The following is a 72,089-nucleotide window of genomic DNA, read 5'->3' as shown; positions in this document are numbered from 1 at the left end:
TTTTGGGGGGACCAAAAAGTTGCTACTTAAGACCGAGGAACATTGCCAAAGTTTCAAACTTCTATCTCAATTTGGAAAAAAGTTACAGGGGTGGTCAGTGACTTTTGGATAACCCTGTACACCCTTTGAAGTGTGTATACCTTTATGTTTCCCACATACAAATATAAATATTCTCTTATACGTCAAAACAGCGACGAACTGCAAGGTAGAAAGTAACGCCTAGATGCAACCATACATGCTCCATGGTTGTACTCGTTGCATACGCGATAATATGAATGAGCAACCCAACCGGAAGCACTTTTTGCGCTCTGTACGTCATATGAATAATCAAATGTGAAGCTGTTTCAGCGGTTATCAGCCTGCAGTTGACTTTTTTTATGGATAACTTTTGTGCATTAGATGGAATCTTGGGTTAGGTTGCGAGGCAAGTGACCATATTTTTGGAGACGTCTCGTCTCAGAACACAGTTGCTTTAAAGCATAGATCAGGCACTGCTTCAATGACTTCTTTTTTCTAGTTTTTCGTTTCTACCTCTTCTATTTCTTCCTCTTCATCCGTCGACTAAAGTATCAGCCCTGTTGTTCCAGCCTTTATCGCACCAGGCACGTACTTATGGAATAGATGCAAATTGACAGAGTTGATAAAATTAATTAAAATTGATAGAAACTTGTGCTTATCCTAACGAACAGTCACCTCACAGTCAGAACAGTCTTTTTTTGCATCTATGTAAATTGGAACCGAACTGATCCACATGCACACTGATTATGGATTCTATTGGGTTTCAAGAATAAACTGAGACAAAAAGCAAAGTGCAATTCAAGAAAAAGTCGAGAGTCAAATTGCAACAAGTGCGAGGTACTATCATTCTACTACGCTACAGAAAAATCAACAGCCCCGAAACGATATGTTGGCCAACATCTTGGGTGCATCATACATCATCTCGGTAAAGATGAACAATTATTTTAGAGGCGGCTGTCAGTGCAATTATTTTATAGCCGTCCCGAACAACGCGCTGATCCGAAGTCAGGGCTCCAGGGCTTGTTACTCGTGATTAGGGTGCGGGGGTGAGGAGGATGGGCCGGGGGGGGGGGGGGGGGCGTCACGGCCATTGGTCAGTGCGGCCGATTGGACGGGATAGGGAAAGTTGAAGATTTGTGATGTGTCATTGAGTGACCATCATCCCTCGGAAACTGACCACCAGCCCTGCATCCCTGCATCCCTGCAGCCCTCCAGGAGCTGAGCATCTGCACCGGCCCAATTACCCCCGGGTGACCCCGCCGATGACCAGTGAGTCATTCCGACGCTCTGTTGCCACTTTGCACGATTTAGTGGTGTGTAAAATAAATAATGTTGCTCATTTGAGCCGATAGATATAGTTTCAGTGAGAAACTCCACGATTGTCTCTGTTGGAAGCACAGACGAGTTCGGTTCAACTTTGGGTCAATTAACCAAAATTAAGTTCGAATGATCGAAAATGTCTGTTACTTGAACCGGAAATGGTATATGTTCAATATACGCTCAGTTAACAGTAACTTCACCAAAAGGATTTTTCATCGCTCAGTTAACAGTAACTTAACCAAAAGGATTTTTCATCACATAGAATTGGATCCAAATTATAACAAATAAACTCTTTTAATGCTACTTAAGAGAATAAATAGATATACAGCCCTTTGTGTGACGTGACATTACTAATGTCTATAAACCGAAGTCCAGGCCCAGTGACTGAACTATTTCTCTCAATGCCCTGCATTTACAGACGCTGTTGGTGTCATGTTCGTGGAAAGCGATAAGTCTATCGATTTATTCTCATTGGTAGCATTGGAAGAGCTTAGGTTGTTAATGTTCGATTTCAATTCGATGTAAAGGGAAATCTCTATGATGACGTCACCTATCATTCTCTCCCGTTCAAGGCATTCGAATCGGGGCCGAAAATATCGAACTCAAACACCCTCTTGGCAACAGGGACCTAAATTATATTTCGCTGATTCATTCCGAAATTCGGGACTCGAGCGCGGAGCCCGTATTTTTAAATTAGTCGGTTTCAATTATAGTTTTCGTCTGTATTTGACAAACATTTATTAAAACTCACTGTTGTTTCTAAATGGGAACAGAGCGGCGAGTCGCGCCACGAATTACCACCAGTTTTCGGGACCGCGAGGTTTTAATATCTATACCCCTATTCTGGAATCCGGGCAAATATTTGACCGGAGTCAACGCTCTTTCATTTGTTACTATGTGTTCCGTGGAAAATCAACACTCTTATGCAGAAAACAAACAAAGAGGACATAGATTATTGAGGATGACCCTTCCCAGTTCGATTTGTATCGGTCAGACCGTGCAAGGCCGATTTCATTTTAACAAGTAGGCTAAAAACTTAGGGGCGTAAGCAGAGAATTTTCATCTCCATATAACGAAAGCTTTCCAGGGAAATTTTGACAGACAAAAGCGCAAAAATGAACAGACCTAGGGTGGAACTCCCAAATCACGTAACTCGTTTGCGATATTCCAAAATTTTCGTTCCCGTTTGACATGTATTTTTTTAAAGTAAGACAACGCATCATCTTTGCTTGAAATTTTCACAGAGTATTCTTCACACAGCGAGGGAAAATCTTGGAAGGTTTCAAGGTTGACGTCCAGTGTTTATCCATGCGCTTAGGATCCGTGGCAAACCGATAAACGTATGATTTAGAAGTTTCACCGTCGTATATATGTTAATCGCCAAAACCTTGCAAAGCCTTTGGGAATGTTCCCGGAAATTTCCGTTCCTGTCCGTGACACCCAATTTTAAGCAGACTATTCAGGCGAGTAACTCATTGCCCAATTTTCCCTACACGGAGACAAAAATTTTCGGTCATAAGTTTTCCATCTTGGTATAACTGGAATTCTCGGTCATGGACAAATTCAGCTCAGACGGCTAGATTTTTCCCTTAAAGTAATGAGTTTTGTATGGTTCAGTATGGCATTGTTAATTAAATTCTCATTTGACTCGATCCACGAGTCCATGGACTTGACTTATTTTCAATATGGGAATAAAATATCAATAAGTTTAACAGCACATGCACTTTATGGCAAATATGACGCTCTAATCTTAAGAAGCATTTATCACTGACGGAAATTAATCGAATGCGTTTTAAGGAATCGAGCGCGTGTCCTGATTCACGCGAGTTGACGCAGAATCGCAATTATGTGGGGGCCGGGGGGCGGGGGGCGTGGGCGGCGGGGGCGGGAGGCGGAATTATGCGACGGCACGCGAGCGCGCACGCGGGAGGGCGAGGCGGGGCTAAGCGCAAAGCGAGGCGAGAAAACTTATTTTAAAACTAAAATGACAAATGATAGCAGCCGACAGTCATCAACTCAACAACCCAACAACTCACTAACCATTCGTCGAATTCGAGTGCGAACACCCTACCACCTTTTGTCGACACGAAAGGGGTTATCGCCATGCTGCCGATTTGCGCATTTAAAAGAAAAAAGGGAAAAAAATACTCATTTTTGGTTTGATTCTAAACGTTCCTTATGGCGAGAAAAACACCTAAATTATTCAAAAGTTCCTCCTCATCTTGAACCTTAAAAAACATTGAATTTTTCCATTAGTCACCCCCTTAGTGAGGTTGCCTTGCTTCTCAAGTTATGTTCTTCTTCGCGGTCCAAAACCCTAATTTCACGCAGACGTTATGCGTTACGCGTTAATCTTCATTTTATATCTAAGAGTAGGATGAGTTTTTTTTTTTCTTTTTTTTTCATTGCTCTAAAGAGATGCATAATAATGCAAGAAATATAAAGCTAAACGCAAAACATTTAAACCAATCAAATTCAATTGTCATACTTCACAGTCGAAGTTTCAAGCTCAGTTCCTCAGAGAGATGAAATAACTCAATTTTTGCAACTCCAATGTAAGGTATTAATGGAAGTCAAATAAATTAGGCGAATGTAGCAAATCCAAAAACTCTCAAACACATTAACACCCTTATATGCTGAAAGTATTTTTAAGATACTTCGGCCACTTTTTCTATTTTTACTCCTCTACTTATTTGTAAGATCAATGGTGTTCATTTTTATGGTTGATTCAATGAAATGCAAGGACATCGGCAGCTTTTATCGTCATATATTGACCCAACAACGTGGCAAACTTGCAATGAGCTCCAGCAACTCATGTTAAAAGCACATTCAACAATTCCTAATTCACCACCCTTGCAATGCTGCTCTTATGAACACGCCACCGAGGTCTCCGCGAGGGTGGCAGCGGGGACGGTGGCCGAGGGAGGGGGTGGAAGATGAAAAATTGAAAACAGGAAACAATACTTAACTCCACGTTGACGAATTCAAATATTTTTTATCTGCCAATGCATGAGTATGTTTGATTGAGTCCTTTTATGCGCTCTCCCATGCACCCACCGCGAATCGCTGCTGACAGGAAGCCACCCTCCACCCTTCCTCAGGACAGCTTTTACGGATCTAATCATTATTGCCCCTGATTTGCGTGCCAAGCTCTGCCCTGCTGCCAAGTCGGATCCGGGCTTCTCATTGTTATTTCGCCTTCAATTTTCAAGGTAGGCAATGGGCTTCCGGGTAGGTGAATCCTTCATGCTAAGTTAAATTATCTTTTTGATGATTTGTGATTTGTATTGTTTTTAACTCTTACTTCCCAGTGCCACCTGGGTAAGGACCTCTATTATGAAATTTATCCTATGCCTTTGTGATAATTTCTCGTATTTGTTATCACGAATGAAGATCTAAAGGTGTTTTAATTTTAATATTTTCATTCATTTTTTTTCTTCGTTGAAGAGATGGTTGAGTTCCAGGAATTTTCTTTTTTAATTTTGTTTTATTTTGAAGAATTGGTTGCCTATTTTCTAGAGTTTTGTTTCGTTAACTTATTCTGGTTTTTTTTGTGCATATTCTGACCTTACAGTAAGTTAACAAACTCCAGCCAGACGGGTTTGATGCTAGCGCTCATTTCTTGTTCATCTCTGTGTGATTGATAAAAATCAATAAAGTATAAGATTAACCCTCAAAATTCTCTTGGAGAGTAGTGTTTCATTCTTTTTTAGTGATATGGAATTTTATCTTCTTGGTTACGTCCGAACGTCACATCGCCCTCAAGAGACACAGTTGCTCAAATTTTCCCTATCGTCTTTTGAGTCTTAAAAATCAGAAATAGGACACAATCCCAAGCAGTGACTTGAGCGGAACTTTTTTCTTTCATCTTCATACTGTGCCTTTTGCATCGAATCTCACAGTTAGATTCAATAAAAATATAATCTAATTTTCCTCTTACGGTCATCGAGAGGAAACGGCAGGAACATGAAAAGAACTCGCTGGACCCGAATAAAATGAGCGGACCTCAGGGTTGCCTTTGAGGCCGGAAAATATGGAAAATCTCCACCAGAGCCCGGTGTAAACGCATAGGGACATGACAACGGTGTCCAAAAAAGCTAGACATTTATGGGTTTCAATTTTATCGACATCTAATAACTTATTCCTTTTCGTCGTCAGTAACGGGGAATTACATTTTCCGGCGACCAGGACGCGGGGAAAAATGTTTTATAGCATATGACCAATTGTGAGGCGGCAGGGTTTGAGGTGCAAGCTAATAAAAAGAATGATAAAAAAGAGGGAAATTAGATCAGGCGTGAGGCAGGGCCGGACTTTGCGGAGGTAGAGCGAGGGAAGGGGAGTGGTTAAGTTGATGGCTAAGCATTTTCCATCCCTGATCCCTGTGGAATTGCTCGAGAACTAACGTATGTATGTGTCGTGATTTTCCCTTCGTAATGAAACACTTGCATCTCTGCTCGCTGGGTCCTGGGTATTGACCCAAGGAGGGCTGCCACATTGTCGAATTTGAAAGGGTGGAATCTGACGAAGCGTTCACAGAATATTCCAATCTTGAAAGGAAAGTATCGAGTACACATCGTAGTATGAGCGATTAATTATTGAATGTGAATAAAGTACGAGTGTTCTGTGAACATTATGTGACAAAAATGCCCATATGAGGGGAGTTTTTCAACTAACACACGCTTAGTGACCTTCCCCGAACCGGCCGAACGCCACATCATTCCTGTGGGCTGATTATTGACATCGATAGACGAAGCGATAGATAAGGAGGATAAAAAGGAAAGGGATCCGTTTGGTAGAAGCAGAAGCTTGACACCCTATACTGCCGTGCTGAAGGAGAACACCGTATGAACCTTCAAACGTTCCCAAATGAATCACATATTGCAGAAAGGGCACTATTATATTGCAGAAATGTTAACTGTTCAGAAAATGCAAAAAAACTGATTTGAGTAAACTATGAGCTTTTAGAAAAAAAATTTCCGATGTTTTTCTTTTGTCCCCCAAGTAGACTGACAATTTCCATAAAAAATTTGTACATGATACTCTTTCTGGTTGTAAATAATGACACTTGAAGGAAGAGCATTAGTGCCCTTTCTGAAATACATGGGGGAAGGAGCCATAAAGAGTGATAGAATGAAGCCAGAAAATTATTTTAGCCCTCACTGAAAAAAAAGTAGTCAGCGTTGAGAACTAATTTGGTAAGTTCTCGCCAAGTAGAATCAAAATTAGGCTTCAGAACTAATTTATTGTACTGAAGCACCAATCAATTCGCTTCATACGCTGACTTGACTTTACTAGAGCGCGAACCAGAATTGGAAAACAGCACTAGCTGTAAAATTAGCGCTGTGGTAAGACAAATTCACCTTCGGGTCAAACTAATTCGCCCTCAACACTAACTGCCACATTGTCCGTTACATTTATTTAGTTTCGAATAAGTGGCGTCGGCACAACAGCCTCAATCGCGTCAGCTCGTGAAAATCAATTAAAATGTGAAATTTCGGGCTCGTTTGACAATGTAAATACTCCCGGTATGATTTATAGTGTCCTCTCTTTCTTGAAAACGTCCAAAAGCAACATAAATAAACCTGTTAAGGTTAGAAATCGTCTGTTCGATTCAAAATGTAAACAAGCATGATATTCGTTGGAGTCGTCAATCTTCTGTATTAAATTGCGATTAAAGCGTTCCGCGTTCAGTTTATATTTTACGAAAATCTGTGAACTTACTGCTTACTTCTATAGTTCGTGTTCTCCCGTAATTTCAAAAGAATATCTCAAGTGTTCGGACGAGATATGTTTATTCAGTGTGAACATTCGCTACCAGGGTGTGTGTGCGTGTGTGTCTCTCTAAAGGATAATTCTGTCTACTTGCACATACCTATGGGATATTCCTTTCCTCTGTCGTTCATTTGGAACCGGTCAGTTGATTTTTACCTCTCATCTTTTAAGAAATCTTCTTTTCCTGAAAGTATTGTCCAGTTATCATTCGCTAAGCCGTTTTCTCCTCTCTCAGTTTTGAGGTTAGGTTGACCCAACCCTACCGAATGCGAATTAGAGTAGCGGAATTAGTTTCCAGCACTAATAGTGGTTAGTGTACAGAAACCAAAAATCATGTGTGTCCAAATCACACAATATGAGTTAGTGTATAAAAACCATTTTTAGTCATCTGACGCTAACTCATTTTTTTCAGTGCTTGTTTTTCATCTCAAATGTATGGCAATGATGCATGTCTATAGCGAAATTTGGAAATTGTACATCTCCATTGCAACGTTTCAAAATTTCTGCTCTCTTTTTATACTATTTTTTTTAAAGAGAACTAATAGAGATTTTCCCATGAAAGGAGGAGTTGCGTTTTGGGCCATTTCCGGCCCCACCTGGATTTTGCTAAATGTTTCATATTTTCAAAGTACTAGTCTTAGGTAGACTCTGTGCCAAATATTAGACCGAACGGAGCCCATGCAAGGGCGCAGCAGCGCCTCAAACCCAAAATCCTGGAATCGAAAAACAATTATTTTCGTCGACTTTTTCGACTGTTATCACTCTTCCAGCACATGATTCTTATGTATTTTTTTGCGTACTTTTCGTTTCTGGCCTTTTTAAAGGCCTCCGATAAATTTTAAGGGGCCTTATGGCCCATTGTTGCCATTTTTGGCCCATTTTTAGGGTTTTTTTCCATTTAACACATTTAAAAACTCAATTTAATCCAAAAACTGATTGGATTAAATTGAGTTTTAAATGTGTTAAATGGAAAAAAACCCCTAAAAATGGGCCAAAAATGGCAACAATGGGCCATAAGGCCCCTTAAAATTTATCGGAGGCCTTTAAAAAGGCCAGAAACGAAAAGTACGCAAAAAAATACATAAGAATCATGTGCTGGAAGAGTGATAACAGTCGAAAAAGTCGACGAAAATAATTGTTTTTCGATTCCAGGATTTTGGGTTTGAGGCGCTGCTGCGCCCTTGCATGGGCTCCGTTCGGTCTAATATTTGGCACAGAGTCTACCTAAGACTAGTACTTTGAAAATATGAAACATTTAGCAAAATCCAGGTGGGGCCGGAAAAGGCCCAAAACGCAACTCCTCCTTTTCCGAAAACAATCTTGATGGTGTGAAAAAAGTTTACACAAAATTTTAATAGAGAATACTTAAGAACAAAAAAAGAAGACGAAATAAAATTGGCAATGTCGCAATTGATGGTATGCGATTTCGAACTTTCACCATGTGGTTTGCCCGTAGCTATGTAAATTTTAAAAATATTTCTGGCTTATTTCAAGTCAAGAAATTTAAAAAAAAAAAAAAAAAAAAAAGCGGCGACGAGTTGCCGCTGCCAATGCGCGCGCACCCTGCAGTGGGCATGTACTGCAGAAACGGCACTATATTGCTGCAACAGTGCCCTTTCTGCTCTACGTGAGAAACATAACCCCTGTCAAAAACACATAAAAAATGCGAATATAGTGCCCTGTCTGCACTACAGGGTGTGTATACATACACTTATATATGCGAAAACCGCAAAAAACTCAATTTCGAAAAAAATGTCGATTGTGCCCTTCGAATACTGATTCAAATCTCCTTTGATAAAATATGAATTTTCAAAATATGGAACATCTGTGAATGTTTTCCCTCATATTTCTCAGCTAATTTTATTTGCCATTGGACTTAAATTATCTGAAATTTTTTTTTAAAAAAATGTATATTTTTAACTCTCCCCAAAAATGAACATTTTATCGGATGAAAGGCAATTCCCGGATGCTCATATTGCGTTTTTTCTTAACATGGCAGTAGATTTAGTCCATATAAACCACCCGTTGCAACCAACAGGATCGGTCCATTTTCCCTGCGTCTTCTCTGTCCAGTGCTTCGTCCAAAATTTTCAATAATCAGCCCGCTGACAATTCGAGGTAAACTCGAGGGACACTCACTCCGCCCTGCTGAGGAAAACCTCATACGAGCATTCGAATGTTGCCAAATTTTTTCTCAGAAAAGATTAATTTTCAAAGAAAGTTGTGAATATTTTTCCTTGCAATTTTCAAACTTTATAGATCAAATTATGGACGAAATCCTCTGAAAAATCGGAAGAGAAATATTCACAAATTATTTTAAAAATCCGCGGGTTGTCGAAGGAAATTTGGCAACGCCTGAAGGTTCATACGGCGTTATTCTTTAGCTCGGCAGCACTCCCATGCTCCCGTGCTTCGAAAAAACGCCGTATGAACTTTCGAGAGTTGCCAAATTGCCCTGAATAAAACATGTATTTTGTGGAAAAATCATTCCTACTTTTCCTCGAAACTTTCAGACGAAATTGTCTGCAAAAATTAAAGAATAAGATTCACAATTTTCTTAGTAACTTAAGTTTTTATTGAAGAAAATATGGCAACGTCTGAGGGCTCATACGGGATTTTTCCAGAGACAAGAGACCCTCCACTAGTATCTTGGCCATGGTGGAAGCTTTTACTTTCGGGACTTCAGCATTCTACTGTTGACTTACCTACATGGTTGATGTTCAACAACGTGTTGGCAGTTTCGTTTTGCAAACAAGCCGAAAATGGCCGACGTTTGGGAAAGTTGTTTGGCTCATGACGTCATCAGAAGCTCATCATCGACCATGTAGGTAAGTCAACAGCCGAAACTAGGGTGATGACTGTTGCTCCCTAATAATTGTCCATAAGGAATTGTTGAAACCCCGAAAGTAAAAGCTTCCACCTGTCGCTAGGAGGCCAGTGGAGGGTCTCTTATCTCTGGATTTTTCCTAGCATGGGAGTATGGACGATTACATTTCGTCAAATTATTCGAAACTTTCGATCGATTTTTCCCGTTCGGGCGCAGGATCCGAAGGCCTGACTCGGCAATCCGGCGGAGAGACGGGAGGCGAGTTTCATTGGAAGCGGCCAATTATGTCCAATTTGTTAATTGGCCGGCAGTGGCAGCCGAGTCGGGCGGCATTCGAGAGGCCGCCCCTGTCGGTCGGCCGATCCAAGCGCCACAGCGCGGCCCGGCCCGGCCCCGGCTCGGCCGTCGTTGACAGTGACGAGCACGTCGATGACAGAGAAAGAATCGGTGATCGGTGAAATCCGAGAGTTGATTAAAACCGGCCGCGACCACCCCCCTCCGCACTTCTGCACCCGGCCCGTCTTCGCGACCTTTGTTCTCTCTCCGGTGTAAACGCTGCACGTATGGGCCGCTTCCTGCGCTCGCAGACAGGAAAAGTTTTCGGGCCAACGTTCCCGATAAAGCTCATCAAAGCAACGTTCGCGAAAGTACCTTCGTTCACCTTCATAGGTCTCGATAGACGATCAAATTCCCGAATCAATTACCATCCAAGTGTCGGGAGTCATTAGTGTTAAACTCATTAATTTGCTTCATTTTAAAATGAAAACTTGGCAGAAATGTTTCCTGTGGCAGGAGATGATGAATGGTGGCACTCCGTTCTGATCTTACTTTGAACAAAGAAGTGCGGCCCGTCAAAATTTGATGGTAGATGGTGACCACCAGTCATCAGCATGTCTACTTTGATCGAAATTGGTTCGGAATTTGATCGTCTATCCAGGGAGAATCCCAGGGCCCGAATTTCGTTGGTAGCGGTAGACCGCAATTCCCGAGACCTATCCTCTAAATTCGACTATCAGTTTGGAAAATTATATTCTAAATTCAAGCTGTGGGTAAGTTGAGCTTCTACAGCAGGCTCGAGCCAGCCTTAATCTCTTGACGAGGCAAACCAACCAGTGGCGAATCTAGAGGGAGTCGGAGGGGGTGGGGGGGGGGGCATTTGCTGATGTCGAGTGAGGGTTGTGGGGGATACCTCCAGCTGAACAAGGGGGTCGGGGGACTTCCCCGGAAAATTTTGAAAAGCCCCTCGCAGAATGGATTTGAAGCAGTTTTAGCGTGCAATTTGTGCATTATTTGAAAGTTGAAAAGTGACAAATAATATCTAATTCAAATAATATCTAATTTTGGGGGGGGGGCAATGACCCCCCCCCCTGACCCCCATTTATTGACCTTTGTACAACAAAATTATAAAACATTTTATTAAAGCATATAGACTATTTATTCCTGCGGTGTTCAGTAACATAATAACCTTTCTTCAACAAATAATTTCCCAGCTGAGGGCCGAGAGTAATCTGGCACTTACTTCATCGATTTATTCATCAACCAAGCTTTCTACTAAATATATCAGGGCCGCGTAATATGCGTAAAGTTTTCAGTTAGACTTAAAACTGCACTCTTAGCATGAAAACCTCCATGGAGCCGTTTCTCACCGAGATTCGTATTCCACCGCTGGGCTTCCTCCACCAACCGCAAAAACAGCACCGGTCGGCCGACGCGACGCAGGAACCGGCAACACTCATCAAACTGCGCTGCTGCAGTCAGGTTATCTACCCGAGCCATCAAATCGACGGAGCGCTCAACGCTCAAAAGTCATCAGGAGACTCGTCGTCGGCTCAACTCCCGAGTCGCAACTTCCAACTCTCGCGGCAAAAGCTCGCGTTCGAGGGCTGTCAATTAGCCACGGACACCGCCGCCCCCCCCTCCCGTCCCGCTGCCCCCCTCCCACCACCCCCCACGACCATTCGACCCTCCTCACCCTCTCGCCCCGACCCCTGACGGGGCAACAAGAAAAGGACTCCACGGTTGCTGGCTTAATTTGAGGAGATTGAGTGGCAAGTTGTGTTGCCGCCCGGTCGGCGAAGGGGGAGGGGGGGATCCGTCCCAGATAATAATTAACTAAAACTTACATGGGCAAAATTAACTAAATTTACATCTGGGAATGTGTAGCGCATTCAGCGCCCCGCTTCTTGTCACCTTTCGGCCGGCTCGTGCGCCGGCCATATCGGCAGAGTGGCAGTCCCTATCTAATGTCGATCTTAACCTACATTTTGCCCCCCCCCCCCCCTACTCGCCATCCCCCCCCCCCCGCGACCCGGCTTGGCTCACCGCACCGCACTTTCGGATGGAGTCGGTAGTGGTTGGAATAATATTTCGTCGGTGAAGCTTTTTCTCCTATGCTACGAACGATTCACGAGGGATGGATTCATATTCAGGACGTCATTGACAAAAAGCTCATCAATTTTGTGACGTCATTTGTTGACTTTTTAATGGAATTCGATGGCTCCGATAGATTATGTCGTAGTTGGCCAATTTTAACAGAGCTCGAGCAAAATTCAACGCAAACTTTGGAGAGAGACCCTTACATGAGCTTGCAATGATTTGCCACTGCAAAAAATAAAAAACACGGAAGAAAAATTTTATGATTCCAGAAATTTTAAAGTAAAGGCACGAACCTACCTTAAAATTTTTGCAACCAGCAACATTTCTTCATTTGTGTTCATAATTTTTGATAGAGAAAAATTATTCACGTAAAAAATAATATTGCTGCTTTAACAATTCGTAGTTAAAAAAAGTATCCTACATGTTTCAAGATAGATTTTACAATTTAAAAAATGCTAATTTGACCAATTTCCTAGTTAAAATAGCATTTAGTAATATTTTAAACATGTTTTTATCAGCAATCCATTTTTTTCGTGTTGTAATCCTCATATTCCATTAGATTTTAGTCGAGGTTTGTTAAAATTGGACTGTTTATGAGGTCGTGTTGAGGATATCTTCAAATCCTCCTTAATTACAATTTTTTCAATCATGTGAGACCTCCATGGAAATGATCTGTTTGTGGAACGCCCATGAATGCAGCCCTAAGAGTTATGGCATCGTTTGTTCCGATTGCTCACGAATTAACCGGACGTAGCTCTTTCCCGCCCAACACGAAATATTGCAGCAATATTGCAGCAATATTGTCAATATTGAAACAATATTGTCATGTAAATATTTCCTTAAATACACTGCAGAAATATGTTGACAATATTGCTAAAATATTTCATGACAATATTGTAACAATATATTTATAAAAATGTTTTAAATATATTTACAAAATATATTTATGTAATTACTTTTAAAACAGTTTGTAAAATATATTTACAAAATATTTTAAAATTATTTTAGAAATATTAGTTTAAAAATATTTGTTTAATATTATGTTAAAAATATTTTATAAATATTTTTGTAATATTTAAAAATTAATTGCTAAAATGGCAAAAAATGGTTTGCGATTTCTGCAATTTGCTTTTTTTGCTAAAATGCCCACCCTCGTGGCGAGAACGACAAAACAATTTGCAAAAGTGGTAATTTTATTGTGCGAAAATGGCAAACTATACTTTTGCGAAATTAACATTACTAGTTTATGCTATTATGGCTAAAATTTTTGCTAGATTTTCAAAATGTTTGCCAAATTAGCGTATGGTTTTGCTCTGTTTACCAATTATTTTGCGGAACTTACTAAAATCAATCGCTAGAAAAAAGAAAGGGGGGGGGGAAGAAAAGACAAAAAGAAGGGAAAAAAATAAATAACATAACATAAATACATCGACATAAATTCAAACTAGGAAAAAGCTCAAATAATTAAAACTGGAAAAAGACGCAATTATAAAAAACAGTAATTTGGTAAAGAAAAAAATGAGAGAGAGTTAAAAAAAACGAAAATTTGTAATACATGAATAGGAATATGTTGAGTACAATTAATAAAGAATTTGAAACACAAATTACAGGATGAAATAAAAAATAATAAATAAATAATAAATAATAAATTCTGGTAAAATATTATAAGAATCCGTCAATAAACAAACATATTACGGACTCAGAGGCCTGCGATAGTTAAGAGATTGAATTTACGGGCCCATCTACATCAAGCCTGGCTGGTCTGGTGGTAAAGTACTGGACTTCGGATATCAACTCCACCCCGAGGCGTGGGTTCTAATCCCGACTAGGACGGCGCGGATTTTAAGGTCAGTAACAACTCTACGATCCACAACCTGGACGCATGTGTACATTAGAAAGAAAATTAGTACCAAAGACGTCTCCTAGAGTGCGCGCACACGGATATGGAATATGATAACCTCATCGCAAGTAAATATTTTTAAAATATATTATCAATATTACCTTGACAATATTGCTGCAATATTGTCAGGGGGGCGGACAACAAACTATTGCAGCAATATTATTTCGATATTGTTAAAATATTGTTAAAATGTTTTTGACAATATTTCAGCAATATTTTTAAAATATTTCCGTGTTGGGCGGGTTGCGGCAAAATGTCTAATCCAAACAACAAAGCATAACTACGTGGATTTCGCCGTGGAATCGTCCGAATGCAACCGAATACTCGGCCGATTATCCTGTTGCGCTGGCGAAAAGCAAAAAAGGGCAAAGGAGCGGCGAAAAGCGCACTGGAACGCGAAAATTCCATGCCTCATTTGCGGGGCGGGCAGGAACGGCGCACTCAACCCCCCCCCCCCCCTCCTACCCCCCGGCCCTTGACTCGGTTCCGAATAAAAGTGGAAACAATAGAACAAGTGCGGCCGAATGTCCTTACGGGGTCAACAGTTCGAATCCGAATCCCCGCCCATAAGAACACAATCATCCATTTGATGCACATACGTACACGCTCATGACTATGAAATAGTGCACTTATACACGCAAGTCTCTCTCTACACGTGCACGTACTCATCAATACGCTCGTGTCCCTTCACATTGTCTTCAGATCTAGAATTTCTTCTTTATTCGAGTATATCATCAACAATTTTTTGAAATGGTTAAATTAACAGGAAATGTGTCATTTATTAATAATTTTCTAGTTTCACTAAACTCTTTCAAATTTCTTCCAAATTTTTCTTGTGCAGTTCTTTTGTGGGGCAAATTTTTTTCCACGGATCTGGGTGTTTCTTTGGAAATTTTAAAACCACCTAGTGCGACACACACAAACAAAAAACAATCTAAAATTTCATTGGCACACGGTAAATGAGTCATGGATTGGACAAGTAATGAATTGGACACTCGAAAAAACACATTATGGATGTAGAGTCCAGACTCTTAAAAACATCGACAAGAAAAAATACTATTGATTCAATCAATTTAAGCTTAAATCAAGAACCAAGCCTCTTAATTTGAGCGGATTTCCTTTTGATTTAAGCTCAAATCTGCTTGAATCAAGAGTCCTTTTTCTTGTCAATGTTTTCAAGAGTCTGAACTCTAGAGCCAATGTGTTTTTTTTTTTTTTTTTTTTTTTTTTTTTTCCAGTAGACGCATGCGAATTTAGTCAATTTGAACCGATATTTTTCCAAATCACAAAGGCGCCAATCTCTATTTTGGTGGTAGAGAGGTTATTTTTTTCCGTATTCTTCGGTATAACCAATCATGTCTGATTCCAAAATAACCCTCTAAAAGAACATACATTTTTTGGAACTCGAAGATCGTCAACAAAGCTGATAAATCGGTGTTTCTTGTTTTTCTTGTAATTTTGGCGCACACGTGATTTGGAAAATGTTCGGTTCAATTGGCTCCCAGATTTCGAATAGCGTGATAAATCAAGGAACACGCACGTTTTGGCAACACTGAAAGTGATTGGAAGTACTCGAGATGGCAACGATTCGAAAATGATCGAATTTTCCCGCTCGTTTTGACTCGTTTGGGCCCTGTCAATCAGGTTAGAGTTCCTCCGCGGTTATTGGTTTTCCGCTAAGATGAGCCCCAGCGCTGGTCCGCTCTTACAACCCTCTCGACCACACCGCTTTGGTCACGCAACTACAATTCATGATTGAGCACTTCAGCACTTCACTTCATATTTACTGTTCGGGTGGTTTGTTTCGGCCTCGCCTATCCTATTTTTCCTACTGTATCCTGTATCCTTAAACTTACACTGAAACTTTAAGTTCTCGATCTCATTTATCTCATTCAGCCACGCCTAAAAATACGAGGAATTTTTTCTTATTGACGGTCTGTATATAAAACGGAGTGCATCATGATTTGGTCGTTTCCGTTTTCGTCAGGTCTATCATTGGTTTAAACATGATTTTGGCGCAAAATGCGGGTTTTTAGTCGATGCCGAAAAATCTTAATATATCGCCAAAATCGGCTCGCAGACCCATGCTTAAGCCCACATTAGACAAGGAGCGCGACCTGACGTGACCAAATCATGATAAATTCCTTAAAATATGGACCTGGAGAATTTGCACGCAAAATTTTTATTGCCTCATCTGATAGTGCTTTAAGAGCTGATTTTGCAGTATTTTTTTTTTTTTTTTTTTCAATTTTTCTGTGGTATAGGAAATAGTATAAAACTAGATTGAAAAGTGAAAAAATACATCGCTTAGTGACGTCATCTGGCGGCACTTCCCGTTTAAACACATGTATTTTAGTGGATCAGATAATTTTGTGACATCTCCTCCTATAATTGTTCAATTTATGAACCAAGGGTATCCTTGTGTTCATTTTACTCAGTGTTTTCCACTAAAACGCGAAATTCATCGAATTTTAGACACTTGCAAATTCTCCCTTGAAGAAATTCAGTTGGGATAGGCCTAAAAACGGCCCTTATCGGTACCCTCTCTGCGTGCCGAGTGCAGATCGTTTGGTATGAGAAAACGCCGCTAAAATAAACCGGCACGATGGAAACGCATATTTTTTTGACGTGACGTCATCGAAGGTCGACCGGACGATTCACCTGACTCCCGATCCTGCGAACAAAGCGAAGCTCAATAACGGGCGGACACCAATAAACCGCGGGTTGCACCGCGACGCCCGCCGATGCGGAACATCTGACTGAAAATTATAAATGGTAATAATGTTATTATTAATTCCCATTATCCGAGCTCGTGGCTTGTCGCATGCACGCCCTCCGCCATTTCCGCTGCCCCACTTCCGGTTCATCGCAACCTGCTCATCTTCGTGCAGTCGCTTACCGGTGGTGACAGGAACTCGATTTTTCAGCTTGGGAATTGCTCAATAATCAGTGCTATCGTTTAGCGCCCCGTGCTTACTCTGTAATTGTGAGAATATTTAACTCTGCCTTCCATCGGAAAGTTCTCATGCTGTTGCCAGGTTTTCACCGGCTGATCGATCGATCTGAACCAGTGGCGCGGCGCGAATGATCTATTATTGGCATTTCCCCATTTGATGCTATGGCACGGAATCGATTTTTAGGGTGTCCGTCAAGAACACCCTGATAATCGATCTTTTTCCATTGGTTTATATGGCAGATTGATTGATATATCGCAAAGCACGCCATGATACAGATCTGAAGAGTGCTGAAGCTTGAGAAAAAAGCCCCTGACGGTGTAATAGAAGGAAAACCGGGTTGTCGGAATAAGAATTTGCAGTGATCTCATTGTAGGAATGTGAAAGGCAATAAATCAAAACTTGAAAAATTGGCCTAGCAAACCATCGCATGACAGACAAAAAATGAACTGATTTAAACTTTGGGAAACATCAGTGCCCATCATTTGTTGATTTTGTTGTGCATGCTTGTGTCGCAAATTCTCATAATCAAAATGTTCTGGCGATCATTTATATTAAAACAAAAATCAGCTATTTCCTGCTAATTTTGCAAGATTGCTTAAGTGCTCAATGACAGGGAAATCACAGTAATCGTTTTTATGCACTGCACAATAAGCAGCGTGGTGATTACAGCCTTGAGATGTGTAAAAGGCGACTGAATAATTTCCTAGTTCCCACCATTCTCACTATCCTTCCCCTCTCATCCAACCTCCAATAAGAGCCCAGCTTTCACAACATGACAGCCTCTAATAGAAAACGAGCCCTTCATGTCTGTATCAATCAGATTCCTATATTTGTTCATACTATGACTTGGCAATCATTTTGAAATCAAGGGGTTTTCTGACATTGCGCTTAAAAGTTTTTACCATGAGGAAAATCCACATTTTTTGATCGAATGACTGCAGCTCTTCTCATATTGAATCTTATTTTATTATAAATAAATAACCGGTGTATAATAAGTTAGTTACGCTGGTCACTGAATCGTTTTTGATGCTCGATTCTTGAAGATCAGCGAGATATAATAAGATTTGTCCAAATAACAACTTTCTACGTTCAATTAACCGAGATATAGCTCCTTGAAAAATCGAGTTGTTGACGTCATCCACCGCGGTAGTGACACCCTTGGTTTCTTCCACCTTGCTTTCATCCAAGTTTCACGTTGAGTAACCTGTGCAAATGTGTGTCTCGTTGGCTGATGAAAGCAGGATGGAAGAAACCAAGGGTGTCCCTCCCGTTGCGCGATGACGTCATAAAGCGAATATTTCAAAGCGTGATATCTCGTCTAATATTGAACGTAGGGAGTCGCTGTCTGGACGGATCTTATTATTTTTAGCTAGTCTACGAAAATCAAGCATCGGACCACGGTTCTGTGACCAGCGCAGCTGACCCATTCAGTCCAGAAAAACGAAAAAAATTATTGAAACGTGTTGATAGCCGGAGATGACCGATGCAAAGACCCCAAATAAAATTGATCTCGTCAACAAATCAACACCATTAAAGTCGAAGACTCTCCCGACGGAGAATCCGAGACGAAATTTGTTTATTTTCTCTCTTTTTTCGCGCGAGGAAAAACAGAACGAAGGGCCGCCGAGAGAGGCGATTAGTCGACGAGCGAGGGAGGAACAGTCGCGGGGACAAGAAACGAAAACAATAGAATGTAAATTAAAACGCCCCTGCAGGAGGGACGCGGCCGCCCCGTTAAAAGGATTAAGACGAGAAAGAATCGGAAACCGAGGAGAGACAAACAAAAAATGGTGGCGCTGCTGCCCGCCGAAGACGCGGCAGGGAAAATCTGTGCAGTTTGAATTTCACCGGGGAAAAAATGCTCGATCGAGGACGGAGGAAAACAGGACCGAAGGGATGGACACTGGGCCCTCGGACGAGAACGGCGGCAGATGATGAAGACCCTTCCCGCTTTGCCCTTTTCCAGCACTTGGTTTTTCTCCGTCGGAGCGAAAGTGTTTAAATAGACAAGATTAAGTCCGAGTTGGAGTCGGGGCAAGGGTGGCGCAGGGCGGACCCCAGGCGATTTGTACGTGTGAAAAGTAACAGACCCTGACTGAAAATGCTTAAATATAATTTACTCTCACTGACCCGGCTGGAACTTCAGTCGCCCCTCCGTCCCCCGCTCGCACTTATAAAAATGTTATATCAATTACTAACAAGGTTGCCTAACTTACACGGAGAAAAAAACTTCGTGCGTGGGACCCGAAGTTTAGGTCATATGGATCTCTGAAGTTTTCGGATTGAACATCTGAACACTTTAGGTCCAGCTACTGAGGTTCGGATCACACATCTGAAACTTCAGTTCTTACATCTGAAGTACTTCGGTTCTCACATCCGAAAAACTTCGGTTCTCACATCTAAACTACTTCAGATGTAAGAACTGAGGTTTCAGGTGTGTGATCCGAACCTCGAAAGCTAGATCTAAAGTGTTCAGATGCTCAATCAGATAGCTTCAGAGACCCATATGACCTAAACTTCGAGTCCCACACACGAAGTTTTTTTCACCGTGTATATTCGATTCGGAAGATTTCCTCTCTTATCACAATATGAAAGTCCTCATGCAATCGTATGATATCAGCTTTCGTGTAAACTGGAAAATAAAGGAAATCTTAAATTTTCCGCTAAGATTGATTTTTTCTTGAATCAAGAATGGTGCTTAACCCGTAGATGCCGAAGCGCGGGTCAAATTGACCCAAGGCTTTCTAAATATACGTGCTCCGCGGTTTAAGAGGTCAAATTGAAAAAAAGAGGAGAAAAATAGAGTTTCAACACTGATAATAGAGATAGGATAGTTAGTTAGGGGGCAAAGATAGGAGAAACCTATTTGGGCCCCGTTATTTGATCCCTCCCCTTAATCTAAGTGACACCACATTGGCAGCAAAGGACGGATCATTTGGAGTTCACGAATCGCGTCTTCGCGCCTTCAATTTTGCAGATGCAACACGGACATCCATCAAGTACGAATAGTTGTATCTCTGCGCCGTCATCAACACGCGTTTTTTCCTTTGCTCTATTTCCTTATTGTGAATGGTTTCGTTTGCCTTATTCGTAGTGGTGCTTCAAGGGCTATGTGAGCAACGCATCCGAATATAGGAGAGGCGTGATCGGGCCTCGCTATAAACTTTTCTCCCGAATCTGAGATACACCTCATTGGCAGCATAGAACGGTGCATTGCGAGGTCATGCCTCGCGCCATTGAAGAAGAAATATTTTAGCTCAAACTCCCAGGAAAGAGGACAAAAAGTGTCATCATTGAGATTTTGAGTTGTCAAGATGCTTGAAACTATTTTTATACATTTTTTTACTAAAAAATCAGCCTCCTCCCTCAACTACTTGACTGAATACACACGGAGCAGCTGTTCAGAAACCTAAGGGTTTGTTTCACGGAAAAGGTCATGAAAAGAGACAGACTCATTTCATGTGCGGTTCGTCTCGTAATAAGGCTCCTAAATGCTACAAAAGAGCACATTTTTGGTCAATTGGCCTGAGTTGAGTTTTCATAAGATATCCAATAATGTGTGATAAAAGAAAACCCTCTTGTCACGTTGCCCTCAGTCTTAACCGAACTGAATGAAAGTTGGGAATCGATGATGCGCTAGAACTGAAAAATCAGCAGAAAATGGATTCAATGACACCTTATAAATGACCAATCAGCAATGAATATCTTTTCAGTTAACAATTAATAGGAAGAAAAAAACACCGAGCGTAGAAGGGAAAAGCTATAGTGGGATCTTTTGAACATTTCATCGATATTCTTTCTAATGAGAATAGGAGGAATGTACATTTACACTTTACGGAGTATATTTGCTCACATTTCATACTTCACACAGATCTAATATCTGTGTATACCATTTTTACACGGTGATTTTATCTCACCGTCAGTTTGCCTTCAGTTTTTAGTGTAGGCAACCCGAGTTCTCAAGTGACCGAATAATGGCACCACGCTTAGATATCACAGTTGCTCGCTGGAAAAGTAGGAATACTTCACTGAGCTTGGCATGGAGCTCGAGCGGTGACTGAAACTCATATTTTTTAATATGAGACTCCGCTGCTCACCTTTTTGAAACCGCTAACGATTTTATTCTAAAAACTCTGTATTTGTTCATCGAGATATTTGTATGGTCGAGGAACAATATTGAAACAAAGATAAAAGAGTAGAAATAAATTGAAACAAATAATGAAAATTTATGCAGGTAAAGGTAGTTTTTCTGTGTGAACAGGGCCGGATCCCTAATTTTCTCTCGGTTGGGCTTGGGCCCTTCGTGCAAGTGGTAACTTTTACTCAGAATGAGTGTCATAAAAATTCCAGTGCTTTTGTTCGTCATTCTATTCTTCTGTATTTTTTCACATTTCAATCATCCGCGTCCAGGGGTCCACAGGCTTCGAGAACCGGGTGGCGATCGCCACAGTGGATCGAGCCAATTAGGGAGGTCGGACAAACTTTAAACGCTCATTACTTTGTTTAAACAAAACTTTGAGGTTCTAAAAGTGGTTCCATTGGTTTTCTCGTAAAATTTTCTCCAAGGAGCTCCCCATATATTTTAAAATGCGACGAAATAAACATTGAAATTCGCAATTTTAGTAAACAATTTCATGTCAGACCTCTTTATTTGCTTCGATCCACTGTGCGGCGTCGGTCGTTTTCCATGCACCGAATTTACCGGTGCAGTTGTGAGGATAACGACTTCTATTCAGGAGTAACCCTCAACATCTTGCATAGGTTAGTACGCTCGTGCCCCGAAAATTCTCACACACTCCCACTTTGCGGCGCATGAAAGTGCGCCAAGTCAAGTCCGGTGGGCGCCCAGCAGGAGCTCTGTAATATCAATCGTGTCTACAGGGAGTCTGCTGAACGTCCGTTTCACCAGGCTTCCTCCTCCCACCGCCTCCCACCTTCTCCAATTATCCCTTTTTTCATTGGAACAAATTGCACCAGATGATTGCGCGGAGGCAAATGGAGGCTCCTGCCACACTTTAACTTTTTTATTGGGGAAATTCCCCGAAATTTTCTCCCTTCAATCGGACGTATTTATGCCAAAAGGAAAGTGGAGTAATTAAAATATCGAAGGCCATTAACTATTTTCACTTGTAAACTATTTAAATTGATCATTAAAATAGTTATCATTATCATTAACTATGCGACAACTCTAAAGGGACAGTCCCATCGAACGATACCAAATATAAAGAGAAACATATTTTCCGTTGAACCATTGACTGATCGATAAACTCTTGGAAAAAAGGAAGATAGGGAGGAGAAAAATAAACGAAAACAAAAATTAAACAAAGCACTCTAGATCCATCCTGACATAATTCTACAAACTCTTGCAAATGATCAAGAGGGAAGGGAACTTAAAAAAGTGCAGTCAGATTCGTCGCGATAAAATTTTCTCCCTCACCAGTTTTGTCTTTCTTTAAATCATTTTCCTCCCTAATAGTTCTCAGCAGTAACAATAAAGGATTGAAGAAAAAAAAAAAAAAGGGTTTCCATTAAAAATTGGCATGTTCAGTTTTCTCACTTTAGGATGAAGTTATTTAAATCAGCAATTATTTGCAGACGGTCATCGCTGCAACATGATGCGTCTCTAATCTGCAATTATAAAGAGGCACAATTAAAGGCCAAAAGAAAATAAAGAGCATCTCGTGACAAAGGAAAATTAAATTAAAAAGTGTGTGCGCAATGGAAAAGAAGCGCCAGCGAATCATAATGGCCACCCTCTTTCATCAGACTGCAAAAAGCACAAAAAAGACTGCTCGGTGGTGGGGAAGTGTGCAAAAAACTGAAGGCGGGGATGTACTGACTGAGAGGTTTGTGTAAATGCCGGCTAAGCATAAGGCATAAACCACCGTTTCCAAATCGTCCACGACTCTGGGACTATTTTTCCCTCCTGAAATGAGAAAAGTTTGAGATTGGAAAACGAAATGATAATGGAATAATATTAAAAAAATTGCCAGTTTCTATACAGCCTCACGGCAAACATCAACCATTCAACTTTTTTTTTTTTTTTTTTTTTTTTTTTTTTTTTATTTTTTTTTAATGCATGCCTGTCTTTTCCTGTGTGTCGTTGTAATTGTTCTTCTTTTTTTCATTTTGTTTTATGAGCGAATGTGTGTGTAAGTGTGTATTTCGCACAAGATGCTTTTGAATTTCCAAAAAAAAACACTCAGATCCGTAAAAACTTTTTGCTATATGACAACTGCACAAGAAAATTTGGAAGATATCAGCGAGACTGGATGAAATTATTAGATGTCACATTTCGTCTGTTGTTTTGCTGATCTGCCACTAGTGCCGATTTCACTCTAAAACTTCTCCTATTTATGAAAAGCGTAATCTTAAACTGCTGGCCCAGTGCTGCACTGATAAAGATTGTGTAACAATAAAAATAATATTAAATTTGCTACTAATTTTCCCCCCAAAAATTTGAGTTAGTTCCAGTTCTAATATGCGTGCGACTGTTATGTCTGTGACAATTTGCTCAAAACAATTTGATGAAGGTATTTGCTGATTTAATATGTTTACTCTTTTAGCACAAATATTACGAGGCGGTTTCTGAAAACACGAATATCGGTAAGCAATCAAAATTTTAAATGTATGTTTTATGTTATTCTGAACCCCGAAAATATTCGCTTGCATTTTTTTGTCATTTTGTGTAAGTGTTTGATTACCTCATTATTCACTATTTACGTATCTATAACCGGAAAAATCATGGACATCGGCCCAGTAGAACAGAGCACAGCAAACTGTGACAAATTTTGGAAAATTTAGGGGATCAGAGAGCTTAAAATAATGACGGAAAAACCTAATCCTTAAAATTTATCCACGGTTTTTTTTACTTTAAAGGTCGTTGTTCTGTTCATCAAATTTGTCCCTTTTTCCTTTAAGTAGGGTGAACTTTTGGCCCAACTTGACATCATAGCGTGGACATTTAGGCGGAATAATTGTTGAACGGCGGAATTTGGCCTGCGACCTCTGATCGGGAGAATCATAAATCAAACATGCTCGGTGATTATGAAGGGATTCGTGAGCAGATACCGGAAGCAGGGTCCTCCGCTTCCGGCTTGCTCAGGGTCCCGCGCAAGATTAACCCAATATAATCCGGGGCGCGACCGTCCCCCTACCCTCCCTTTCCATACCCTTTCGACCCTTCCACGTTTTGCGAGCTTTCGCTGCATGCTCGCTTGATTGTGCAACTAACTATGAGATCTTTGATAACAGGGCTTACTCTTTTCTACATCCAGGCTTTCACAGCGGTCTCTGGTGCTCTGCGACACCTCGCCGCCACAATTCTCCCATAATCTTTCTTAGAGTTGGCACTCCCTCAATTCTCGTAAAGCGCCCTGTCGTCATCCCTTCACTGGGTAACCCCTTCGCCTCCTCCCAGGAGGAACCCAATCTAACTCACAAACAGCCTTAATTCCTCTATCATCCTGTTAACAGAACCATACCAAACGTATGTTTGGTTGTTGCATAGCTGTCCAGCATCAATCAGCATTTGCCCCGCATTTGGATCAAATCCATCCTCTATACATACTTTGATAGAATATTTACGCCATTACAAGTATTGCAATGATCTTTAATTATCGGTGTAAACAGATTCAAGGGGTTGGCCCCAAGTGTTCAATTTTGGCAACAAAGCGATGGTCAGCGCAGCGCGGGAAGGTGTTCGGTGTTGATTTCGTAGTTTCTTGCAGCGCATAAATAATTGACGTCGGTTGCATTGCGCATTGTAAGCATGAGCTGCCTGGTCACATTCACCCGGTTGCCGCAGTGCCTACTCCAGAAAGCTGGAGTGAAAGCTGAGTTTAAGCCACGAGGGCCAATTTGGCACAGGTTCCGGTTGCACGTTGCACTTGGTGGCTATAGCGTTGCTCGGTGCTTGGTGCTTGGTGGGTGGGAAAGATGATATCTGTTAACAACTCCAAGTCCTTTGGCCCGCCTTTCTTCATATTTGTTTTAATATATTTTTATCATCGCACCATCCGCACGCTATGTTGTCGGACGTCAGCGATTGGAGCTAAGAGGTACTAAATCTACAGATCTTCCATCGCTGAAAGCAATAATTAAGAGGAAGCTACTAGCTGCAGAATGGTGCGTACGGAGCTCGCCTAAGCAATATAGCAAATCCTTTAGGGGACGTTGCAAACAACTGTTTATCGTAAACCAAGTTGATTTCTATTCAACTTGATTCAAATATTGTATGGATCAGACAACTTCTGTCCGATCAGTGTAAGCAGCAGGTTTTAGCTTATTTACTTTTTACCCGATGGGAGCAACATTAATTCTCATAGATGACTGATGGATGAGTATAGTTTTCGGTGGAATTTGTCAAACTAAGTTTTGACTACCGTCAAACTTCAAAATCTCAGTTCCGGCTTGAAGTGCATTGATTTTTTAGCGATAGTCCACACTTTTTTCCGAGGGTAGTTTAGTTGCCTATCAGCGATTATCACGCATTTCATAGAGATAAGAAGTCTACTTCAATTCAACACAATACATGGCATCAGAAATATTTTAGTTTCTGAATGTCACGTGTTTTCCCCCTTTTTTCTTGTTTTTCCTCTCGAAAATTTCCGGAAATTGTTTTAGTCGCCCGTGATACACGTACAATCATATTTCTCTTACAGATTTCCTCCGTATTGTTACAAAATCGATCATGTGGGGCTGGGGCATCCAAGAAATATTAAATGTTTTAACTTCAAAAAGGGCTCCTGGTTGCCTAGTATTAGTTATTTACTCTCGCAGAGGTTCGCATTTGTTTTATGGACCTTGGGCAGCGGTCAGTCGGGGCCGAGGCAAGGCTGTGAGGTCCGAGATGTGGTTCCGAAATCACATGCTCGTATATACTAGAGTTGTTGACGATGCTTGCGGGAGCGGTGAGCAGCTACCTGCTCCTGTCAAAACGGACAGCGAATTTTGCAACAAACTGCTGCCAACTTTGTTGCTCGACCATGTTACCCCGGCCGCTACGCGCCGCGCACAGTTGGCACGCTTGATAAACTGATTATCTTTGGCCTCCGGCCTGGTTATTGGATACGGTATCACTGCGAATATGATTCAGTGCGATTCAAAAAGCCTCGATGATTTGCACTCCCGGCTTTTAAAGTATTGCCCTACCATTATATTTCAAAAGCTTTGAAGACAAGTGGGATACGTGCAGTTTTTTTTTTTTTTTTTTTTTTTTTTTTTCAAAAAAAGTTGAAATTATAATGTCTTCAATTTAAATTGGCCTCAATATAGTTTCTCAAAAATTTTCCACTGAAATCTAATTTTTAAGCACCACAAAGTGAGTTAGAACTTTCTTTCCGCCATAAGGCTTCATGTAATTTTGAAACTTTGAACACGCATTTCTTGAAATAGAAAAAACTGCACGTACCCCACATGCCCTCAAAATCATGTCAGATTTTACATCCACTCCCCATCTAAATACATTACACCATTGGAAAAAATGTATTTATAAATAATAATAATAAATAAAGCGTAGATCATTTTTTTTTAAACATACAACCGCGTAAAATTTATACTTTTACTTTTTTGGACATTTTCATCCATATTCTCTCCGGTAGTGTGAATTTCTTGGGATACTACATTTATTTATCTGTAATTAAAGTAATATGTGAAAAGAGATGCTAACAACGGATTCTTACGATTGTGATGGAGGAAACCAGGAGTAAAAATGTTGAGTCATTTTGGTATTGTATGAAAACAGTTTTATTGTGGCGACGAAGAAGATAATTACTCACGTTATCATAGAAAACTAATTGTCCCTTTCACGGATTGAACTTCTTATGTTGTCAATATTTTTCAATTTTTCTCCCTCCAATTACACATTGAGTCTATTGAGTCAGGATTATTATTAGAGGACTTGCCAAAAATTAAATGTTAAAAGTAGGAATTTAAATTGAAAAAATACCAATATTTCTATAATACATATTATTGCAATAGTTTCAATTTAAGTAGCCAAAAATCAAATGTGAAAATTAGGAATTTGAATTAAAAAATACCAATATTTCTTCAATACATATTATTCCAATAGTTTCAATTTTTTTTAAAAAAAAAGCCCAGACTTTGTCGTTGTTGATAAAAAAATCTCCTTTTGAACGTCTCCCCTTGATAAAAATATATTATTGATGAAAAAAAGTCCCAGGACGAAATACGGAAAAATAACTGTAGGATGCTATGGGGTAGGAAGCTCCCCATCAGTTGTTTCATCGCGAGAGCAACAACACACCAGTGGCGTCATCTCTCGGCGGTTGCCCAAACTAGGAGAGCATTTTATCGTTTTTCCGGGCAAAAGGGAGGGCAAAAGACGAAAAAAAGAGAAAAAAATCCGTGAGCCGGGAGCTCGCGGAGGCGCTTAGCTGAGTAATCCCGGCTGACCTCCCCTTCATCCCTCGCGTCTGCCTTCGATACCTTTGGCTCCCTTCGGCTTCCTTTCATAAGACCAGCGATGCCCTATTATTTACGCCTTTACACCTTTAAAATTCCGTCACAGTTTAGAACAAACACAGGACACGCTCCCACCTGTCCATCGGACGACGACGTGTCAAAATAAACGAAAATCCTCGGCCCGACAGTTTTTGAAAAAGGACTGCTTTTTATTGTTTTTCGAAACCTTCTCAGAACGCGAGCACCTTTATAAATTAGTGTCAAAGGTTTGGACTCGAGAAGGAATCTTATCGAGGATTTTTACGAGTATTTCAATTGTTTCTATCCACGAGATTTATTACTGGCCAACATTGAAACATTTTAGGATCGATGCGCCTCACGAATTGTGTAATAATTCAAGTGTGTCAAGATAAGTGCACTCATTGAGTGAAACAATCAGTAAAGTTGAGAACATGTTTGTTTCAAAGATTGAGTCTCTGCTAGTATTATAACTGTAAATTTGTGACAGAATGCTATTTGAATAAGACTATCATATAAACTACAAGTGTCCTACACTGAGGAAGCAATTTTTGTTCATAATTCCTGGATGAGAATTCTCGTCGATTCAGCAGAAAAACTCTTTAAAATGATAGGATGTATCTTTGAAATAACAGAAATACCGTTTGAAACGAGAAAATTTCCTGTTGGAAAAAATTCTCGCCGGAGAATTACTAATCACAATTTCAATCGACCAAACAGAAAGTTTTATGTGGGTGTGTGAGGGTTTGTGTGTGTCACACGACGAGACTATTTAATAATTTCTAAGGAACCACTTAGATTCATGGAGATATCTAGTTGAACAATACAACTGCACACAAGAAAAAATTCGGAAGAGAATGGTGCAACTAGAAGAAAATAGTGAATTGTACCTTTTCTGAGCTTTTTTGCCGGTCTTTCATGAGGAAAATGGCTACTTGGTAGTGCCGGTCAATTTTGGCCAAGCAGGAATGTCCATTTTATTTAACACCTCATTTCACGCCTTTGCTACGGCAGAAGCATTGAAAAAATTTTAGAAAATAAAAAAATTATGACGCAGAGTTATTAAAATGAGAAGCGGACCATTTCTTCCTCTCAATGTACTCAACTTTTGCACTGCGAGAAGTAATAATAATTCTATACGACGGAAATATAGGAGGAACGTTTTGCTCTCGTGTACACCTCAGTTTGATTTCTTAAACCTGCGTGTAAGGACCAATAATCTGAGACCGCATCCTTCCTCGTCGCTTTTATATACTTTCAGCAATCGATGAAGATCACAAACATTATCAACGTGCCTACACTTTCATATCTAATTTGGCACAAATTTATCTATAAGAAGAAACTCAAATTCACGAAATCGTGGCTTTTAAGTAAGGGCTGGCGACTCTCGCTCGCAGCATGTATAATTGTATACACACTGGAAAAAAAACACATTGGATCTAGAGTCCAAACTCTTGAAAACATTGACAAGAAAAAATAATCTTGATTCAATCAGATTTTTACTTGAATAAAAACGAAATCCGCTTAAATTTTGGTTCTTGATTTAAGCTAGAATCTGATTGAATCAAGAGTACTTTTTCTTGTGGATGTTTTTAAGATTCTGGACTCTAGATCCAATGTGGTTTTTTTTTCCAGTGCACGCATTTAGTCCATCAGAACCCTGTGATAAGCGTGAAACTTATGTACAGAGTGTGCCAATCAGAATTGGATATGGTAATACTCTGGGTGGAGGATGTTCATTACCCCCCCCCCCCCATCGACTGCTTTTTTGAGGCCAATGCACACAGACACTCTATGAGATGTGGTTTTTCTTCGTGTTATGACCCAGCACCAAAATACGAAACAATATTCGCCCGGCTAAGTTCACTACTGTCGCGGCAACGATGTCTTGTAGACCAAAGTCCAATAAATATGCTCATGCCTCTGCCCGCGTAACTAGGCGCAGGGGCCTCCCCCCTTTGGAGGGGGGGAGGGGTGACGTGCCCCCTGTCCCCGCGGTCGGTGTCATCGGATACCTTTGCATTTAATCTTTCAATGCCCCGCGTCGGGACATAAATCCAAGTTGATTTGAAAGTAATTGTTGCATATTATACTCGCATCCAGCTAGCCGCCGACGCGACCTCTTCGCCAGTTCGCACGCAAATCCGCGATTTCCCAATCGGAATTCCAGGAATGGACACGTTTAAACTAAAAACGTTCATCTAATTAGATAGTTATAAAAAAAGACATACGTTAAATATCCAGAGGCTTATTTAACTGATACTCTCAGTTCAAATTAATACAGGGTGATCCAAAGGTCAGATCACCATCCCTGTAACCCCTAGGGTCCATGCCGCTTTTCAGAGGGATCTCCTTAAAACTGGGGGGGAGAGAGCCGGGGGGGGGGGTCAAAAAATCTTTTTCTTTGACCTAAGTTTACTCATAAAATTTCAAGTCTATATCTCAATTTGTTCAAAAGTTGCAAGGGTGATGCTTGATGTCAGTGGTTCGGGAATCCTGCATCACCTTGCATAATGCCCCATTCAATGCGAGCTATAAAGGCGTGTAGTTCAGATGATTCGAATTTAAATGAACTCTTAGTGAAGTCACTCATTGGGGTTAAGAGGTTCTGTAGTACGAATCTGCCGACATTGATCATTTTAGCGTGATCATTTTTACTATTAGCAAAAAATAATAATATCATTGATTATGACGACTTAGATTCGAGAGTTCATACAGAACACCGTTTTTGGATACCTTAGGTAACCTTAACCTCAGGTACCTTAGGTAAGTGATACCTTGTTCAAGTCGTTTCTCTCTGCAGATGCGTCCAAGGATTCGCGCGACTTGTCAACCAAGCTGAAGAGTTGCGAGACCAAGGATCGACAGGGTGGGAAAGCTCTGGCACAGCGGTGCGGGGACAGCGGCCTTTTCGCCGTGTCAGAGTCCCTTTTTACGCTCGACTTTGTCTTCGTCGCTCTGTTGACGTGAAAACGTAACTTTATTTTCACCTGATTCTTGGAGATCATCGAGTTCCGTTTCACTGGAGTTTTTTTTCAAATTTAAGTACTCACTGGAAAAAAAAACACATTGGATCTAGAGTCCAGACTCTTGAAAACATTGACAAGAAAAAGGACTCTTGATTCAATCAGATTTAAGCTTAAATCAAAAGGAAATCCGCTCAAATTAAGAGGCTTGGTTCTTGATTTAAGCTTAAATCTGATTGAATCAAGAGTATTTTTTCTTGTCGATGTTTTTAAGAGTCCGAACTCTAGATCCAATGTGTTTTTTTTTTTTCCAGTGCTTAAAATACGCAGGATACGCATTAAAGCAACTTTCGTCCACCCTACTTTGAAAGACTTCTTCTTCTTTCACCAACAACTAGGGCATAGCCCTGTTTGTCAGATCATCCAATATCGAGCACAATAAACTACATAAATATTAAAAATCTAAAAATCACTAAAAATAAAGGACTCGTCAAATCTATTGAAACAGCAATTATCCTCAGGAGAAGAGAGCCAGCTTTGTGCCTATCTCTTAGGTGGTCGTCCAGGTAATCTTTTCCCTAAGAGTTATCCGGTCATACAAATTTTCGCTGGTCTCTTTTCATCATATCGGTCAACGTGCTCCGACCACATCCTTCTCCACACACTGGTCCACTTGCCTACATCTTACACCCCAAGAGCATCCCTGATGGACTCGCTGGTCTGCCGATCCTAAAGTGTAAAACTTGCTATCTTTCTTAAAACTTGCATCTCAATGATGCGAAATTGTTGTTTGGTGCGCTTTGTTTCAGCCTTAGTCTTTGCGGCAAACGTTAACACCGGCCTAACGATAGTCTTAATGAAAGACATATCATTAATTAAAAGCGAAACATGTTTTTTAAAAAGTGGCATTGACATAAACATATTTTGAGATTCGGAAATGACCGCTATTTCGATAAGAACAATACCCATGAAAAAGCGGGCAGGACACGCTTATGTCAGTCACAAACAATTAAGAGCTGGTCACCAGGTTTCAACCAAGAGCCACGTGACCTCAGTAGCTAAACAATCCAGAGGCACCATTCGCCACTCCGGTCCGGTATTTCATCTTACGTGTTCAAGTGTCCGAATTCGAAGAAACGTACTATTCCTTTTTTTCCAGGCTCGTCAGCGGTACGAACAAGCATGACGCAGGCGGTTGTTTTTTTCAGGTGAAAATGATTTTAACGACCCTGCTTCGATGGGAAAAAGAAAGACAAAACTTTAAAAGAAAAAAACAAGAAACAAAAAGAAATCTAGATTGTTCCGATGCATCCCTCACGACCATCAATTTTTGAAATCATGAGCCGTGCATCATAAAACCGTATCTCCGTACATTTATTTCCACAGCAGTCAAGTGTAGCATGTTTCGCATTATTCAACCTGGCCGAGAATCGGAGCACAGGACGCCATTACGCACCTATGTTTATTTCCGATTTCAAAGAATTAAAACTTACGTACTTAATTGCTTTCTTTTTTTATTAATGAATGGAGTGGGCATTCATGCGGCGGGGAAAAATAATAAAACCCATGTACATTATAAAAGGGGTAATTAAAATTGAGCCGAGTGCTACATTGTCGATCGTCGGTCTGAATCCATATCTATCTATCATACGTCTCGTTTTAATCGTATCCTTTATTAGTATTTATTGCTTCGGAGTAAATTAAGCATAAAACCAACTCGGTCATTAAATCCGTGTTATTTTCTGCTTTATTGTTCTGCCCTTTCCCATTAGCAGCATGCCTTTCCCACTCCCTCATCGGTGTGAAATCGGCTCCGGCCCAAGTACTCCGGGGCCTTGCGGTAATTTTTCTGTCCGAATAAAACTTATCTTCGATGAGCCTGGCATGATCAGTGACTTCAAAAAGCTATTGCTGTGGATCGGTTTTATAGGTTACTCTGAGTTCAGAATGGTGCGGAGTTTTTTAACATCGCCTTGATATTTTGGAATCGTGGTCTGTTCAGACCTTTGGGCAACAAAAATCCATCAGTATAATATGCGACCAAAAGTTAGACGGTTGATTAATTTCTTTTGAACACACGAAGTCTGAGATCCCTCTGATTCTCTGATATTACCTTCCCTCATTCGATACCACTAGCATTGCAGCCTTGCATCATGACGTGTTGTGACAAGAAAAAGAAAATGCCGGAAGTCGCGGATAAGTTTCCTATCGGGCGTTCAAGTCACTCGACATCGCCGAATAACTTTCTTCACCCATCGGACGTCTGAATGATTAGATCAACTTAAACCAAGAAATAGCGGAATTTTTGCATTCCTGACGTTGTAGTTCATGATTACTGGGATCTTGTAATACTCATTTAATTTCAATGAGTTATGACTTAAATTCAAATGACTAGATTTTAATTTTAAAAAAAAGAAAAGTATCATGGACGAGTGAAGCAGTATTTGCATATTCCTCCTCCGTGTTTGACGATTCTCTATTGCCTCATATTTTCTTTTCTTCCTCCTTTTTGCCGCTTCTGCTGAGTTTTATATTTCTCCTTATAAATATGTTATTTATTAAGGGTAAAAAATCTTGAAAAAAAAAATAAAAAATGCGATCAAAAATTGGGAAAAATGCTTCATATGGAAAGTAGGATCATAGAGTACATAGAGTCGTAATGTAAGTGGGAGAGCTGGCGCCACTTTTAAGCATTTTCCATGTCCCGAACTCCGAGACTCCTGTGTGACGCCGGGTCACTTTTTCGATACATAATCGATTGTTTGCGATACACGGGTACCCGGCCATCCGATGACAACAATAACAACAACAAAGGAGATAGGAATTACCACGTATTCCACACCGCCATTTTGGATCGAAAATGTATCGAAAAAGCGACCCGAACTCGGCGCACACCGGGCTCGGAATTCGTCGAGCAGAACATGGCGCCAGCTCTCCCATTTACATTACGACTCTATGTACTCTATGAGTAGGATGGAGGCGAATGGTTGCAATGAACAAAAAAGGTGAGCGTCAGACTAACTAACAGCAACCGACTTTAGTCAGCCCACCATTTTCTCCCTCAATTCATAACAATCACCTGTTCCAAGCACTAGGATCAGTGGCATGGCGCGCTTTGCGATATATAGATTGATCTGCCGTTTAAACCTATGGAAAAAAGATCGATATACACTATACAAGGTGTCCGCAACAAACACCTTAATAATCGATTCTTCGCCATACCTTCAAATGGGGAAATATCGATAATCGATCATTCACGCCACGCCACCGACTAGGATTGCTCCATTTTCCCTTTGTCTCCTTCGTCTACAATTTCAATGTTCAGCCCGCTATCGAGGCAAGGAATTCGCCAAACGAACATCGGGTCGTCGCAAAATCTCCCTGGATAGAACGAAACTTCTCTGGAAAATTGTAGCATTTCTCTCTAATGTTTTTTGAGACAGTTTTTCGTAATTTAATCGAAAGTATATGAAAATTTCGAGGAAAACTATAAATCAAAACTTTCAAAATATTTTTGTTTCAGAGGAATATTTTGGCAACATTCGAATGTTAATACGGCGTTTTTCCTGAGGAAGGCGAACGACACGACGCGACGCTTAGGGGGTGACAGGAAAGCAAATACACGGCAAAGCAGCGGTACAGAATCGCGAGGGCGCAAGGCGAATAAAAGGGGTAGAAACGGAGGGGGGAGGCGGCTGTGGGGTATCAGATATTTGGCGAAGTTGATGAATATCAAGTATTTATTTGACACGCGAAATGATGATGCAAAATTGTGAGTAGTCAAAGGGAAGGTTCGGGGGGTAGGGGGAGCGGGGGGCTGCTTTAAGCGTCTCAATTATTCATCTGCATCTAATAATTTCACCCCGATCTGTTTCGCGCGTCTTCGTCTGCCGCAAACTTCGTCTCGCAACCCGACTTCACCGCGTCGCCTGTTGATGAAGACGTTAGCGACTCCACCCTTTCTCCGCTTCTCGCAGACGACGCGACGGCTCGGGGGACTCGCCTCTGTCTTCTCGGGGGATGTTTTCTCGATGGTGTCAGGGTCGTATTCATAGTCGTGAAGCAGTTCCTTTCCTTAGGAGCCCCATATGGATTGCATTATAATTAAGGGAAGTGCAAGGAAGCCCTCAAAATACCACTGGTAAAAAAAGTAGCTTGGATCGATAGAGTCCAGACTCTTAAAAACATTGACAAGGAAAAATACTCTTGATTCAATTTCGGATTGATTTGCGGAGTTCCATTTGAATCAAGAGTATTTTTCCTTGTCAATGTTTTTAAGAGTCTGAACTCTAGATCAAAGCTACTTTTTGTTAACAGTGAGCGTCATATAAAGGACAATTTTTGCCAACCTCGAGAAAAGCTGTGTGTGTTTCAAAATGTCTCCTTGCAAGGAATAACAATGATTTAGCACCGCAAAAATACAAAATACGGAAGAAAATTTTCCGCGAAGCTGGTACATTTTTGTGTAGGTTCGCGCCTGCCTTGAAGTTTGTCAAAATTATAGAATTTTTTCTTCCGTATTCTGCTCCATCTGCTGTGGTAAACCGCAATGTAATTCCATGCAAGGGGCCATTTTCAAAAAAACACGGCTGGATTTTACGCAAGGTTGGCAGAAATTGTCTTTTTTAAGATATTTTGAGAGCTTCCTTCAAAATCGCTTAATCTTAATGTCAATCGCATGGCGCCGCCTAGGAAAACGAGCTGTTTAAGGAACGACTATGCCCTTATCTTAATGGGTCCACCCATTCTACGTGGTATTGAAGGCATTGCCACACCCCTAAAATGGTCCAGAATTATACAGAACACTCTTAGTTACACATTTAAAGACACATTTTCTGAAAATACTTGCGAAAATGCCTGACTTGTCTTTTGGCCTTTATGAATTATGTATTCAGAAGAGAATGGAGTGAACCCATCACACGAGAACTGCAAATCTCTAATAGGAACTTCATATTCTTACACTGGTTTTGCTTGGTGCGGTATCGGTATGATGAGCGGCATCATTGATAAAGAGGTTGGAAGGACGTCGAGTTCGAGGATAGCTCCATGCCGAAGTCGAGACCATGCAGCGACAACGAAACCGACGGAAATGCATACATGCACGTTGCTTGACCCCACATTCCTGCCCGGTAGGACCGATTGTGATTTGAATGAACAAACACAAATTGGCAGAGTAATTATTGAAGTTAAATTTGAAACTTAAAAAGACAATGCACATCCTTTCATGAAGTCGTAGCAAACGCTTAGATGGAGAATATGAACGATTTGGATCGCACCAGAGCGGATTAGAACGAACTAGAATGGCCTGGACTGCGATGAAAGGGATTGGAATGACGTTCCTTAATTGTTCATAATTTACTATTAAATTTGAATAAAGTGTGAACTCTGAACGCATTCAAAGTACCATCAGTTCTGCCAAAGAATGGTCGTGGCGTTTTTTACTGTGGAAAAGCCTAAATGTCTTTGATTCATAAACTATTAACTTCACTGATTGACTCGACCCACTGTGCGTCCGTCGGTCCGGTAACGCACGAGCGTAAAATGTTTGAAAAAGAGTCCCGGCTCCTATCGTCCATGTACCTCCATACTTCGGAAGGCTCCTGTAGCAATAGACATACGACCTTTTGTAAGCAGAAATAATTGTCAGAGATTTTCAGGTGTTTACTCACACCCTCTCAGAGGACGGCTCTTTTACAGCCCCGACAGGTATCTCTAGCCTTTTATACAATCATTGTTTTATTTCTTTATTTTGCTTTTTATTGTTGCCTTTTCCACACAAGGGTCACAGGATATCTGCTTGATACAATAACCTACATCCCAGCTCACTATACGATACGAATTATGATGGTGCCATCCAGCCATCCATCTGTCCAAAAAAAAGTGGTTAAAATTTACTGTCGCATAATTTTATGTAAGATCTACTCTGATTTCCTTATTCTCGATGCATCCTCCCCTTTTTACTCGACTTTCGTTAGTGTTGGCGCCAAAGATTAGTCTGGTGCGAGCCTATACTAGGCGGCTGTTAATAACACGCATTTTGTAGCGTTTTCGTTGCTTGGTTGCGGGCAATACTGCCGTGCTAAGGAAAAACGCCATATGAGCCTTCAGACGTTGCCAAATTTGTTCCTATTAGGAACGAATTCCTTGGAAAATTCATGAATATTTCTCTTCCAATTTTTAGAGAATATTGTTTGTAGTTTGATCGAAGGTTCCAGAAAATTCAAGGAAAAATTATTCATAATTTTCCTCAAAAATGAACATTTCATCAAAGGAAATTTGGCAACTCTCAAATGCTCATACGGCGTTCTTCCTTAGCACGGCAGAGTAAGTTTGACTTCCTACTAGATAAAAGCATCAACTTTAACGTGGAAACTACGAAAAGTAGCAAAAATCTACGATTTTTTTTCTCATTTTCTTGTATATTGTAAATATGGTGGTCCAGGAAGTATATCTTCATTCATATGCATGTTTGCTACATTGACCCGAATGATCCGATGTTTGACATGGATATGAATGTAGGAAGAGTGATGGATTAAGAAGTCGAAAATAACATCGTATTTGACGTCATGACCGAAAAATTGGTCTGGTATGGCTAGGTGACGCAAAGCGCCGGAGAGCGCTGTGACAGCGGCTGGGGTGTGCGATTTGCGTTTAAAATCTGAAATTCGTGTGTCTTTATCAGAAAACGAGTGAAATTTTCAGTTAGAAGTGTCAAGTAGTTTCTTGGTAAAAATGTAATTGCGAGTATAAATTAGGCAATTTTTAAATTTAGTCACGTTCTTTTGTCCGGGAACGACGAAATGTTCAGGGTACGCGCACCTATTTTTTTGCAGAACACGGCAAACTTTCGGGAACGCAAGGAGGCAGACCTCCACTCAGCACGAGAACGAAAAAAAGCCTATGTTGAATAATCGATTTTTGTCAGAGGACCTGGCCCCCTCGTCAATCGATACATTTCCATAGGTTTGAATGGAGAAAAACAATGTTGCCAATTTGCTGGATCCGCCTATGATCGCAAGGGACCATGTTGACAAAAATACCTATACATGAATAAGCACTGCCTAAAACAGCACAATCATAAAATAACTGTCATGCAAGAGTATCCCTCCGCAGAGTTACATTTAAATATAACTTACATAGCTTTATAACTATAGCATTGCAAAGCAAGCGGACGTATTTCCCTTCTTTGAGGTAGCGTCTAACATCTAGTACCGGAGGAAACGAAAAGTAAAATGAAATAAGAGCCCCAGAGCGGGAAACATAGTGGACAATGTAATATTGATTGTTGCGCGAGAAGAACATTATAACGAGGTCCGAGAATAAATGTTTTTAAATTCATCCCTCGGACGACTGTCCCTCTGGGGACCGGGGAGGGGAGGTGCTCGCAGGGTCCAATCTCTGCATCATACTGGACGTTGAGATTTATGCCAAGTCCTTCGAGTAACTGGATATAAGTAATTGCCGCTCCGTTCACCAAATTGGGTCCTTTCCTCTGCCCACGCACGAGGTTGTCGTTTTTGGTCTAATCCTGAAATATAAGGCGAAAAATCCACAAATCAAGCAAGAGTACAAGACAAAGTTATAATAAATGGACCGAGTTTACCAGAAAGGAACCAACCCACAATTTCAAAAAAAAATTGAGTTAAGAATATTTTTGAGCTTCACTAGCTGTATATTTTCTTTTGTCAAAAACTGGAGATCGGAAAAAGAAAACATTTTGTGAGGGGAGGGGTTAAAGTTTATTTTCTAAATTGAGCCTTATGCAAGAATAAAACTTCAAACCTCTTTTTCTCAGTTTGAAATTAATGTGGGTTGGTTCCTTTCTGATGAACTCGGTCCAAATGTTATATCATGCTTAGGCACCCCTTTCAGGACTATTCCAGACTCTAATTCAGGCAGGACTGCTACCTACCCAAAGCTTCTAAGTGATGCCATTTGATCTTCCTCATTAAGCATGAGTACTAAACAATTCTGCTATGCTAAGGAAAAACGCCGTATGATCATTCGAGCGTTGCCAAATTTCCTCCCATAGAATGTTCATTTTTGTGGAAAAGTATGAATTTATGTCCTTGATATTTTCAGGAACTTTAGATGAAATTTTGAACAAAATACACGAAAAATTGAAAGAGAAATACTGGTAAGTTTTACCAAGAAATTTGCGTTTTATCAGAGGAAATCTGACAATGCCTGAAGGTGCATACGGCGTTTTTCTTTACCACGGCAGAATTTTTCCCGGGCTGCTTCGGTGGAATAAGTGTGAAGAAAAATCCCTAGAACAAAAATGACTTAATAAATGTAATTTTTCGGCAACAGTGTATCCCTGTCCACCTTCGCTGGTCCCTGTGCATTCCCCGCCCGGTCATTCCTCAATCCCTGCCCTTTCGCCGTCCAGTCTATATCTTTTCATATATTTATCGCAACAATTTCCGCGTCAGCCCACGCTCCTCTGTTTGCCCTAACAGATTAGGATATTCGGATTATTTTTCCGAGTTACAACCCCACCCCTCTCGCCCGGCTGGAGCCTCTCGCACCCTTTCACCGAGTTGTTTTCGTTCAATCAAGATTCAATCAACCGGCCCTGAAAAAATGGGACTTGTAGCCGATGAAAAATAGAAACGGCGCTCGCCTCCTCTCGCGAATTACCATCTGAATGGCACTTATCTTTGTTCTGCGCTCATCTGGAACCCTGAGCCGGGACCATTTACGCCTCGCTCAGGATCCCAAGACGGACGTAGGTATGAATAACGCACAACCGGATTTAAAATGCATTACAACTTTGTTGAACCATCCAAAACATCTTCGTAGAAAAAGCACACCTCTTGGTAAATCAAGGCCGTATGTATAGTAGTTCCAGTAACAGCTCACTGAAAAAAAAGTTATACGGGCTATGTAGACATACCGTCTGTTCCGGGCTCAGAGGCCGAAAGTTTCGGGCGTAGCATCCGGAGCAGTCAAAGCTACGGCTCCAGCATCCGGAACTTTCGGCCTCTGAGCCCGGAACGCGGACGGTATGTGAATACAGCCCCCATGGGAGGCTACATATCGATGGCTAACGAATGAGACCACCTAACTGACAATTTCGGCATAAATGAGTTATGAAATTATGTCTTCAGTATGAAATTTACAAGCTGATAATTTTAGTTGTTCTTCCGATTCTGTGGGGGAGTGCTACAGTGACGCTGTAATGCATGAAAAAATTGAAAATCTAACCTTAAAATTACGAATATGGCGAAGTTTTCTCTTCGTTCAGTATAATTGTCAGTTTGCAAATAAGCGAACACTCTCAAGCCACTCTTTTCAAGTTTAATCTCTGAATGTAAGGTACAATTTTAGCTGGAATTCTTTTGCAAACGCTGTTTCTGAGGGGAAAAATGTAATACTGTGACACAGTCAGCAAGATGGCCCATCTCCAAAATTTTCTTGAGTGTTTTGTTTTAAGTAAATGAACAATTTTATGGTTAACATGTAGCGAACGAAATTAACGACAACATGCTATTATTCTAGGTATTGATTCTCCATTAATTTAAATCCTTACTGGACCATACCCTCCAGCTCCTTTCCAGATATTATCAGATCACCGATTTACCGCTGGTCATATTTCAATACGAAACTTGATTTGATGATTTTCGAAAATCACGACCTTGTTTTAATACCTGAATAGTTCGATGTGTATCCGATGAGTACAGGCTAACCGATGACAGTTGGCGATAATTATTTGCTCCGATGAAAAGTTCTCATTTAAGATAAAGGAAGAATTACGATTTAATTGCTCAGTTCCAAGCCCATTATTCAAACCTGGGTTTTAGAGATCAATTTTTAAGAGCCAAGGTGCCGAATGAATCGAAATTTTAGTTTTATCATACGATAAAATCCAACATTCTTAGCACTGATCTGGAAACGCTTCCGTCAATAAAACCATGACTGAGAAAAATGCTAACAATGAAACCACACGGATGTTTATAGGCACGCGTTGATTTATTCCCCGACCGTCAATAGCCAGAGTCCAAAATCGTGTAAAAAGAAAACATCACTCCTCCTCCACTCCCCGAAAAATTATAACATTTGAAAAAGTTAGAAAAGGAAGATAAAGAAAAAATTCAGACAAATCCTTGTAGTAGCGTCATTTAATGAGCTGGCTGGTATGAAAATGAGTCGAGGAGATACTGGATGAACGGCTAATGGAGGTGGCGGTGGCGCCTGCCTAGGTACCTGTGGCCTCTCTCCGTTTCCCTTCTCACCTCATCAAATGAGTAAAAAAGAGTGAAGATTGGGGTATACAACCCCGCGCCTATTATTCCCTTTTTTTACACCCACGTAAGTGGGAGAAAAGGAGTCAACTCTACCTGCCGATTTTATCAGCGGACAGCTTGAAATAAATAATTCATTGCATCCTTATTATTGACGTTAAGTTTACCCCCTGTTCTCCGAAATCGACGAGTTCATCCAATCGGCAAAATTGCGTTGTTGATATCCTTCTACGACACAATTTGCCCTTTTTTGTGGAATAGAGACAATATGTATACCATGGATGACTATAATTTTACAATATAGTTCTTACGTGGGAACACATGGAAATTACATTGTTCCGCGAACAAAGCGGCACAATTGAAGATTCAGAAACTTAAAGCAATAGACAAATAAGTCAGTTTAAATTATATTGCTGCTCCTATTTGATTACTTTTTGAGTATTGACAATCACTGTGTTGCACAGAATATATTCTTGAACGCCAAAAACATCGTTGTATACTGAAAATTAAAATGACACGATGGGCGCCATAAAATACAAACATATTCTCCGTAAATTCTGCATGATATAAGCGTTTGAGACATCTTAAGATGATTTGGGTTTCCTGAATTTTTTCCTTTTTCTCTGGTATTTACTAAAAGTGGATTGTATACCTCTGGCTACAACTGAAGTTGAAGCCCCTTGATTTCAGTTTAGTGTCTTCAGGCTCGAGGCTCTTTAATTTTCAATCTTGCATTGAATACCGACATTTAAAATGGAAGTAAGATAGACACAAAGAAGAAGAACATCTTCCAGGTAAATAACCCCAACATGAAAATTAAAATGCGTTGTAAATAGCACGGTACAATAAAGTTGTTACGGTATGATACTAACGTATAAATGGTCGGGTAAAGTAGATCAACAAGTCACGGAGATAAAAAACTAGTCACGTTATCCTGACCTTTTAATGAGCTCATCAAGGATCCAATCTCATGAGTCAGGCCGCGTCCATTAATCACGTCCGGAACATTTTACTATTTTTGACCGCTCTGAGCTCCCCCCTGAAATTACGTCAGCCTTCTGTATTTATTAAAATAAGCAAAATGAAGAAAACAGTGAAAAAACAAGGAGAGAAAACGGGAAACAAGGCTAAAATACACAATTAATAAAAACCGAGACGTTTCGACTCACAACCGAGTCATTTTCAGTCGGAAATACAATACAAATTTTAAAAAATCGATGAAAACCTGAGATGGTTTTTATCGTTTTTTTAAAAAAAAATTTCCCACTATTTTGCCGAGAGCATTCTTGATAGATAGTAAACTTTGTAAGAAAACGTAAGTTAAAATATGTACCCTGATGAATTTTTTCAAAAAAAATTGTGAATATTTCATTAAATACAGCAGCTTTGTTACCTTCTTCCAACCTTGTAATTTTTCGTTCCGCTCGCACGATAATCGTATGAAAAAATGAAAACTTAAATTGGACTTGAAGATGAGATGAGGTAACAAAAAACAGTTGTCGCCTTCAATGGATAAAAGACATCTGAAGACAGTTTCACCATTCAGTAAAGAGTATATGTACCTGAAAGCTTCTTTTCTTTTACTCATTAGTTTCATGGCGCACATTATTTTTACTTTACGAACTCCCATATTTAAGAAAAATAAGAGGTGAAACAAATTATCATTTTACCTAGAAACTTAATTTTTCCACGCAGAAAGAATTATCTTTTTTTGACGTTGCCAATCGACCCTTTTCTGTCATAATATTTTAATAATATTCATTGGATTTACTTTGTAGGGAGAGTTAAGACATTTTGGGTCCTGGCACCACCAACAGCCTAACAAATGATACAGTTTTAACCTATTTTGTTCTCTGTGGTTTACTCATTTTTTAAATTTCTTTCCTCCATTCCCCTCTCATATACATACTCTTCAACCGGTAGAATCCTCACATTTGTGAACGTTTTTGACACCATAAAGGCTTTAACACAAGAGTCAATCAGAAATGAATCCTACTTGTCTTAAATCCCACCGTAAAGGGGCTCTAGCAGTAATCTTCCTGAGTGAGAGCATCGTTCCATCTAGCGGAGGCACGCAAGCTGGAAGATGCACAACACAAGCACGACGCTAAAATGAAAGCGGAGTGCCTTCAGAGCCGGGAAGATGCAACCCGCGCATCAGTGAGCAACGGGCGGAGTGTAAGCTCTGTCTCGTTGCTCGATTTCCCGTCGACGCGACGGGTTTATTCGCCTTGTCGTGCCCCTGCAAACATACACGTATGCCAATCGCAATTCGTCCTTCTCCTGTTCCGTTCCCATTTCACGTCTCAGTTCCGGTTCAGCGGCCGCCTGAGCAGCAGTGCAAGATCTTCCTGAAAATTAAAAAGGTACTATTTCGTCCTGTGAAAAATGATTACTTGAATATTGCATATTTTTCCCCGCTGAAAGAATCATTTCTAAGGATATCGATATCACTGGTTAAAAAAACCTCTTGGTTCAAGAGTGCAGTTTCTTGTCGCCGGATTTAAGAGTCTGGACTCTTGTTTCAATGCAAAATCCGCTTGAAACAAGAGTTCAAGACTCTTAAATCCGGCGACAAGAAACTGCACTCTTAAGTCAATGCAATGTGGCATTGGTCCAAGAGGTTTTTTTTTTCCAGTGATTTTCCCCAAAAAATCTCAGGCAATTTTAATTAAATTTCGAATTGAATACCCTGGAAATTATTACAAGTTTTCCGACGGATTCATATTTTTTTCGGAGAAAATTGGACAACGCTCAAAGAGACGTTTCTGGCACGGCATACTCCTGTTGAGACTTTTAAAAATAATAATTTCCAAGCAAATTCACAAAAATCTTCCCTAGGAATTCTCAGACAATTTTCATTGAGCTTCGGACAAATCGCCCTGGAAATTTTAAAGAAAAAATTCTCAACTCTTCCAAGAAACTCATATTTCATCGAAAAAAATTTTGCAACCCTCAAATTTTTATGTGGCGTTTTTCTTTGGCACGTCAATACTATTTGCGAGGTTTTTTTTTTCTTCTTTTTTTCTTGAGATTCAGCCCACAATTTACATGCGGCATGTGAGAAAAACGTTTCAGCGGAAATTCTGCAATGAAATTGCCACAACCTTGCTTGGTAAGTGGTAACTACATGCACACTGATTAGAGAAAAATGAAATTAGCTTCGTTTCACCATACGACGTAATTGTATTGCTGCTTTTAAGGAGTTGATTTTAAAACTTCCCGTTGTGTGAATTTTTTTTTCTATACGCAAGCTTTTGAAGAGAAAACATGTGACGTTTTCTTCTGCTTCAGATCTTGTCTATTGGCCCATTGAGGACTTCCTTTCTCATTTACCGGTCAAAAAATGCCGAACTAAAACTGAAATGAGATGCTCTAGGGGTTCTACAGTCGCCGACTCTCGCATACTTAAACGTGATTTAGATCGTCTCGGGCAATAGGCAACGCAGTGAGAGGGGAAGGAGGTAGTTTTGGGCTCCCACAAATCCGTCATTGAAACTTTTAATTAAACTCAACTCTTGCATGCACGCCAGCGCTCGACCCTGAAGTCGGTATAATTATTGCTCAAAACTGTCTTTCTCTTTGATTCGGGCGCTGTGCGGGAGAAAATCATTTGAACTCGGTAGCTCTCCGTTGTCGAATTCTAAAAGGTAGAATTTGTGCAGGTAGCTTTAACAGTTCCCCGGATAATTTATGATTAGAGAGGGGGAGAAATTTAATTTTCACCGCTGATGTGAATACGCCGATTTTATAAATGACTCGTGGAGCTTTGTAATAGACTATTGAGAGAATAAGGATTGAACTTTCAGGAATCTTTCTTGAAATTTCAAGCAAAATATATGGAAAATGACGAGACGATGATGAATGACTGATGATGAGCACTAGACGCTCGAAACGCTTCGGCTCCTGCATGTACTATATGTAAGTAATAAAATGAATATGAGCATCAAGGCTCTATAATTTATCTTTTTGATCTTGTGTATAGATGCTACTCCAAAAGCCATATTTCATATGGAAAATATTGTGAACTTCTTGAATTAACGCATCGTGGAGAAATTAGCCCTCAGTCAATTTAATCATCCCTCCTGCTAAAAAGAAAAAATCAATGTAAGTATTAAAAAACATTGTTATTTTTTCGGCAAATAATTCGTGTTTGGTTGATCAAAATTGTCCTGCTCCTTTTTTTATTCATACAGCACCAGTAACCTGTCATGAAAAATTCAGCGCACAGAAAAATTTGTCCTTTTGTAAATCACGATAACATTAGTCTGGAGGGAAGTTTGGATTGACGTAAACAATAAAAATAATATTTCCATACTAATGTGTAAAAATTTGACAATTTTGATGTGTCAATTGTATTCTATGTGGAATTTTAACTAAGCAATAGGTACAGTGATGACTAAGTTTGAACCTTTCTGATGGTTCATTAAATGATCTCCCAAAATTAACTCAACAACAAAGCGAGTGCATATTTCACAATTTATCGATTCATGGCGATTGTAAATGATTTTTTTTAAAGAAAGAAAGATAATATTTTTGAAGTTCGGAACTAGAACAAACTTCCTCGCAGGTAGGGAAAACTCTCCGATTTCTGATGCACTTTAAGAACACTTTTAGCAAACACTGGTTGCATTTTCGGGACGATTTTATTTTGACGCGATGGGTCTATCTCAGGCTAACCGAAGAAATGAAGATACCTGCACCACAGAGCACGGTTTCAGGAACCTATTAATTATTGAGCGTATGTACTAACAACGGATCGGCAAAAACAGATACGAAGAGTACGCTACTTCAGCGAATATGCCACGAGTTCAATAACTGATTATGCACACGCCAACTTTCATAATAACACCAACGAGCGATTTTACGATATAATTATATTAAAATCGTAAAAAATACCCTTGCTAATCCCTCCATAATCGAATTACAAATAAATGCATTACCAACCACACATTATCCTCGCTTTACTCTTGTCTATGCGCCATTTCATCAGAGATCACAACTTGGGGCGTTAAAGGATAGTCACGAACGTTAGTTATCTATCACTCGCGTATTAATCCATATTTGGACTATTTTCGCCAAACGGAACTATGTGCATTATGTCGTGAGACCTGTTGTGCATATATTCTTATGGGTCTCAGGGCTCATGTCCTAATGCACATAGTTCCGTTTGATAGAAATGCGTCCATTTGACAGAGCGTTATGAGCGTTTCGTTTTTCGCGCTTATTTAGCGTCACATCCTGAGGGTACGAGAACCAGCCGATCCAAAAAACAATCCATATCCTAAAACAATAAATAATAGCCTGGAAATTAAATCGCGGTGAGATCCAGATCTTCAGGGCGAAATTCTAACTCTGTCTGGGAAATGGTATTATTGCCAGATTGAACATCCGTCATTCATCCGTGTAAAAAAATTGCGGTTACAAGTTTTTCCGCCTGCACGTTTTGCTCTTTTCACATCATGTGAATGTTATACGTGTAGACATGAAAAAGCATGAAAAACTGAGATACGGTACCGATAAAATTCATCTCCTCCATTGATATGTCAATAGGACGTTGTCGGGTAAAATCAATGAATGATTTTCTTGAAAAATTAATTGCAAATCCAAAATAAATAACTGCACTCATGGATTGTTCCATAACTTTAATATTCAAAACTTGACGATGTCGTTATTTTCAAAAATCTTGTCAGTCGTTTTCTTAAGTTAGTTTGGAAGTGAGATTACTTAGGCGCGACTCTATTTTTCCCACTAGTATATTCTCCCTGATATCATGGCATCGTTCTGATGGAACTTTCGGGTTTGATGTTGAGTAACTATCAGGAGGTATTCCTTTAAAATAATGTTCCGCATTTAAAAATGATCTAAACAGATTTTTTTCTTGCACCTGTATATTCATATGAAAAATAAAACTATTCTGCTTCATTTTTACCAACTAAATGTCACGTAAAAAGGCGGTGATTTTGTTGATGCAGTTCGGAATCAATGCGAGAAGCAGAGCGTGAAATATTGATCGCTGCTTGCATGCGATGTCAAAATAACGGAGATCTAGAGCACACCTCGGGGGACAGACTGACAGGGGACTCAACTCTCTCACGTAGAAGGGGGCATAACTTGTCCGAGGATATAAGCAATGGTTCCACGTAATCCTTTTTCGCTGCAAAGATGTTTTAGTCCAGATGATGAAGAATAAGAATTCCTACGGACATTCAATAATGATACTTTACCAATATCTCAGCATTATTATTAGTGGCATAATCATTCATTGTTTGCGAATGTAGATCTAGGTAATTTTTAAAAAGTATATTTTTATGAATTACGATTAACTATATAATAATACATATTTCATTTATTTTTCTAATTTTTCGTAATATGAAGATAGGGGAATCTCACTGTGAATAGAAGAGTATAAATAAATATAGACATTTTCTCACGAGTACGAGAAAACTGAATGAAAGTGACCGGTAAGATGTTACAACTGAAGGGGTGAGAACCAAAGGGTTTGGTCACTTCATATTTATCTAGTAAATATCAAAAAACAAAGTTGCAGTTGATTAAAATGTCTCGCGACTGCTAATCGTGGCCAGAGGTTTATTATACTTTGAAAATTTTGTAGGATTTATCATCAAATGGGCGGATTTTACCAGAATCACTTAAATGAATTGCATTTTAAATTGCCTACTTTTAACTCACGCTTATTATTTTCAACAATGACCCGCAGAAAGAGTCCACCTCTTGAAACTTGATGTGAGTTTCACGAGGATAAAAAAAGCTACAATTCACAAAATCTTCGCGTCAGAATGATGTGTAAAATTTTCGATAAAACATGAGGCAAAAGAGAAAATTAGGAAACATCTGATATTGTCAGGTTGGTTCCGTTTACTTGCGTCAAAATTAAAAAAAAAAATAAAATAAAAAAAAATCGATAAATAAAATACCAAAACAGGGGAGATTTGAAACGCGCAGTCAGAGATGATCTTTTTTAAACTTGAGTTATCGATGTATTAATTATTCTCAATCATATTTGATGATGTGCCTGAAACAAAACCTTTTAAAACCATCCACTATTACGATAGTCATCACTGTTCGCAATCCTCGCTCAAAGACTGGTTTTTCTAAATCAAGGAGACGAGTGGATGTGAAGAAATTACGCTTTTCCAGGAGACGAAATTAAGACGATATACTAACCAATTAGCAAACTCGCGAGCAAGAAAGAAAAGACGTAGATTAGAAAAAACACAGATCGAAGCGATGGACATATTAATCTGAGATATTAGCATTTTTTATTGAGAACAGGAACAATCATCGTACGCCGAGGGCAGTAAATCACCGCGAGAGGGCAGAAGATGCGGAGCTATGCAATTCAAAAGCAGAGGCGAAGCCTGAATCATCGACCATCGATATTTTCCCATTGAAGATATTGTGAATAATCGATCATTAACCGTCATGGCCCAGATAATCGATCTTTTTCAATAAGTTTGATAGACAGATCGGTCGATTCATCTCGAAGCACACCACGCCACTGTTTTAGAGATCTTCGCGTAAGTCGCGTCAGCTTCCCGGAATATTAACCCTCGCATATACGCGGGAACAGGGTACCCCAAAAGCCATATTATTCATCGATTGACTGGTTTTTCATTATAAGTTGGATCGTATTAAACAGAGGGGAACCAGCTCAGTGGCAGTGTTTTTCAATTGTGCCTTAATCAGTTGCATTAGAATATGCCCAGAACTATCGACGGTGAAAATACCAAAACCAGTATCTCGGTTTGCGAGTCGCAGGACTTACTGTCATACTTTATTTTTTAATGGAAAAAATATTTAACGTCACCGTCTTGAAAATTTCTGTGATTTTTTCCTCTTCGAGCGGTGAAAATTCTGTGAAAATTTCAAGACCATGATAATGATTTGGTCTAATCCGAAAATTAAAATGTGAGCGTAGATTTTTAAAAACAGCCAAACGAGATAATTGCGTTTGTGTAGTTTCACCATCGATATAGGGAATGAAGTGTGGCAGTTCAAAACATGATGGTGTTGCTAAGACTGCAACTTCCTCCGGAGAGAAACAAGTTACGCTAAATGTGACCGTACCAGTGTTTGAAGTAAGAACACGGTATTACAATCGCAATCTAGGCGTTTCGTTTCAGTTATTAGCACCGTTGTTGCTACACTTTGAAGCAAATATGAGTGGGGGGGAATAACATATCATTTGATTGACGAAGCTCAGCTTAAAAATCGTCCGATATTACGATGCGATCTGTGAATCACGCTGGAACCGGGATTGTCTTGGCGAAATTAATTTCAAACTTTTCATGAACCAGATGCTGCTAAAACTAATAAACTTTAGTCTGCTATATTGGATTATCGAGTCTTGATTGTAGAATTTTTATCTCCTCAGGGACCTCGTGACCCTCTCTACCACAACACTTTAAAGAAAGAGATGTATGAAAAAATAGGCTTACATAGTTCTGGTGCTTTATCTTGTCTCGTGGTTCATTGTTTCACGTTGATTTGTCTGGGGAGGAACGAATTTTCAATGTATTATTTTACGAACGGTACATTACGAAGATATTAACGAAAACTCCGCAGTTAATTTTAGTAGCGAGACCAACCTGACATTACTAGAACTTATGAGCCACCTGCAAACTACTCAGGATTAATAACCGTAGGGGGGCGTCAAGGAACACACGTTTATTCCCCACATCAATGCTTCTCTTCCATTCTGTCCAGTTCGCCTTCCAAAACTCGTACAGGCAATTTCAGCGACTCGAGAGCACGAATAGTTGCGCGCAGCACATCACTTGTGCTCGGTCCAGGCAAGAAACACACGACACGTTGATTGGTCAGAATCATAGATGTTTTTTCCGAGGAATATTTTTTGCATAGACTATTGAGATTTTCAGCTTTATGCTGAACTTTTAACGCACGTTGGCAAAAAACTCCAACATACAATAATTTTTGAATTGAAACCAATGTTTGAGTGGTTTTCGCGGGAGAAGGCGCGGAAAAATTGACCGAGATACAGCATCTCTGAATAATTCCTGCATTTCTGAATTTTTCTACGCAGTATTGATGCCACGTATTTAAGACGCGAAACTCTTCGAAAAATCATCTATCCCACCCGTACCCATTAATTCAAACGGGAAAAGCACAGATTTAAACGGCGATATCTCTGCAGGGTTTGCACCTAATACAGAAATAAAATTTCTAGCCTCCGTGTATGAACATCCAATTCCAATAGGGCGCGAAAATTCGAACCTCCACGATAGAGAATTTGCAGGTGTCTTAAATTTGATGAATTTCTTAATTAAGTGGAAACTACTAAGTGAGCTGAACACGAGGATACCTTTGGGTCATGAATTAAACAATTATTGAAGAAGATATGACAAAATGCTCTAATCTGCCAAAATACATGCGTTTAAATGGGAAATGCCGCCCGATGACGTCACTAGGCGGTGCATTTCCTTGTTTTTAAATCTATATTTACACTATTTCCCATAACAGAATTTTTTTTAAAAAAATACTGTGAAATTAGCTCTTTCAGTTCTTTCAGATGAAGAAAAAAAAATGCATGCAAATTCTCTATTTAGAGGTTCCGGAAATACGGTGATAATCGGTGAGTACGTGATTAATCAACTTAACTCGCGTTTTTAAGTAAAGATAGGATTATAGGAAATTAACACGAGGCAGTAATAAACTTGTTGAGCACACTGTAGCTCATATCCCGGCGAATATTTACTGGAAATGAGCATGAAGTCATGAACGCTCGACCGGAGATGATTGGCGACATCGACTGCATCTTGATCGCAGAAATAGATTTGCTCATGATCGAGCTCCTCAATAACCGCTGCATCAATTCATTCTGCGTGGTTTGACGGGACAAGAAACAAAAGCAAAACGTTTTGTTTCTCAGTCATCATTCCCCGTAGGCCCCTTTCTCGTGACGTAGTCAAAAACTAATGATTACTCTCTGCAGGAACGGCGAGGCATAAAAAATTCCATATTTTTTTCAGTCCTACCGTTGCCAGTGGCGGACCACACATGCAAGGTTGCCCTGGAAAAAGCCCGTTCTCAGGTCTGGCGTAGCCTAAATTTGTCTCCGGTCAAGTTGTCTCCAGGTTATGACGTTTTCGCCGGAGTGTTCCTTGTCGTCGGCAAGAAAAGCGGAGCCGCAGACTGTCCAAGGTTACGTTGGACAATAGGATCCACGGAGACCGCAAAAATGGAGCTCGGCCAAAGCTTTTTGAAAAATCTCTTTTTTTTCTGCCGTTTCTGGAAATCAACAACAAAAAAAAATAAAAAAAAAAAAAAAAAAAAAAACACTTGTTATTTTTAGTGTGACGGAAATATGCAACGGCGCAAAACTTCAAAAACCAGTCTGCCTCGTTGGCTGCGATCTTTTAAACCTTCTCCGATCCTCTACATCTGTCCTGATATTCGATCGACAGGGTTTCTCCAACTGTACTTCACACAGAAAAGAATAATGACGTAATTTCTTGAGCGTTAATGTTAAGTAGCTCCCCATTCACTGTTAAGTTTTACTAGAGACTCGTTAAAGTTGTCTTTTTCTCATGACGGATTTGCAGTTCATGAGATTCACGATGGCCTTACAGAAGAGCTGACGCTTCAATCCCAAACGAAAAATCAACGCGAGACCTCTTGAGGAGGGGTGCGCTTAAGACGCATGAACCTTCAGGACGCGAAGGAGCTGTTTAAGGAACGACTTTAAATACGACCCTCAGGATAGTATTCTTAGTTGAGTCCCTGAACCACAGCTTTCTTACCCAATGGAGATCTTCATAAGGGCTTTACAATTGTGATTATGGTGAGGTTTCGCTTCAAGGAGCATTCTAGCGAACAACAGCATTTTGTATGGCAGCAAAGAAAGAAAATATAATGCTATAGACTTATGTAAACTGTAGGGCTAGGTTCCGCATCGCGTCTAAATCCTAACGTTGGTCACAACACTTGGTTCCATTTTTTGTTTTTTTTTTTTTTTCTTTACTTTTTTTTTTTCTTTTTTTTTTGGTCATTCTCGCAGTAGTAGTTAACCACATTTCTATTCCCTCAGATGAATTCATTGCCAAGTACCAAGTATTCGAGATTGGTAAAGTGTTTCCTTTTTATTATGCCACTGAGGTCTCCTAAGGAGTGAAATTACTAAAAAGCAATTCCGAATACGATCCTTAATCTTGAAACAGCCAACGTCGTGATTGGGGTTGTTTTTGGGCCCGCCCTGAGTAAATTTCCTCAACTCTACAATTTGTTGCTCATTGAAGGTTTATATTTCCCAAAATGAATTACAATTTGGTCATTCCCGGTATATCTATTCGGGTCTATTACTGGCCCTAACATGGGCCTGCACGGACCCGATATTTGGCCCGAAAAAAATGAGGATTTTTTGCTCATTTCCAGGCCACCGCAAGATTCGCACAAACCCACATTTATCACCAAATTTGGCCTTCAGATCCATGGCCGATGTATTACACCAGAAAAAAAAAAAAAAAAAAAAACAACAACAAAAAAAAAAAAAAAAAAAAAACTGAAAATAATCAAATCTACGTCAATTCCGTGAAAGATAGACAGACCTTTCAATGAGCAAAAATTGGAGAAATGAGGAAATTCAGGTAGGCCCCAAAAACAAACCTTATCGATACCCTCCCTTTTGGGAGCATGGCTCCGCGGTGGGCCCAAAAACAGCTCCTATCGATACCCCTCCTCCAGGCACATTTTTGGGGGTCAAGGATACACACCGCGGTGGGCCAAAAAACAGCCCTTATCGATACCCCCTTTATGGCCAAAAATTTTGCGCGGTAAGGATAGGCGCCGCGGTGGGCCAAAAACCAGCCCTTATCGATACCCCCTTTTTGGGCAAATTTTTGGGGGGTTAAGGATAGGCGCCGCGGTGGGCCCAAACACAGCCCTTATCGATACCCCTCCTTTGGGCAAATTTTTGGGGGTCAGGGCATAGGCGCACGCGCGTGGGCCAAAAAAACTGCCCACTTATCGATACCTCCTTTTTGGGCAATTTTTTGGGTTCGGATACTGGATAGGCGCGCGCGGTGGGCCCACAAAATCAGCCGCTATTCGATACCCCTCCTTCGGGGCAATTTTTTTGAAGGGACCAGGTGTAGTGCACGGCGGTGGGCCCTTAGGGGTGGGGCCGTTCAGCGACGCTTCCTTGATAATGCCCGAGGAAATCGGGGGCGTCCCGTCTCCCACTCTCGCCGGAGCCGAAAAGGGGACTTTTTTCCCCGGCGCACGTAATTAACCGTGGCCGCGGTTGTCGTTGTGCGTCCGCGGCCGCGCTCACTTTTTACCGCGCAACCCGGTTTTCAGTATGATTGATCGGCGCCGTTTTCGGAGCAGTTCGGATTCTCATCGGGCGGCAGAGGCAGGCGGCGCTTCTGATCTGACGGCAGTCTGCGCCTCCGATGACGGCGCCTCCCGAGGTGGTCATCCTCCGTCAGACCAATCTCGTCGTAAACAATCCACTCTCCCGATTGCGTCCTCCGGAGTTCGTCCAATAAAAAAAACAGCCGAGCAAAAATCTTCAATTTTAATAAGCGCCATTCGGGCTGTTGATTGAAATTGATAGATAAAGTTAGAGTACCTTTATAGACAGAGTATGGCCATTCGTATCTTTTACTACAGGAAAACTGTTCCGCTTTTTGATTGGTCAACGAGTTTTTAGGCTTCATGATGCTCTTAGGGCCGTAAATAAACAAACAAGATGGCGGCTCACCGTAACATCGATAAGAAGCTAAATTTGACAAAAATTTCAATTATACGGCAGTAACAATTTAAACTAGCATATCTACGAATAACACACGAAAACATTGTTAAATCGCCTTTCACCTTTATCACAGGAGGATGTAAGATGTGCATAACCTCAATCTTGCTTGCTGATAACAGCCATCTTGTTTGTTTATTTACGGCCCTAAGAGCATCGTGTCAGCCTATTCGCTCGCGACCAATGAAAAACCGGAACAGAAATGGCCATACTCTGTCTATTAAGGTACTCTAGATAAAGCCATAGACAAAATTGACGAAGAAAAAATGAAGCTGTCTTATCGATGGACGAAACAGAGGTAAGTAATAGACTAACAAGTATTCTATCGTTTTCCTCCCGGCCAATGAGAACTACCCATTTCAACCGATGGGATCACTACATTTTACATTTGTCTATAATTTTGTCCAACACTTTTAATAATCAGCCTGCTGATCAGAGTTAAAATACCTTTCTTGGAAGAGTATGGCCACTTTGGTTACCACCTCTGATTGGCTCAGCCATGTTAGGCTGAGTGGAGCCTTCCAGGACCCAAAAAAATGGCGGACGCTGTCAGTATATGTAAATTTAAAATTACTCAAGATGTTGTTTCATCTGCATATCGCAACGAGAAATTTACTCAAATGCATTATTACGAAGTATTTACATAATTTTACGGCTAATCGTGTGCAAATTTTCGAGAAAAATAATCTTAGACATAGTAAGATTGGTAGCAAGAGCGGTTGACGATAACTGTCAAAAGTTGGCAATGAACCCCCTCCCATCATCAAAAATCAGAACAAAGTGCCGCCATTTTTGGGTCTAAGTCTAAGTCCCCTCCATGGGGCCCAGTGGCCATACACTCCCTATGAAAGTACTCTAAAAGTCATTTTTTTCTGCGTCATGTTGGTCCATTGTTTTATCTATCAATTTAAATAACTAGCCCAGAGGTCGATTATTGGAATTGAAGGCGGAAGCCTATTTTTCTTCGACTGTTTTTTTTTCTCACGCTCTTACCATGGCCGGATTCACTTCACTTGCCGCCCATGGGCCGGCCCCGCATGGATTTTGCCGCCCCCCTTCTCATTTCGTTTGAAACTCGATAAAAACCATCAAATGAACGTGTCCAGGGGGGGAGGGGTGCACATACGACGACTATCGTGTTGAACACATTTTTTGGGAAAGCCCTGTCAACACTACTGGCAAAAGTTACGGAACTTTGCGCGAAAGTTAAGTTCCGTAAACCTATCTCTGTGTGGACCAAGGCCTTCTCCATTCATAAGAAATGAACGAAAAAATTATGAAAGAACAAACATAAATGTGGATTAATGATTTTGAACTTCCGCCGCCGCGCCGCGCAGGACCGCCACCGTGTCTTGGACCGCATTGCGTGATGTATCTCACGACAGTGCTTGCAGGCGCTATGCGTTTCACGCCGACCAGCTGCTGAACGCGCTGTGTTGGACGCAACGCGTGAAGTATTCACGCATTCTTGTAGGTGCTATTCGTTTCACGCTGACCGCACTGTCTTTGGCGCAATGCGTGAAGCAGTCATGCATTATTGTAAGCGCTATCCATTTTACGCTAACCGCAATGAACGCACTGTGTTTGATGCAATGCGTGAAGTATTCGTGCTGTCTTGTTGGCGCTAATATGTGTTAACCCATTCCGATCGTTCGCGCCGGGGCTTCTCCTTTTCATCACCAAGTCCTCGATATACGATTTCTATATAAGTCGTTCCATGCAAAATTGCGTGTTTGGTCTCTATCTTAAACATCGACTTATTGAAGGGTGTCATTCTCTTGTATCACGAAGAGACGACATAAAATTAGAAATTATATAGTCTCAGGAAATGGAGAGATTTTGTCGCCTTTTCTCGTTTTGTAATTTTTTGTTTTTATAAAATCCGATTTTTTTTTTTTTGTACATACACTTTAAACAAATTGCAAATTTTTGCCGCCACTTAGATATTTCCGCCATTTGGCCGCGGCGCCACGTGTGTGGCCAAACACCTTAATCCGGCCCCTGGCTATTGCGATTTTTTTAAACGAATTCCTAAACCTCTTGCGACTGAAGTCAAAAACCGCCCTAATTTTCTGCAAACATGTAACACTCCCGAAAAATTAAACGGAGAAAAATGTATTCTCTTTGAATGCGCACGTTTTTCGGAGAAACAATTTTTTTTCTCCCTCTCTTTAAAAAAATTGACACCTCCTTCATGTAAAATACTGGATGACCAGCTTCAGTCGGTAATAAAACAAGTATTTGATTTTATAATAAAAACCCCTAACAAAAGGAATAGCAACGTAATATTCGGCTCAGCATCAGTTACAAGTATTTGGTATTCTACACTTAAAATTTTCTGAAATGACATAAGGGAAAAAGGTCATGAACTCATCGAATTTAAAAGAAATCTTCTGAATCGTTAAGAATGATATCTCGGTCCTTAATTTCTTGATTGTAAATGTTCTTTTAATAAGTTCCGGCAATATGGCATCCTATGATTGACCATGAGCACTTATTGACAACAAACTAGTTTAATTTTATCTGAAGGCAAAAATATTATTTTATGATGCGTCGCAAAGAGCAGCTCTTCGATTAATGTTTTTAAATTAATCGTGTCATGTGCGCCTGGTCTCCCCTTCCAGTACATTTTTCCCAGTCCCACTTGGATACCTCTGTCCCTCCCCCTGCCCATCGGGACTTGATTTATTTATTGTCCGTGCTCTAAAAAAATGAGACGGTTGACTGCGATCTCGGTGTCTAAATTCTGAGAAATTTATGAAACTGTTAGGAGCTCGTCTCGACGGAACAGAAATTGCTAGACCTGCCTTGTTTGCGCACCGAGTTCTGCCGAATTACGTGAGGGCTTGATTGTCTTCCAGGATGGTTTTTTTTTTGCTTCCTTTGTTACGTAATCGTAATTCCTCTTCAATTTTGTGTGAAATTTTACCTCCGTCTCTGATTGAGTCATCTTTTTTTCGAACTGACAATTTTCATTTTATCTTAAGTCCAATGCATGTGAAACAGTGATTCTCTGAGCAGAGAGCATTTTTACTGATAACGAATCACTGCTATCAGTTCTTGACACCCATGAAATGTAGAGGTTTAATTCTGTTGCAATTTTGATGATCTCGCAGCATTTTTATCTTCTATGAACTATGATGTCTTTTCTCCACCCGGACCAGTATTAGCATGAAATTTAATAATTGGTTGGATAAGTCAAAATTATTCCTTAAATTCAGTGGCTTAACACGTGGGTACATGAGAGTACCAATGGTCCCCATGCGCGACGCTAATTAATCAAAAGTAGAATGGAGAATTTCCACACACAAATTTTATTGTTTCATCTGAAAGTGCCTAATGAGCCTAGTGCCTAAGTGCCTGAGTTCGCAGTATTTTTCATAATTTTTTTCTGATAATGGGAAATTGAAGAAAAATTGATTTAAATGTGAGAAAATTTTGTCGCCTTATGCACTTCATCTGGCGGCATTTCCCATTTCAAACACATGTACTTTAGCAGAATCGGTTCTATTTTGTCATAGCTTCTCTAATAATTGCTTAATTAATTTATGAATCAAAGACATCTTCGTGTTCATTTCACTCAGTAGATTCCACTTAAACACGAAATTCATCGAAAGACCCTCGCAAATTCTCCATTACTGGCACTCTCCCAATGTGTTTGATATGTCGTGCTGAAACAAATGCCACATGAACATTAAAATATTCCCCCCATTTCTATCAATGAAGAAATCATCTCTTATAGAAGTAATGCGTATTTTATCTCGGTGCTCTCCAAAAATGTACCCCATATTATACATATACAAGCTCTTAAGGTTTAAAAAAAAAATCAAACATGTTGCAGGGAATTTACGTCTTATGGGAAGAAACTTGGCTGCGTTCGAATGTTCTTACGGCGTTCTTCCTTAGCTGAGGAGGGATCCTCCTCTCAATTATGAAAATTAAACCCACACGATAGCGGCGGGTTGCGGGGCCTCCCTGCAGGAGCGAAGTGTTTATTCGTCATATGCCGGGTCGCAGTGGCTCTGTAGCGGCCTCGTCAAGTGGAAAATTACAGCTACCCTTAAATATATCAACCCTTTATCATCAAACTCCCTTTGAGCCGCGGCTGCGGAGAGGGGAGGGGAGGGGAGCATGATTTAATGAAGCCTCGATTAGTCATAAATTCCGGGAGTGCAACTTTTGCGCGGGGGGAATTTCGGCTTATTTTCCTTCCGACTGCTCCGCTGAATCAATAAAATAAAAGGTCTATTAATTATAACGGCCGCGTCGCGTCGCTCGTCGCCGGGACTAAACCCTTTTACGGTTTTCGGAACTGATTTCGCTCGGCACAAAGCGGGATATAGGCTGAAAGGGGGGGGGGGGGGTGTGACGTTGCTCATGAAATCATCCCCCATTCAAATTTTCTTCACCTCATCCGAGTTTTAGGAAGAGTTTCGGAGTTGAGTTATCCTCACTGACGTTTGCGTTTTTGAACAGTCACATGCAGAGCAGTGTACATTTGAGAGCAAAGATATTTTAATTTACAGAAAAAAGCAGGAAACGGAGGGAAAGGAGCGGTATTAAAAATCATTCCCTTTTCTTTTAAAAATGTGCTGAGAGCGAAATAAAAAATGAATGGAATTGAATTTTTAGCCACCTTCCGGAAAATCTCCCTGCATTTACAGATTCTAGTAGCGGGTTGCCGTAGCACAGTGCCCTAATGCGATATGAAAGCATCCACTTTTCACACACCTCATTTTTGGATTTTATTTATGATTGATGTGTGCAATCATAATTTGAAGACTTCTTTCATTTACACTTTCCATGTTTCAAAACGTTAGAAATAATCAAACTTTTGGAAATCCTTTAAAAATTATTTTCTTTAAGAGAAAAAAATAGAAATTTGTTTTAGGATTTCTTTTTCATCTTGAGGCCTGAACTCAATTTTTTTTGAGGGTAATTGCCGTAGGTCAAAACCATGATTTATTTCTTTAGACTTAATTCGCGATAAAATTTTACTTTTTTATGTCCAATATGATTTTTACTCCCTCCCGTTCGAAACAAAAGAGAGGACAAACATCCTCGATGAAAAAAGATGGCCGATTTTGAAGCTTTTGTAAAAGGACATTGAACATTCTTGTACTTTAAGTTCCGGTTAGCGACCCATCATTGCGACGTATTTCTATGAAACGGAAACTATGTGCAATTAGGACGGAGCCCCGTTTATGCGCGTTCCTTATGAGGGTCATAAGGGCTTCTCTGTCTTAAATGCAAATAGTTCGTTTTGCAGAATATCACGTCCAATTTGATGCCTGCAACTGACGCGCTAATAAAGTCGTAAACGGAATGAGACCCGATAGGAGGTGACATAAATCTTGACGGAGGGATTATAATATTCGTATAATAAACGAATAAACGCGCCTAATATCGCTGTGTAAACAATGAAACTCGACTATAGGTTTAAAATTGTATTTTAATTGGGCGTAAGAAGGGGAGGAGGCGGCAGTCGTGGACCCAGTTAATCCCTGCGTCGAAGATGGAACGAGGGATGGATGGAAGTGGAACGAAATATGGAAATGAAACGGCTGGTAGCAGTGCACCGAGCGAGCCTTGCGTGGTGCCGTGCGGATGAGCAGCTGTGTTGTCAGGCGTGTAAAGAAAAATACACAATAGTTGTGCCCCAAAATAAGAGAGTTCGGTTGCAAATATTAAATTTGGTTCAGGTTACCGAAAACTTTAGTTTGCCGATCTGGAACCGTAGATTTTCTGTGTCTAATCAATGGTTCGATCAATCAACATGTCTACTTGTTTCCTGTTCCTGAGACCTTTAAGATATGTTTGTACATCTTAAACACCGATTTTTTTTTTTTCACTTGAGAGAAAAAGTGATTTTATGGTAAAGGGGGTTTCGACTACAAAAGCAAATGTTCCAGCGGGGCTTTTTTCATCCAAATGAGTACAAGAATTAGAATTTGAGTCCTCGGAGAAACTCACTTTCTAGAATCCCAAAGGATAAGTTGTGAGTGTTTTAGTCGGTTTCCGTTCCAAAAAAGGACAAAGTAATGGATCATAACTGCGCGTAGTCACATGTACGCATATTTTACTATCATATTTTAAACCAACAAATATTATTTTCTTATTTTTATTCATTATTATTCCCCCTTTTCAAAACCTCTGTATATATTTAAACAAGCTCATTTTGTATGTCCATTTGTTTCACGCGCAGAGACAAATCAAAATTGCTGGATGCAAAATCACTGTTCGCACCGCACATTTACGACAAAGGCCCGACGATTATTAGTTTTATTTGCCCGTAGTTTGTTGCCCGATTCGCAACGGGACAGATGATGCCGGGCACGACGCTGTTCGACCTCGTGTCATAAATTTGCATTGTTAAGGGGCGTGATCAGCACTATTCCCGTCATTCTCCACGCATCGCGGAAGGGTTGGATTAAGGCGTTGGCTCTCTTTATCCGATGCGTTCAGAGTCATATTTGCCTGCGCACCACATCCGGGTTCATTTTACTTTTGAAACGGTGCCCCGAACCGATATCATCATTTAGTAGAACGTACTTTGCGTAGTCAAATTTTTATTGAGTCGTGTGCTGCGTGTGTGAACTCGTAATTGGGGTGACCGATCAGACGGAAAATAAGGATGTTTCTACGTCTTTTTTTAAAATATTCATGACGTCATCTGCATGTTGCTGGGCAGGGCTGCCGTGCTGGGTAAGAAGGCCGTATCAACCCTTAGACGTTGCCAAATTTCCCCGGATAAAATAATAATTTTAAGGATAATTTAGAGGGTTGAAAATTGAAAAAATGTTCATAACATCTACCAAAACTAAATATTTTGCCGGGAAATTTGAGAACTTTCGAATGTTCATACAGCGTGTTTCCTAGGTCGTGATATACTAAACGGAGTACAAATAAACGTCTTCAAAATATGCTTCCCTATTCAGGGCCGGATTAAGGGGTTGGCCACATGGGCCACGGCTCATGGCGGCAAATTTTGCAATGTTTTTAAATGTAGGTATAAAAAATAGCGGATTTAGAAAAAAAAATTACACAAGAGAAAAGACGACAAAATCTCTCATTTCCTGAGACTATGGTAATTTCTAATTTTGTCGTCTCTTCGTGATACAAGAGATGGCACCTTCAATAAGTCGAGTTAAGAGAGAGACCAAACACGCACTTTGGCCTGGAACGACTTAGATAGAAATTATAACGAGGACTTGAGATGAAAAGGAGAAGCCCTCGGCGCGACGATCGGCATGTAACACATATTAGCGCCTACAAGACTGCACGAATACTTCACGCATTGCATCAAACACAGTGCGGTCAATGCGGTCAGCGTGAAACGGATGGCGCCTACAATAATGCATGAATGCTTCACGCATTGCGCCAAACACAGCGCGGTCAGCGTGAAACGCATGGCGCCTACAAGACTGCGTGAATACCTCACGCATTGCGCCAAACACGACACGGTGCGGTCTGCGCGGCGCGGCGGCGGAAGTTAGAATCATTAAACCACATTCGTGTTTGTTCTTTCATAATTTTTTTGTTCATTTCTTATGAATGAAAGGCCTTGTCCACACAGAGATAGGTTTACGAAACTTAACTTTTGCTAGTAGTGTTGACAGGGCATTCCCAAAACATGTGTTCAACACGAGTAAACGCGTCTTATGCACCCCTCCCCCGCTGGCATGTTCACTTGATGGTTTTTCTTGATGTTTCAATACGAATGAGAAGAAGGTGGCAAAATACAGGCGGTCCATGGGCGGCAAGTAGGTAAATCCAGCCCTGTCCCTACCAAAATTCGCGTAGAGCGTGTTGACTTATCTGAAAACTTCCAAAAGTCACTGATAAGTTAAAAATTGACGTTTTTGGATTACACAAGGGTCAATAAATTAATCCTCTTCCATGCGGAAAACCAAAATTAATGCAAGTCGAGTCGGCCATTGAATACAATTTTATCCATAGGCAAGTAATCAGTGCTTGATTTAGCAAAAGTTCTCCCCAATCAATCATGTTCGAAACATGTAACCCACTCGAAGCTGAAACGTTCCTCAGCATGTAATACGTCATTAAACGTACAGCAGTTAGTATGAGGCTCGATTTGTCTTCAATATACTATGTGTTTTTTTTTTTTTTTTTTTTTTTTTTTTTTTTTTGTTGCTAGAGACTACGAATCGATGTATGTTTTAAGAAGCTAAATATTTATGGGTTTTTTTCTTTCTTTTTTTTACATTTACATAGAAATCCGTTGCAACGATTAGAATTTGGCACCGCTCTTGTGCTAACGTCTAACTGACTAATGACATAAGATCGCCTGCAACTCTATGGATGCAATTTGAGCGGCTCAGGAGTTGAAATAGTTGTATCACGCATTTAGTTTAGCTTGATGTCCGAAGTTGAGTAACTTTCGTTGTAATCTCCATGTTTTAAGGACCAAAACACAGCGAAACGCCCGGTAATATTAACCGATTCTTCCCACAGAATTTTCAATAAAAGTCCTTCGTCGTCTATGCATGTGCAATTTCTATGAAAAAACTTGTATTGGGGAATCATATTTTGTGCCCCTAGACTGGTTTTTTTTTTCAATTTTAAGCAACGAATATTTCTCCAGAGTTCGATATTCGCCTTTTGATCTTAAGAGTTGACCAGCATACATGAAGCTATAACCATTGATGCACCAGTTGAAACACATTATCAGCGGAATTGAAACAGTAATGTTGGACTGAGTGATTTTTGTGATGGATTTGACGTTGCGCTGACGCGAGGCAGACACGAGATGAAAGTTATTCGACTCCCAACGGATGATCCGTTGGATGAAAGTTGAGTTATGTTAAATAAACGCGGGCTCCCACGTGTAAACATCAACGGTGTGTCGTACTTCACGATACATCGATTGATTTCCCATTTAAATCTACAGAAAAGGATCGATTGTCAGAGTCTACCTAACTATTCGATTCTTTACCATGGCTTTAAATGAGAAAATATCGATATGCGATAGCTTACGCCTCGCCATTGGTAAACAGGTGAATGAATAATCTGCCCATAGAGCTGCGGATTATAAACAAAGCGAGGCTGCGCTCAGTTGGAGCCGGGGGGAGGGTTAAAGTGATGTTAACCACGTTGCCCCGGCCATTTCATAATTATCCACAAATATGCCCGCTTCTCCACAATTTTGAACATCGGCATCTTTTACCGTTGTTGTCGGTTTTCATCCGAATTTAAGCGTAAATCAAACGAGACGTATATGAGCCTGCAGTCTTTTCTCAGTGTGGCCCGGATAGAAACTTAACCCTCCCGGCTAGGTTAATTGGCCTAGTGGTCAGGCCGTCAGAGTTTCTGACTCTGGGTGAATGGGTCCCTGGTTTGAATCTCGGTGGTGATCACAAATCTTTACGGAACTGACGAGTGGATCTGCTGAATCGGGCTCCTTTCGGCCTTAATCCTTAAATATTTGAAAGGCGTATATCATGAATATGTGTCTATCACCTTAATGTCTACGGACACTAAATAAATGGCTGTAGGTCCCAAATAGAATATAAGCCAAATAATTATTAAGAAAGAAGAAGAAGAAAACTTAGCTCTGAACCCGTTTCAGAATTTCAATCGAGAGACCATATTTATCCCATAAAGCAACAGTCTCTTTCTTAAACCTCCCAGTGTACGTGGACTTTTTTCGCACAAAATGCGCCCAAATACGGCAAAATAAAAAATTAGAACATGAATAAAACAAGGCTCCCATATTATTTAAATCAAAGAGGTAGGACGTTTTTAGCCGTCAAAGTCTCATTTTCAACTGCAAAAAACAAGAAAAATATGAACTGTTGATCGGTGACCTGGTCCAATTGTTAATTATCACGCCAAAACCTGGACTAAGTCGCAGGTCAATTTTTTTTATTATATTGATTGGTTTATCCTACTGGAAATGAGCCTATCACGGCTCAAAATGTCCTGTCTCTTTTTGACCGAGTTTACCCATGTTTTTTTTTTTTTTTTCCTGTTGCGACCAAACATAATTCGGCAACTTGGCAGGGCAGCAGAACTGAGGTTTACCCAACCTAACAAGATGCTTAGCTTGCGGTGTAACATTAGTTCAAGGCGTTTAAAATATGATCGGCTACCGGATTTATCATTCCTTAGCGCCTACTCCATCCAAGCTTTCCTCGCCCGTGTTTCTTGACGCCCTCCTCAAACTTTGACGGATCTTGACGTTTATACAACTTGTAAACTGTTTTGAGACGGTAATGTACGGTTTTTCACAAATTCATGCTCACTATCTCTTTACGCACCGTATTTTCTAAAATCCCAGTCTCTTGAATGATCCAACGGAAAGTTTATGGTGCTTCAGTGTTGCCGAGATCGAGCATACCCTTTGGAGCTCCCACAGTTCTTATTCAAAAAAAGGAAATTAATAAAACAAGTTAATGTAAAGCAGCATGAAAGTGATGCATTAGCGTGCTTGTAAATAGTAGGTGTTGGAAATCATGGGATTTGTAAAATTGCTTTTTTGAATGTTGAAGGAATATAATTGAGGAATGAAGAATTTGCACACAAAAATGTTATTGCTTCATCTGAAAGTGTTTAATAAGCTGATTTTGCAGTATTTTTCATAATTTTTTTCTGAAAAGGGGAATCGTAGAAAAATATATTTAAAAGTGAGGAAATGTGCCGCCTTGTGACATTATCTGGCGGCATTTTTCATCTAAATACATGTATTTTGGAAAATTAGGTTATTCTGTCATATTTCCTCCAATAATTGTACAATTTAGAGACTAAAGATATCCTCGTGCTCAGTTTTCTTAGCAAATTCATTTTAAACGAGGAATTTACAACATTTCAGACACTTGCAAATTCCCCATTATTTGGAACAAGGGCGTTAGCGCAAAAAAGTAGTTCAGAGGAAATCGCATTTGAAAGTTCAGAAGTGTATAGCGCTAGTTTTAGCCAATATCTTCTCACGAAATTTGAATGGTTTGAGAGAACAAATCTTTGAGAGTATACTTGCAAAAATGGAATATTGTGACTACATTCTCCTACGATTCCCACAGGATAACGTGGATCATTATGTACGCCCATGTTCCAAAGAACAAGCTCACCTGTTAAAAATTTTACCTTTTCTAGAAAAAAAAAATATGAAATGAAGAGGTAAGTGAAAAAAGAAGCTATATAACACACTTTAAAGTAAAACAGTCGTATATTACCCTAAAAAATCACAAAAATTCACTCATAGTATTCCTAAACTTCAACTCATTTCATTTTGCAACTTTATCCGCTCGTCACAAAAAAAACAAACAAAAAAAAAAAAAAAAAAAAAATTAGACCTACACGCGTTTGTCACAAAACCACTAAGAGGAGTGAGAGGTGCACAAAACAGAGCTGGCTGTAAATTCTACATCGACACGGAATCGATGAAGTGCGCACATAGGGAACTGCATTTATTTTTATAGGGTGCGCTGAAAAAATCTGCAGTTTTCCCCCACAACTCATACTAATTACCCTTTTTAATTATACTTGTTACATCTTCAATGCATCAGCGTTAGATGTGCACTGAGTAGTCAAATGATGAATGATCCCAGTTATTCAAATTTTAATTGAAGAGATCGATTAAAAAGGCTGAAAAAAGGCGGAGAACCTGTTTCGGTCTATTTAATACGGAAGGGAAAGCTTCACTTAGGCGTGAAATTATGAAAATTATAACAACTAAATACACTCGGGCCGTATGGGCTCCTCGGCGACGAAACTGTGCTTTTAAGAGGGACAGGGTCAGGAATGAGCTACGTTGCCGCTTTGTTTTATAATGAAACGATACAATCATTTACATCTGTCCATCCTCACTGACAGGCGAGGGTATAGTGCTTACAAAGTCACAATTTCGATTTTCTATTCGGAGGAAATTATGGGAACTTCTTATTATTTTAACGCGATCTCGTCTTTTGACAACTATGCTACATCTATGGACCACTGTTCAGTGTTCACTGCCTGCATTATTGCTATAGCCTTTTAAACAGACAATTCTCTGTTTAATTTTTTTTTACATTTTTAATTATTTTAATTTAATTTTTTTTGCGCTTCCATTGCTAGAAGAACTAGTTTTTATGGCAAACTTTCTTGAAACCCGTTGAAAATACCTCTGTTTCTAAAACTATCGCAATAACCATCAAAATATTCAATTTAAACCCGAATTAAAATAGTGATTTCACGTATTTCGAGCTTTAATATCAACGCACGCTCTAACGTCCCGTTCAAACAATTCAAAGAAAACTCGCATGTGTAATAAGAGGAAATACGACTCAACACTAATTTGGATCGCATTTAGCAAAGAGGAACTAGCGCGATTACAGATAAAAACCATAATTATCTAAAAAAATTCCCAGAACAGCAAATTTAGTTCGCTTCCCACCAAAAAATTGTCAATTTTAGAGGAAAATTATTGTGTAAACTTTAATATTGTACATAAATTAAGTATATATTCAAAAGAAAAGAAGATGTTGCACAATTTTAAAAGCACTGTAATCGAGCTGGTTCTATTTTGCTAAATGCGATCCATTAATACTGCCTCTATTGATGTATGTAATTGTTGATTCAAACGGCAACGCCGCATAAAAACGATTCCCCATGGGTGAACTTTTTTTCCACTCGATCATAGCGAGAAGGCGTCAAGACAAATACGGGGATGCCCCCTTTGCACTGCGAGGGTCCGAAGTGCAGTAAATTCGAGCCGGCAAAGTACCGTGGCAACAAAAAAGACGGTACAAAAAACTAAAAATATGTACATTGGATGATTGGTGAGCTCTGAAGCCTGGAGGGCGTTGTCAAATCAGATTGACAGGTTGACTAATTCAATGAATCATTTTGCAACGCTTATTGTTTAATGAAAGAGAAACTATAGCAGTGTCAAGAAAGAGCTCATGATATTGAACAAATTTTGTCCCAGTATCGGTATTACTTGACATTTGCATTCATAGCAGGTTAAGGATTAATAAATTACGTCTAGAAGCAAATTACAGCTAATATCATATTCCTGAAAAGTATTTATAAAACTAAATTGAGGGGATCGAGGGACAGGGCGCATAAGGGTGGTTTTCGAAAAAAACGAGATATTTGAGTTTTCAACTAAATCTAGGTTTTAAATAAATTCTGTGAAAAAATCACTGGTCAAATCCAATTTTTAAACATCAAAGTGTGAATTTGAACTTTCTTTCCGCCGCATAAGGCTTCATAGAAACATCAAACACTATTTTCTGGAAATAGCGAAAACTGTCTTTATGCGCCTTGTCCTCCAAGTTCCTTAGTTAAAACTGAAATTATGCAAACTTGGAAATCAACCACTCGCTGTAATGAAGCAGTTTTAAAATACACTATTTCGCGTTCGCATATACTATTATTTTGGGGTCTATACAAAATTGATTATGTTGGAAGAAACGGCGAAAATGTTTCTTTAGGGGTACTAAAGCCATCTTATGCAAAAAATTTGTAGTGAAACCTAGAATTTAGCAGATTTTGTTCGATACATTGATGTTTGCCCACTTTCGGTGTCTATTCAGTCTAATTCTGTGAATAAAAATAATTTTAAAAAAAAAAAAAAAAACATTCATCCTCTCCACCACCACCTTTGTTCGTGACTTTATTTTAACTTCATTCGACATGACTGTTCCAATAAAGTTAACTTAAAGTAAATGCACAGATTAAACCAGTAAAACACAAAAGAAAGGTTTTAAGACGAAGAACATTGTTATGTATGAAAAAAATGGTAATTCTTAATAAAACTTAATTCATTTTAATCAGCAAAGCTCCCCCATTTTTCAATGCATTTATACTGCCTCCAGTAAGTCACAAACCTCTCGGAAGAAAAAAATAAAAGTGGGAGGGTGGGAAGAAGGTAGAAAAAGAAGAAAAAAGAAGCGAGGGGAGAAGTGATAATCATAATGTAATTTTGATGAATTTCCGATTGATTCAATTCCGGTGACAAAAGCCGCCCCGGTCTTAAAAATAATAGAAATTAAAATGAGCCGAAGAGACAATTTCACAATTACCGGTTTGAAAATGTAATGCGAGACGGAAATTAAAAATTTTCCTCTTTTTTTTCCGCCCCTCTTTTTACAAGAGCCACGATCCGCCCCTCCCCCTTTCAGAAACACCCGAAGCTCAGGGTTTCAGGTCTTTTCTTCGTACCTTTCAAAACTTGCGTATTCTTTTCAACGCTCAGTTTCTCGTAAAAGCTCTTTTATAAATTCTTCCCCGTTTTAATTCTGTGTCATTGATTAAGAGAAGAAAATATTATTAGAGCAAGAAAAACAGGATGAACTGTTTTTCTGAATTTGTTCAACGTCTTTCGTTCCCTCCTCGCCCAATCAAATGCCAAATGCCACTGAAAAAGATAAGTTATCTCTTAATACTTTCAGCCTATATTCTCACTTTGAGGTCATCTTTTGTTTCAGTCTGAACTTATTTATTTACAAATATTTCAACGCTAATCAAAAAATTATGTTAATTTTCCCATTAATTTTTTACGTATTGAGCCAATTCCTATGACTACTTATTTTGAATGAAAATTTGCATCTCTTTATATTCTCTTCTTCTATCATATTTGTCGATGGCTGAAGCGCGAAACAACGTATCTCCTTTTGCAACGTTGCATACTTCCCGTCATACTTAATTTTTTCTTTAAAAAACCAGTCAAAGGAATTCCTGGGAAACCATACCTTGATTTTCTCTCTCTGTCTGCAGACATTTCAAACCATAAAGTTGGTTTGTTTCTCCTCCAAAAAAAAAGTTATGACGGAAATTTCAAAGCAATGAAATGGGTGTGAGTGAGTTTGCACTTTAGTCATCAATGTAATCATCAATATGGCAATGTATAATCACAGGATTGTTGATAAATAACGGAATAACGCATTAGAGCTGAAAAGGTTCCCTTTCTTCCTATCTTTCTAAATACAGTACTCTTCATCATAATGGATAAAAGATGAAAATAAATTATTGCAAAACTAAATAAAAAAATTTATTCATGGTAAATGTTTTTAAAAAACTATGTTGTGAAGTAGTAACATCCAAAATCTTCATTTTAGTTCAAAGTCCACCCAATCACCACTGTTTGTTTTCTTTCCTTTTTTAGGAACTGAAAAAATGTACCTTTGCAGTTATGAGAGGACGAAAGGGTGGAGGAGAGAAGAAAACGGAAAATGTGACTAAAACACATTGATAAACCAAAAATGGCGTTACCTTCATCTCAACGCACAGTATACCTAAAACACTTTGAAGGATACGAATACGAGGGGGAAAAAGGAAAGTCTGAGATTTGGTGCGCTGGCGCAAGGTCTTAGGTTACTTTCACACATGATAAATCAGGTGCAAAAAGGAGCCACGAGCCAAGGATAAGAGCGCTAAAATTAAACAGCAATAAATTTAAAATTAAGCAGCTCCCGGCACAAAAGAAAAGGAAAACGGACCTGGAAAGATAATGTTTTCAGTCATGATCAAAACGATGCAGACTGGGAATTCGAAAGGGCATAAAAAGTGCATAGATTTGTCGCGGGAATTTTCGGCGTTTAATCGGCAGACAGACAGGAAGAATTTTTTGGCAGGAGCACTGCAGTCAACCACAGGACGGCTCACAAGTAGTAACTTTCAGTTTTCCCTCTCACCGTGGTCTGAGTCTGTTTGCTGAAAGAGGACTACTGACGAGTAGAAGAAGAAGAAAAATAAGTTATTATTCTTTCTCCTTTTTCTTCTCCTTATTTTCTGAAAATTCTTTAAACTCTTCTTCCTCTTTCCGTCCTTTTCACTTTTTTCCTCTCATCGTTGTTTTTCATCTTCCTCGTCGTCTCTTTTTTTCTTTTTCTTCCTCCTTTTCTTCCTCGTCTTCTTCTCCTCCTCCTTCTTCTTCCTCCTTCTTCTTCTTCCTCCTCTTCATCTTCCTCTTCTTCCTACTCTCCGTCTTCGTCTTCCACTTTGTCGCTCTCTTCTTTCTCGTCGTCGCCTTTCTCTTCGTCGCTCTCTTTTTTCTCGTCGTCACCTTCCTCTTCGTCGCGCTCTCTTTTTTCTCGTCGTCACCTTCCTCTTCGTCCTCTTTTTCTTATGTTTCGTCGTTTTCTATTTCTTCTGCTTCTTCTTCCTCTTTACCCGCTTCTTGTTCTACCTGCTCGTTTTCTCTCTCCTCCTCCTTCTCTTTTTCGTCTTATTTCTCTTCTTCTGCCGTTGCATTAACTTCTTTTTCTTCCGATTTCTAATGCGTCCTCATCTGACATGTGTAAAAAGTCATAAACCCGAGTCGATTCGAGCGTACTAATCGGTCGAGTCGATCGATTTCGAGACACCCTGTGCGCAAAGCCTGATGCGAAGTAAAAATAACGGGAGGAAAAAAGCGCGCTGCGCACAGCAATGATTGAGAGGAAATAATCGGGTGATGAGGAAATAATTGAAATATCGTCACAAGACTGGCGGGGCAGGGGGGCGGTATTGCCCTGGCTATAAATATGAAGATGAAAATGTTTCTAAATTTAGCTGGAAGTGAGGTTAGGTTCGCGTAAAGCTGAGCATTGACGTGATTGGCATGCCGGCGTTGTTCTCGGAACCGGAGATCGCGCCTGCCTCATGCCCCATGCCCCCCCCCCCCCGTCCCCCTTCCTCGTCGCGGCCAGGACAACAAACAGAGTTACGGAGAGTTAAAAAAAAAGTGTACCTATGAAGGAAGATAGGCGCGCTGCCGTGCTCAGGAAGAACACCGTAAGACCATTCGAATATTGAGAGTTTCAAACATTTTTCCTTGATAATCTTGAAATTGCAAGTGTTCTTTGAAGAACGCAGGGTGTAATGGATTTTAAATTTACAGTAAAACTGTATTTTGCAATTTAGAACTACAATATCATGGCTCAGTTTAGGGACGACGTATGTACCATCGGTTGTCCTATGCACATGCGTGTCTTTAAGGATACGCTAGTTTTGTAGTTCCGAATTGCAAAATATCGTCCATTTGATACTCGGATTTTACACTGAAAAAAAAATCTCGGTGTATTTACTAAGAGAAGGGTAAAATTACCAAGAATTCAGGGTTCTATTTGATCCCAGTTTTTTCTTGGTAAAATTACCATTTATGGAATTGGTAATTTTACCGAGAAATCTCGGTCAAATTATTGAACTTTCTCGGTAATTTTACTGGACCTTGGTAAAAACGCCAATATTTTTTATCGACTGTGATAGAACTACCGAGATAAAATGGCAAAGTTACCGGGAATTGATTACCAATGAAAGTGGTATTCTTACCTGAAAAAAACAGTAAAAATACCGGTTTTCAGGTAAGCTTACCAGTCTGTCTTGGTAAAATTACCAATAATTGGTAAAAAAAGTGAAATGTAAAGGTACCAAGAGACCTTGATATAACGCCGAGAATTTTTTTTTCAGTGTATGAGTCTAGATTTTGGTAACAATTTTGTATGGATATTAATTATATAATCCTGAAAAACATCGAGGCAATTGGTCATCAGGGTGACAGGCCATCCGATATAAAACACATATGAAAACCGCAATGAAAGCTGGCATTGTCTGTCAAAGACGCGGCAGCTCTGGGCCAGGGAGGTTCTTGCAGTCCCTCTTGAGCAGATGTTCGAACGAAACTTTAATTGATTGAATTTTGCGCCTCCACTCCCCTTCCCTCGCTCGCCCCACGCCTGGAGGCGTCCCGGAATCCGGATTGATTTTCATTTTCATTTCATCTCGAGTTTGAGACCCATCGATAGGACCTGTCAACACTAGCGTCCAAAGGAAAAACGTCGTATGAGCCCTCAAGCGTTGCCAAATCTTCTTTGTTACAACGTTAATTTTCTGGAACATTTGCGAATATCGTTATTAAGGTTTTACACATAATTTCATCCGCAGTTTTATCTAAAATATCTGAAAATCTGAAATAATTATACGCATAACTTTCCTCGAAAATAAATATTCTATAAAGGGTTATTTGGCAACGCCTGAGGGCTCATTCGGCGTTTTTTCTCAGCGCAGCAGAACAAGAGAAGCGTCATTCCAAAACGTTGAGCTTTCCAGCGGGACAGACTTTTCCCATTCAGTTCGTTTCTTCTTGAGTGGACGGTCGAGCAAATTTTCATCATTTTACCAGGACCTATGTATTTTCCAAATAAAATTGAAAATCTTTAGCATAGGTCATATCAGGGCCGGGGCTGGGCCTAGCCAATTCAACTCATCCTCCTTTAAAAAACACGATACACCGAATAAAATCTAGTTACAGCGTTTTTGTTTTGAACGGTAAAGTAGTTCTCTTTAAATATAAAAAACACAACACGCGCAAAACATTGGGTTTTTATCCGTGTCACAATTTGGGTTTTCTCGTTGCTTTTATTCATATATCTCCAAATATGCATATCATAAATTGGAAAAAAAATAAAGCACATTGGATCTAGAGTCCAGACTCTTGAAAACATTGACAAGCGAAAATACTCTTAATTCAATCGGATTTTTGCTTGAAT

Source organism: Bemisia tabaci, chromosome 1 (assembly GCF_918797505.1).
Source record: "Bemisia tabaci chromosome 1, PGI_BMITA_v3".
Taxonomy (NCBI): Eukaryota; Metazoa; Arthropoda; class Insecta; order Hemiptera; family Aleyrodidae; genus Bemisia; species Bemisia tabaci.
Note: the sequence above shows the minus strand (reverse complement) of the source record.